Source organism: Poecile atricapillus, chromosome Z (genome assembly GCF_030490865.1).
Source record: "Poecile atricapillus isolate bPoeAtr1 chromosome Z, bPoeAtr1.hap1, whole genome shotgun sequence".
Taxonomy (NCBI): Eukaryota; Metazoa; Chordata; class Aves; order Passeriformes; family Paridae; genus Poecile; species Poecile atricapillus.
In genome coordinates this window covers 10,697,671-10,769,759 of record NC_081289.1, presented here as the reverse complement: position 1 = coordinate 10,769,759, position 72,089 = coordinate 10,697,671, and the positions used below count along the sequence as shown (strand labels likewise).

General features: G+C 37.9%; 1 protein-coding gene across 3 annotated transcripts; it reads left to right on the top strand.

The window, feature by feature from the left end:
* Positions 1-27,614: 27,614 nt before the first annotated feature.
* On the top strand, positions 27,615-59,986 carry LOC131572980 (guanine nucleotide-binding protein G(i) subunit alpha-1). 3 transcript variants are annotated; one of them, XM_058826455.1, is made up of 9 exons: positions 27,615-28,138; positions 47,078-47,120; positions 47,198-47,339; positions 51,725-51,882; positions 53,363-53,491; positions 55,533-55,662; positions 56,869-57,022; positions 57,872-58,076; positions 58,189-59,986. In XM_058826455.1, the coding sequence occupies exons 1-8, from the start codon at positions 28,021-28,023 to the stop codon at positions 58,060-58,062; spliced, it is 1,065 nt and encodes a 354-aa protein (XP_058682438.1). In that variant the 5' UTR covers positions 27,615-28,020; the 3' UTR covers positions 58,063-58,076; positions 58,189-59,986. The 3 variants fall into 3 exon arrangements, with proteins under 3 accessions (XP_058682438.1, XP_058682437.1, XP_058682436.1); XM_058826453.1 differs by having other exon boundaries at positions 27,616-28,138; positions 57,872-58,087; XM_058826454.1 differs by having other exon boundaries at positions 57,872-59,986.
* Positions 59,987-72,089: the final 12,103 nt, after the last annotated feature.

Below are 72,089 nucleotides of genomic sequence, written 5' to 3'. Positions count from 1 at the left end.
AGCTAGTGGAGAGCCTGTGGGTCAGGAACAGAGAAGAGGCTGGGAAGGCAGGCACTGTGATGGGTTGTTGTTACAGACCCCGTGGTTATGGTGACGAAATGGACAGAGATTTCTTTAAACTTAAGGGTATTTCTGGTGACACCACCTGGTTTTTGTGGGGACCTCTACCAAGATCTGCTGGATGGGTGGCTGTGGAACACAACCTGTCAGTGGTTTCTGAGAATTCTCAGATATAACTTCTCAATAGTGGATGGGGCTGACCAGGTCTCCCAGGCATCTGTTCTTGCTCAAAATGTTCATGGAAGGCCTTCAAGCAGCAGCAGAGCTTTCACTGAGAGATTGAATCAATGTCCATTCTGGAAGGGTTCCAAGACCTGACTGGACAAAGCCCTGAGCAACCTGGTCTGACCCTACAGCAAACCCTGCTTGGAGTAGGAGATTAAACTGGAGACTTCCTGAGGTCTACCTGAATTGTCCTATGATCCTATAATTTGCTGAGAAACAACTTGCACAGATGGGTCATTAAAGCCAGTTCACAAAAGTCCCAGTTCACTCAGCCAAACCAAATACCATCTGTTTACCAAAGAGGTGAAGCTGACAGAAATAAGGGTCAGAGTTTCAGGTTTCTACACCATGACAACCTGGGTCAAATGCACAGTGAAACAGTGAGTTATATCAGTCAATTGGCACATGATGACATAAGTACAAGGAAGAAACTATTGTTTAACAGTTTACAGATGTCACAGAATAATTCATTTGAGGAAACATAGTAAACACCCTTACTGGGGATGACTAAAAATTTGAATTAGTCTTACCAAGGTTAAAAAAATGAAATAAGTATTCATGTATGAGGTCTACTAGTAATAAAGGTGTGACTTTGACTTTATTTATAAATGTAATTCTTTAATTTTTGGGAGAGAGGAGATATAATAACTTGAACAACAAATCCTTTGAAGATTCATATCTGTCAGCATGAGTTAAAAGTATTTTCTGAGGATCTTTTTTGATATTTTACTTTGAAATGTATTGAAGAACTTGAAAAAAATTAGTTCTGCTTGTGGCAATTCACATGAGTTCTGAACTTTGTCTTCTTGCCCTCTGAATTTTGTCTTAACCCTTTGAATAAAGCCTTTACACTTTAGATGGATTTTTATGGGACTTCATAAGCAGTCATTCGCTGTCTGTAAAGAAATATTCACAAGGATTACACAATGTGAATGAGCAAGGAGGTGACCAGACATGAGGACTGAATCAACAGGCTGAGACTGACACAGTGCTACAACCTATCCACAATTCTGATTTCCCATCAGCTCATACAGCAGTGCCAGTGACTGAGAAAATCTTGAAACAGGCCATTTTCTTGGGAAGAACTGTACAATGTTTCCTTAGCATTTTAAATCTTGGATGGTTTTCCTTTCTATATGGTACTTTGTTTTAGCCAACACCATTCTATTCTCATGAAAGTATAATTTCAGCAGCAATAATGAGCTAGCCCTCTCCAGTAAGACAAGAGCTTTTATAGTAAAAGAAAAGGTCAGTGCAATACTGGCATATATTCAGAGGTTTAAATGAAAAAAATGTTTGACAAAACACTCAGAAAGTGAGTTCCATGCAACCTCCCATGAAAGAAAACATCAAAATCAAACCATGTTAACTAAAATAATTCATGATAATATACCTTCATTTAATTTCTCGTGTTTGTTCTCTGGCTTATGGACAAACACAGCTGTTTCTGGAATGCTAAACAAAAGACAGCTTTGTTATAACTAAATACATCCCAGATGGGAGTGTCTCCTTGCAGTAAATCACACACTTAGTGCATGGTTTTGAAGAGACTTCTTTCAGAGATCCTTCTCTTTCAGAAGGGTTTCTCTCTGGGCTGTACAACGACAACCTGCCTCTCTCAAAGTACCAGTGCACCTACAGCCTTGTTCTGCAGCTCACGTGTAAAACACGGTGTTCTGTAGGGAATGCTGCTCAGCTGTATTCCAGAGTGAAATCCTCTATCTACTCTGAAAATCATAGCAGATGGAAACTTTGGAAAACTCCATTTAATTAAAACCTTAAACAGAGCTAAAAGAGTAATTATTTTAATCTTTAACAAAGTAATGCAAATCTGGAGCATAAAGAAACTTTCCAAACCAGGTAATACTTAAAGAAGTTGGGTCATTCATCCCAAAAAAAAAAAAAAACCAACAAAAACAAACCTGTTTCTACTAAACATAAAGTAGATATCTACTTTTTTTCGAAAATTACAATGTGCCTTCTTGGAAGAACTGCCTGCCTGAATATACAGCTCAGCTGGAGAAGCAAAAACATAAAGAGAGAAACCACCACTAGGTGGCAAAATGTTCTTTTCAATGTACTAACATCGGGATCCAGGTTCATTGATGCGGTATTTAGAACCTTGTTTGCCCAAACGGGGTGGTTAGATATAAATATTGTAATGTCTCAGTATGTTTCAGTTTGCTGGGAAACAACCATGGGTTTGTAGCCTAACCTCACACTGCTGCTGGCAGGATTTCTCCTACTGGGCAGCCAGTCTTTGGCAGAAGTCAGTAGCCAGTACCTGCTCATATGCAAGCCTGACTTCTAGATTTATTTCCATCTGACATACAAAGTTTGATGAGACAGACAATCACTTTCAGCATAGCATTGCAGACTGAAGAATTTTCTTACATTTCATCTTATCTGGCACACAACAAGATAGGAGCCATTCTGACTTTATTAGAATCATGCGAGTATGAAACAGGTGAGATGGAGAGATGAGTCAGTTCCCATTTAAAGGTAAAGCCTAGGTAATATTTTAAAGATGCTAATATTTAAATAAGAATAAGAATTAGCATTATTTAAGAATAAATATTTTAAAGATGTTAAACAAAATATAAAAACTTTTGTACTACCAGTTAGATAAAACAGATTTTCTCTGCCAGCTGGGGATGGGATGTGGTGCTGTGAGCTGCTGACCTGACCTCCATGGGCTCTGAGCATCCATCAGTCGATGGAAACAAACCTGTAATGTGCAAACAGTGCAAACACTTCACTGCAGGAAAGGGATGAAACCACTGCAGTTAATAACTAATCCAAAACATAAATGAAAATAGGCATTGTGGGACTTCCTTGAATACTCATCCTTGTGTAAGGCCACAGGACTCATCACTGCCACTTACTTTTTTCTCTTGGCTTTTAGTTGCTGTGGTGATGGAATAACTTTTTCTCAGCAGCCTGTCCAGCCAACACTAATCTGTTCCCACCTCATCCTTTACAGAGTGCCCTGTCCACTTCACACTTTTCTGCTCTCTTCTTCTCAGTCTGTATTGGTCTTGAACCACTCCTTTGTCTGTTCCACAAACTAAATTTGCCCTTATAAACCTGCCTCGGCTGCAGAACACCTGCCTCCCCAAAGAAATACAGAATTTACCAGACCTACAGACTGAAGAGTAACTGCAAAGGGGAAAGTGTACTACAACTGCTGCAAATCAAACAGAGGCTAAGCACAGCTTGCTTTGCCTCTGAACCTTTTTTCATTCCCCAAGAAGTTAATATTTGAAGTAAGCAGCATGATTTGAGTGTGCTCCAGTATGGGACATTCCCTGGCTGTCAGCGAGCCAGCGATGTGCCGCAGCTGGGACCAGCATGGCCCAGTGTCAAAGGCAACTTCAGTCTCAGACAGTAAAAACTCAACATCTTGTCTAAATTATTTCCATCCCGCTGTACCCTGTCAAATCAACAGTGTGCTCAAGTGAGGAAAAAAAATGAAGTGTGTGGTCCCAAGGGGCTCACAATAGCACCCTCAGCTCTGCATTGCAGCCTTCACAGGGACTGCTGGTCAGCCCTGTGGACACTCACCTGGGGTCACATCCAACATGTAGTTCATTAAGTCATGTAATTAGGTTATTAATGGATAAACAAATGTAAATGCTAAAAAACAGGAATACGAAATCAACATGAACTGGCAGGAAAAAGGAACAAAATCAAACCTCTAAATACTTCCCTGTACCTACTGATTTAAATTTGCTGTTGGAAGATCATAATTTTTCAAATTCTCACAAAGGTACCATAATTATATGTTAGCTGCCTTTTGTGCCTTTGGTTTATACTATAAGACTTTTGCAATTAACTTTTTAATTAATATTTTATGCTAAAATTATAGGCTTCAGAGGAAAATTCTCTTTGTATTTACAATAGAAAATAGACACTGTTTGGGAGGGGAAATGTCTGCTGTGCTGAGGGTATGTCGCAGTGAGGGTGCCACGACAAACCTTTTGGTGCCCTGTCTTCAGGGTAGAGGGTGGCAAAAATAAATAGGAGTGGGAGTGATGGTTGGCACCAGGAAAATAACACTTTAATAAGGAATAAATGAAAATAGGGATGATGCCCAAAATCTGAACGACAATAACCAGGGAGAGCTCCGGGGGGATGACCAACCAAAGACAACAACAAAGGAGGTTGCAATAATATGTAACCTTAAGGAAAGAATGTTTGGGAAGCATAACCATGTAGGGAACACAACTAACCAACAGGGGAACAGAACTTGGGATAATTAATATATCAACTTCAACGGCTCTTGGGAGGAGGACTCGGGTTTGTCCTGAGTGGACAAATGTTTCCCAGGGCTTGGAGCTAATGCCTGGTTCTTTCAAGGTGAAATCTGGCTGACTCTGAGTCCTAGCCCAGGTCCACACTCACAGCTATATTTTTCTTACTGACTGGCAGGCATTATACACTGTGGCTGTCTTTATCTGAAGCAAAGCCTAACTCAGAGGCTATTTCATAGAATCAGAGTGGTTTCAGTTAAAATGGACCTTAAAGACCATCTAATTCCCCTGCCATGGGCAGGGACACCTTCCACCAGAACGGGCTGCTCAGTGCTCCATCCAACCAATGAACAAAAAAGCAATGGATCTAAAAGTAACACTCAACATGTTTTTTTCTGTTGAGTTTTCTTCCTTTTCTTATAATGCTTATATTTTGTAACTCCAAAGTTTAAATATACATTTGTACAGAAGAGAAACAAAACTCATGTTTGGTCTTTTGAAAAAAAAGTCAGAGGACAGACACATAACATTCAACTTCTGGCTTGATAAATGCACATTATTTCTGTAGAAATACAGTCAATATTATAGGGTTCACAGTTCAATATACACCCAAAAGCCTTTCCAAGAAGATGAAGAGATTCCATGATTGTGTCAGGTGGGTAAATTATTTTCATCAGATCTGCCTCACTTACCAGTATGTTTAGGCCAGTATGTTTCTGAGAAAACAACCCAAACATTGATAATCACAACAAGCCCCAGGCAGGTCTGTTCCCTCCCAGGAACAAAGGGACTGGTCTTATTTGCAGAGTACTCACATTACAGAAAATCAGGGAATGAGTCTGCAGCAAAGACTGCACTGGCAGATGCAGAGCTGAATCAGTCGATATTATTCTACATAATTCAGCTAAAACGTCCCATTTGTAATCTACTAGAAAACCTTCTTAATCAGGACATGCTAATGGCAAGTCTGTTCTCTCTTGAGTGGGCATACTGAATAAAAACCTGTTTTCTAAAAATGCCTGGAACATGAAAATTTGAATGAAATAAAATACTGACCTTCCTAAAAATAATAACCACCTTACAATTAAGCCTAATTTTTTTTTTTTTAATTCCTGTAATCCCAATCATACCATATCTTTACAAAGGCTGAAAATGCAGGTTTCATTTATCTGACCTGACATCACCTGACCTCATGGTTCCAGAAGAACATACATGCATTATACTGAAATTATGTTAATAACAAAAAACAGTGGCTGTGGCGCATTCTGGGAACTTCAGTGTCCTAGTGATGATTATAACTAGGTGACTTTAGAAGTTGTCTGAGTTTTAGCCCTCTATTAGAGCAGGTTTACAGGACTGGGGTCTGACTTAGTTGCCAGTGGTCACCAGAGCCTCAGAGGTGAAAAGGTTCCAACCTTGCAGCCACAACTGGAGCTGTCAGGGTGAGAGCAGCCACAGGCAGGTTTTGTGAAAAAACAGAGCTGGTCAAAGAGTAAGCAAGAATCCTGGAATCATAAATCCAGTACGTGATGGAGCTGAAGCCAGAAATAACTAGCTAACTGCCGCTTAAAACTTCCCCTTTAGGCTGTGCTGCATTTTCTACGTGCCACAATGCATCCTGCTTCCACAGAGTAATGGACAACTTGGTTGTCCTTCAAACACCCATCAGTACAGAATTGCCATGTGTCTGAAAGTGACTCATAGTCTGAATTATCACAACAAATCATTTTAATAGATATACTCATGTTAATAACTAAATGCATATAGCTAATGTAACATTGTATGTTACTTCAAATATTGCTTCTTAGTGTTTTATTAAACAGTTGAATGCTTTCAAAAAATTGAATGTCAGACTTTGTCATATTACACCATTTCATAGTTATTTTTCATTGAACACTCTGACAGAAGTGAGTATTTACTCATTTAAAATAAGTCAAATTTATACTTAGACACATCACAGGTGCAGCATTTCTTAAAAAAACTGATGGGAAATACAAGCTCTGGCAGTTGTTGCTCTGTCCAGAACACCAAGGTCACGAGCAGAACCTGTTGTTGATCCTGTCAGTTTACTGTAAACCCAACACACCTTTCGGGCCACACTTGTCCACATGGCTTCTGTGAAGGTGATTGATCTGCAGCCTTTTACAGTGCAATGTTTGGATTCCTTTTCCCTTTGACTGAAGGGGAATGTTGCTTAGAAAATTAATGTTAACTTTGATACTTGGGATGAAAAACTATCAGAAGAATTTGGTCTATTCACATGCTTCTGTATTAATTAGAATTACTTTGAGCAGACGTTTTTTAATAGTGCTTGACAAACGTGATTTGTTTGACCAAACTATTTAACATTTCACAGAATCACAGAATTAACTATGTTGGAAAAGACCTTTGAGATCATCAAGTCCAACCTATGACCTAACACCTTTAAAATATCCACAGCCTGATACGATCAGGCTTCTTGAACGTATTTTATTTCCACAGTTTGGTTTTGGAGTTGACACTCCTGAACCCGCAGACCTGTGTGCTCACAAGCATTCATGCCACAGCCCCAGAGCCTGATCCCTGGTCACCCTGCAGCTGCAGTCTGGACCTTGCCACCACCCTGGCACAGACCTGGAGAGCTCACACAGCCTCACCTGGGGAGTCTGGAGACTGGGTCATGCCTGCTGCGTTCTAAGAGATGAAAACACAGGACTGAGTCAGCCTCTCCAGCTGTATGAACAGTTTTCATGCTATTTCAGATGAGCAGTGAGGTTCAACCAGCGCTCCACTAATTTCTCTGAGATCTCCTTGTCGTTCCTGTAGGACCACAAGCTTGAACAATGAAATAAACACTCTGTTCCTAATTTAAAAGATGTTTCTATATGGGCACCTAGTTCACAGAAAAAAAAACCAAAACACATCTTTTTAGGCTGTAAAGCTGAACATTTCTTTGGGCATGCTGTCAAGATCATCTATTTGAAGTAGTGTCAGCCACTATTCAAAGCTACACAATATGCTGTTTGTTTACTGTGTGCTATAAATAAGAATGCACAGAAGAAGAAAAGATCCAATTGTGTTTCATCTTGGACAGTTAAATGGAGCAATTATTTCTGTTTTCAGATTTCTCTTTATACCTTTTAAATAATGGAATTATTTTTTTCAAAGCTTTCCATCAAAATACATAGTTTCAAATTCACAGTTGGTATAAATCAGTTTTGCTGTGCTTAGTGGAATTCTATTTATTTGTAAAGCTGATAATTTGCTCACAGAGCTGTTGTGCCTAGACATATCCATAGCTCAACTCCATTAAAATATTGTCAAACATTACCAGTGCAAATAAAAAAATACAAAATACACATTACTAATTAAAATATTAATAATTAACAATCATTAAAATTATTGATAAACAATAATTAACCATAAAGCTAATTAACTTTGATGATCTTTATTTTTAGTGGAAACATAAAAGTTTTAACATACCACGTGATGTCTCCACTTTCGGGGTATGCAGTAGGGCATTTTGTAACAAAGCTTCATTACACTACAAACTCATTTCCAATACTTTGCTACAATGATATCTGGAGCTATTATTTTAGTACTTCTATTATTTTTCTTGTTGCCTTCTATGCTGCCCTATATTTCAGCTTCCTCTACCGAAATATTTTTTCTACCATTTTCCTTGTCATGCAGGTTAGGTGGAATTCCTGTGTTCAAGCTTTAGCATCTGAAAAGTGTTGCAATCTAGGTTAGTCATACTGGTTTCCTTTGTAATCGCTGTAAAGGGTCTGATAAATCTGAGGAGTGACTCATCTAATTCCCAAATGATTGAACACAATAGGAGACAAAATGTGTTTCAGAAGTGTCTCTTCCACATTGCTTATATCCAGGTAACACTGACTAGATAAATTGCTTGGATTAGATAGCTCATTTCTAGACAGCTAAAATGAGAAGAAAAAAAAAAGTCTTGATCCATTAGTAACAGGAGGGGAGTTTGGAGGCATCTTTAACCACTATGGCAGCACAGACACCAGCATGCACTGTGAACCCACCTGAGCCAAAAGGAAGGTGAACCTGTGGCCAGCTCCAGGGTGCTCTCTCTGTGCTCCTACAGGCACCGAGCACAGGTCAAGGGACAGGCCATGTGCTGCTGCAATGTCTGTAGTGCCAGCCAAGTGTAGAGATGAGAGAGATGGAAAGTGTAGGCTGAGATACAGGTCTGAGAACAGTGGGAGTACTACTGCACATCACTGTTCACTGAACTGAGAACATCTAGCTTTTATTGTCCTGGAAGAATTTGAGAATTCCTTGCATTTCTCCGTATAGAAAATTCTACAATGCATGTTCACATCCACTACATACCAACACATTTTGAGTAATATAGCTCCTCTTGATACCTTTTGCATTAAAATGAAGATGTGTTAGCAGTATTTCCTATTTCCTCCCTCCTATTTCCTCCTTTGACCTCAAACACCCACTTTCTCACTTCCACCAATTACAACAGCAAATAAAATGAAGGGCTCACGAGTTTCCCTGGTTAGTAGCACTTACTGGATCTAGACATCTCAGCCTATTACTGCCCTCAGCAGTCACTACATTTTCTTTGCAGCAGGTTATTGCATCTGCAATAGGAGGAGCAAAAGTCAAGGTATATCAGCTTCTCAACTGCTACAGATCACTGCCAGCCACGTTTGATTAGAAGGATACTGGGTGATGACAGGGAGAAAAATGAGCTGAACACAATCTTCTAACCATAGTTCTGTCAGATATACTTGCAAATTATTAGAAGATTTGTATTATTTTACATAGGAGTAATGATAAACTCAAATGAACTCTGAGAACTCAGTCTCTGTGTTAATAAAAAGCAAAAAAACTATTTCTTACAAATAACAACATTTTTATAACAAAGTTGTCATGATGATTTGTTACAGTTTGGGTGAATAACTGGGACAGAAGAGATGTGGAGAATTGGAGGCTCTAGGAAAAAAACCTCAACAACCTTTCAATCTTTCCACCCTTCTCTTCCTGCCTACCAAAATGACTCTTCTCCTTTCCTGAGACGTGAGATGTGGAAGAGTGAAAGAACCAGAGCCAGAACTAGGTTGTGAATCTGAGGAAAGGCAACACAAAACTGCACAAGATAGCGATTAAGAAACATCTGATTGATAGAGGGGAAAGTGACTGAAAGAAAAATATTTATGATGTGGCTGTGCAATGAAAGATGTGAAGCTAGACCAGGTACCCAGAAAGTCAACTGGAAGGTAATGACTGCAGAGTTTTCCTTTCCCACCATTAAAATATTTCTGTCAATCAACAGTAAATAACACTGTGGGCAGGAGCTCTATACAGGGCAGAAATACAGAAACAAAAAACAGATTAAGCTTTTGTTATATTTAATTCTAATTGACAGAAGAACAATGACAGGCATTTCTCCAGTATTTCATAATTAATTGAGAAGCAGAACTAATGAGGTTTTCTGGAATCAATACTGGCAGTCAACAGCACCAGCCCCTTTTGGGCATGTTTTTCACACTAACCATGGTAACAGTGTTAAGTGTTTCCATTAACATGACTCTATGTCACCTGCCATACTATGCATTATTTAATGACCTTTCTCAGACATATAATTGCTTTTTAAGATTAGCAGGTGATTTGTAATGTTATTTGATTGTATCCCCTGGAGTCAGCTGTCATACCAGCCCAGCTTTATGCTGGTTTTAAGAGCACAGAAGAAATGAACTGGCTAAATAGAGAGAGCAAGTGTTCACACAATGCCCAGACTGAAAACCCGGAGGGATTTCATAGTAATCTGATGTACAGAGAATGTAATAATATAAATGACCCATTCAAATCCATAGAAACAGCTGCAGAGTTTAGCAAAAGGTCCTATGATTCTCTGTTAGCTTCTTGTTTTGAACACTAGATCAATCCCTGATATTTTCCTCAGGTTGATTTAATGGCTTTATCAGCTTTTAGTGACAACATTTGATTTCTAAATCCTTTTCAAATTTTCAATACAAAATCAGAAGCTTTTTGTCAGACTTGGTTGTCATCCCTCGTTCCTTCTTTTCAGCTGTGACTGTTTATTTATTGAATTTATTCCACCTACCCTCCAGCTATTAGCTATATATTGTCTCCATAGCAATCCCTCTCTTCTGCTCTGCACAAAAGCAAAAGAAGAGGCCTGGTAATTGTGACTTGAGATGCAAGGTGTTATTTTAATGCTTTCAGCAGTGCAAACAGCAGGGAATACAGCACTTCTGACACTTTTGGACATCATTGCTGTGTGTATTATTTTTTCAATATTCATGTTTCATCAGCCATTTGCAAATTCTCATTTATCTTGACTGACTTTAACACTGGCTCTGTTCACATTTTATAATCAATATAAATTTAATGATACTGTGTTCTCATCAGGCTGCTTTCCTCATACAATTTTGCATTTACACTATATGTCTTAAAAGGTCTTTACAGATTTTCCTTCCCATGGTGTGGGGGGAAATCACTTGGTTAAATTCTCTAGGCAACAGGTGAATAAGGACTCTTCCTCCCACAAGCCTTTGCTATATATTTTCCATTTTTTGTGCGTTTTTTAACAACAAACCAGTATTGTTAATACCAAGAAAGTTCACTTTCTCTTCACAGCTGACAACAGTATACATCTATTTCCTTGAATCCTTCACAACTCATCCTATACTTGTGAGAAAAAAAATACATTTTTGTATGGGTATGTTAAGAACATCATCCAAGGGATTGGATGTTCTATCTCTGCTTCATCCAAGGTTCTGCTTCCACATTGAAACAGTCTTTGTGTATTAACAGAAACGGCAACCTATATTTAGAGCTTACTACAAAGAACAAAGCTGAGTAATGTACACACCATTGATTGCAATGTTGCTAGATTGCTATAATGTAGCAGCTGGAATGGAAAAATGACACTTCTGTCACCACAAGGTGATTTGTATTTTGTATTACTACTTATAGACTGAATTAAGACTGGATGGCTCTTTGGAACACGGTGGGCATTAGGCTCTGCCTTGGTTAGTTTCCTCTCTAGCATGAGCCTTGACTAAACTTTATACAACAACATTACATTAGGGGTGGACAGTTTTACATATAATAATAGAGTGCAGCAGCAAAATCAAAAAGGGCTGGCAGAAAATGGATAGAAAAGTTACATTTGATATGGAAAAATCAAGCTGAGTCCCCAAAGAGGTTAGCGAAGTATAACATTTTCAACTGTGAAGAACCACAGGGAAAATTTAAATGGAGGCTAATGACCCAAAGTGAGTTCAGGTAGCATTGTAATACCTGCTTTCAAAAAATACAGCAAAGGGTACCGTGTTATTAAACACTATATTACACAGATTAATTCACCTAAACAAAATGAAAAGGATTAAATATTTGTAAATCTGTACTTTTGCTTTGACTTGAAGTAGATGAAGGCCACTATTAAATATTAATAATAAATGCAACAAGAGCACTATCAGAAGTTCACTTCAATTCTCTTAATTATTAGTTCATTGGGATCAAGATAAAAGTCTTTATATTAAGATTTTCATATCCTTTCTGTTGTAAAGCACTACAGTCTTCTTAATCTTGTTCCCACGCCCTTTGTAAAAATGACTTTTAGGCTTTTTTGTAGCCCCTTTATCTACTGAAAGACTGCAACAAAGCCTCCCCAGAGTCCTCTTCTCCAGTCTGAATGGCCCCAACTCTCTCAGCCTGCCTCCACAGGAAATCTGCAGCCCCCTGAACACCTTTGTTGCCTGCTCCAGTCTTGCTCCAGCAGGTCCCTGTCCTTTCTACACTGGAGACCCCAGACCAGAACACAGAACTCCAGGTGGGGTCTTACAAGAACAGAGCAGAGGGGCAGGATCCTCCCACCCTCTCCCTGCTGCCCACACTGCTTTGGACGCTGCCCAGGACACAGCTGGCTTTCTGGGCTCCAAAAGCACATTGCTGGGTCGTGTCAGGCATGTCATGACCTCATCAACATCCTCAAGTCCTCAGGACTGCTCTCAATCCATTTTTCACTCAGCCTGAATTTGTGCTTGTTACTGCCCTGACTCCACAGTTCTACACTGAAATGCAGAGATGATGCACTGCTCCAGTTAAGGACCAGGACCAGGGTTCTGGAAAAAGATGTAGCTCTTGTTATGCTGTTTTCTTCACTGCCTTAGGAGCCCACAAGGAGGAAATAAATTTCAGAGAGCAGAAATAGGGTTTGGAAACAAGCCACTTTTAGCAAGAAGATAAGTAGCTGCTGTTACTTGAGTAAGGAAGGCTCCATGAAGGAATGAAAGTTTAAATCTCTGCATATATACTGTGTTGACAGATGCAAGTATCTTGGGGTTATTCCCTACCAAACTAGGCTTTAGAAAGAAAAGCTCTGACAAAAACAGCCTCAAAACACTAATTAGCATCAAATTCAGGACAATCATATTGGTAAGAAGCACTGTTTGACAACCCAAGTTACAAAAAACATTTTGTATTAAACAAAACTTCTTCAATGTTCAGTGTTGTTTTGGATCAAATTTAATTTTAACTTTCCTTACATTCAGTCTTTTGTATACTTGTTCCAGATTGACAGCACACATCTTGCCAAAAAGCAGTAGCAATCCAAACTAGCTAGCCTTGAAGCAGAAGACTGCATGACAAGAAGTAGAGGCTTTTTTAAGGATTTAACATAAAAAACCCACTTTCTGATAAAATTCATCACTCTAATTCAGTTTATACATACTAAAACCAGAAACCTAAAGGCAGATATGGAAATCTTGTTTTCACTGCAACTTTCACTTCTTTACTACTATAAAGTAAGAAGTATAAGAAGGTTTAAGGAAGGGGAAAGTAGACCAGAGTGAATAATAAAATACTGTCTTTAGTCACACAAAATCAAGATACTAATACTTGCAGCACCAGTTTATATAAACAAACCATTTAGTAGTCTCAGCCACAAGGTTGCCATGTTGATGTGTTCTTACCAGGTTGTCCATTACAGTATTTTGGAATACTTACTGGGGAATATTAAGAGCCAGCTATTCTCAAGGAAGGAATGCCACAAAAGTACAATTAATTTGAGATAATATTACAATTGCTGCATGTTAGTAACAAAAATTCTTCGTCTTATCCTGGAAGAAAAAGAGAGAATGCAAAGGAAGACCATAAATGATCCTTCAGCATCAATAGATTTCTCTTCAGGCTACAGTGAAAAAATAATAGCAGAAATATCAACGAAGCTTATGCTATAATTCCCCTGCAGAAAATGTATATATATGTATATATATATATATATATATACACACATCTATAAGGCTCTTTACTGAAGTTTATTTTTATTTCTATATTAATATCAATATACCTATATATTTATATATCTATATATATATATATATATGTGTGTGTAAAGCCTTTGGGTTACACAGTACAAATTGTGTACACTGAAACACCACAATTCTATGTAGTTTATGAACTTATCACCAGTGGGAGAAAACTCACACTGATGCCATGTGGTGTTTACAGAAGCAAGTGCAGTTTTTCAGATATTTTGTTGATATTTTTCTGTGAAATTACTGTTTTGGCATAAGAAAGAGCAAATAAGCATTAAGACAAATCTTAAGCATCATTTTTTGCAGTGGAAAAAGCAGGAAGAAAAGCAGGAGTGGCAGGATGATTTAACAGTGAGCTGAATTATTTAGATTTGTGAATTCTGGAATTCAGTTCTGTAACAAAAAATATGGCTATTTTAGATTCAGAGTAAAATACCTCTAAGTCCAGGTATATGTATTTTATAGAGATCAATAACAGATATAATCACTCATCTCTAGCTTCACAAACATTTACAATATATTGCAGATGTTTTGGCAAACAGGTGTGTCAAAGGCTGAAGACCTCCCAGATTTTTTATCTGAGCCTTTTCCAGTCTTTCCACAAGTATTTAGATTTCAAATATCAAACAAAGTTTTAAAAGTTGGGCTCAATAATCTTGGTGGTCTTTTCAGTCTTCGTGACTCTATGATTGTAAAAAATTCTGAATTTGGATATTATTAATTAGAAAATTGATTAGCACACTGAAAATGAAAGGGTTTTTTGTCCTTTTTTTGTTTCAACTTTGTCAAATGTGATTCTCATTTTGCACAATGCTGAACATTTCTGAGTTGGCTGATCATGACCCATCTCATTGTGTAACTGTCAAAAGCCTGTCTTGGCCTTGGATAATGTTGAAAGCAAGTATTGTACACAGGGGCACTTGCCATTTTTATGTAATTTTCCAGAGAATGTCCTAGTTCACATTTAAATGACTCTACGACACAAAATTTCTCCCAGCATTCAATCAGCCTTTTGTCTTGCTCTGAATAGATCCTATTAAAAAGCAGAAATGTATGAATAGAGATACCCCACCGCCTGCTTCAACCCACTGGAAGCTGTGATATGCTTGTGAATAAACAATATATACACATACATAAAGAGGAAGTTAAAATTAAGAAGTTTGGTGTGAAAAATAACATTTATGTTTGGATGGGCTAGACTGCTGTGGCCAAGGCAGTACTGAAGAACACATATTCCTAAGAAAAAGGCCGTGGTTCTGTGATACCTTTATAGTTCCTCATCCCTCAAATCTCGCTTGTTTGCTGTCTTATTATGGCCTTAAATAGGGCACAGCAAGCCACAAGCATTCATTACTGTTTGTACTGTGGACACTAGCAGAGGGTGTCCAGGTCACACAGACACTTTCAAACAGTGCTGAGGGGCCAGAGGGGCCAGGGAGCCAGTTCTGCAGTGCAGGCCAGGTATGGCAGCACTGCCTGGCCTTAGGAGCCCTCCTTGGAGAACAATAATGCAGTGTTCGCCTTGCACAGCCCCGTTAGCTCAGAACTGGCCCTGCTCCTGCAGGGCACAGTGTGGGACCCCTGTGCAAAGGCAGCTCCCTGCCAGTGCTGGTGACACTGGCGTCTGTGCCTGTAACCACACAGCCACACCGCATGTTCACCCGTGATGGCACTACCTCTTCTCTCCCCACTGTCACTTTTATTCAGCTACATACATTATCCTGTTTAGATATCACATGAGAGACTGAGGAGCTGGACTACTCTGCACAATAATATCACTACCAAAGTGGGCTTCTACTGTCAACACCAACTTTTTCCTGCCACTCACCAATATATGAAACTACGAAGTAAGAATCAAAACTCAGCAGCCAGATCCAGTAAAAGGCTCAGTAAAGCTGGTGGATAGCCCTATACTGCATTATTATGTCCCCATACTTCTCTTTTCCAGAGGCTTTTTAATCATTTTTTTCATGATAATTTTTAATCAGTAACATAAATCAGGCTTTGAACTATATCTGCAAGGCCCAGCAGCCATTTGGCTAGCAATGAGATAAAAGGGAGTTCAAAGGAACATCAAAGTTGCCAGGTATCTACACCACATTTTGGAATGAACTAAAAGGTTCCTTTTATTCAAATTACAGAATTCTGTATCACAGCTCTCTGTGGCAAGTCACACAGCTTTATTTCAACTAGGAGACAATCATGCCGCTCTGAGAATCTGCTTCACTCGGCAGATCTTTCTTTGCAAGATCACAATGAAGCAATCTCTAATCTCTAATCAGAGATTTGTTACAGTTTATTCCTATATTATTTTACTTATTATTTATATGCATACTGACATTAAGGAAGTATAAAAAACATATTATCTAGTTTAATATTCCATCTCTTGCTGACCCTTAAATTGTGTACTTGCCACATGAGAAAGTTTCAGTGGTCTCCTCAGTGCCCTGCCTGGCATGAGGCAGCCACTTCACATCCATCCCTGCCTGTTCCCTGGTACCACTTGGATGGGTGACACCTTCTGAGAGCCTGTCCAAGCTGCTGCCAAATTCAGGAGAGCCAGTTCCTTCTGCTGCAGCCCATGTTCTTCATCCTTTTTATTACAGAATTCTCTCTGGGCATTTAAATGATGATTTGACTGTAGGCTTTCAATTTCCTATTTTTTGGTGTATCACCATTAGTTCTCTAAGTAGTATTTCAATATTGGTCTCATTAAAACCTCAAGGAGAGATAAAGCTGCCTCTTCATACACTTGTTTAGCTATATAAACAACTTTTGCCCCCCTTCCCAGGGCCCTGCAGAATAAGAATTTTAGGATACTGCAAATAACTGCTTTAGCCTCATTATTACTTAATGTTTTGTTGGCCTGTGTGTCATATGCACATTTTATCAGATATGATATGATAACTAATTTGAAGTTATGATGTACTATGATGAACAGAACAGAAATGAATCCTGCTTTCTACAGAACCCTTCTACAGATTTCATCCATCCATGAAAATCTGGACAAACTATTTACATATATGTCACAAACAAGAAAAATACATACCTATATAAAGACATAACATTTCATATACATTTCAAAAATCTGCCAGCTCACTTCTCTGCAATCCCTCTAAGGTCTGAATCATGGAAAATTCATTTTGCTGCATTTTAAGTCTGAATGTCATGGAATACTTAGTCAAAAAACTTACCCATTTTCACCACAAAAGTAAAAAGATTCATTTTTGGAAAACAAAATTCAGTAAAATGTTGCTTGGAACTGATTTTATTCCTCCTTTTTACTTCATAAAGAAGTTAATTGTGCATCTTTTTTCTGTTATTTTTGGTCAGACTGACCAGCCTACTGGAGCAGGGGGTATCTTAGCAGCCCTACTGCAATGTTATTACCATAATTTTTCAAAAAATAACTTTTCTATATGTATAATCTCATTGCTGCTTTTATGACAGATAATACAATAGCACCAAATCTGGTTTTGTAGGGACAGACACTTGTAGAGACCTATTGTTTATACATTAATTGAAAGTACTTCAGAAACAGAAAACCACAATATAGCCCAAACTCATGCCAACTTTGCCTAGCAAAACTAAGAGTTGGGCTGAGACTTACTCTCATCTTGCTCCAATATACAAAGGATGCAAAGGTCAGTGAGCAAGAAGATTTTTTTAATACGAAGGAAACCTGCCAAAGAAGCCAGTTTAGAACTTCTTAAAATGTTATGAGGGTTGGGGGAAGACGTGGGGTTGGAGGTTGGTTGCGGTTTGATTTTTTTCTTTGGTTGTTTTGGATTTTTTTTGTAAAAATGCAGTTTTTGGATTCTGAATTCTTTTGCTCACATCCTTCACTACTAAGATTGTTCTGGGGGAAAACTGCCAATGGCTTTCAGGTCTGCTAGGAAACCAGAGCTCTGCCCCAGCCCTTCACCCCAAGAAGAACTGCTGCGATCTTCAGGAACTGAAACCTGAGAACTGCAGCTATTTATTGACAGAACCATCCTTATCCATCGGAGGAGCGTCTGAGACCTGCACAGCTGTCTCAGCTGGCCAGTTTCAGAGCCACAAGGGATGAGTGGGCTTGTGAGCCCCTGGCCCAACATGTGCCTGTCCATAGCCCACCTGCGACAGCCCTGGGCAGTGTAGCTCTGCACTCAGAGCACAGAGCACCTGCCAGGATGGCATTGAGCCCTCCTCCTCCTGCTTGGCAAGGCTCCCTGTCCACAGATGAGAAACCATTCCGAGTGCCAGCACCGTACCTGCTTCTATCTCCATCTGCAACCAGCTCTGGAATACTCTCTCCATAGTCTAACACTCAGCTCCAGATGGAGCTCACTGCTTGTCGGGTTCCCTCACTTTGCCTCTGACTTCTCTGACCTCAGCTACAATATTGTGCTTTTTTAACATGACCAAGATCTTTTTTTTCTGGTCATAATTCTTGTTTGCAACTTCGTCCTAGTAATTAAGGGGATAGTTGGATGCCTGACTCCCTTGAGTCCAATTCCATTTTAAGTTTTTTTAACCAGTGAAGCATCCTGTGGGCAAATTTGCACTGCTGATCTGGAGTGCCTATCCTTTGGACAGAGTGTCTGTCAAAGCTCTCATAGTCAGGGCAATGGCCATTCTGCACACAGCATTAGCATTCTGCAGTAACAAACAGTACTCAGCCTTTCCTGTTTAAATTCCTGATAGTTCTTTCTCATCAAAAAACATTTCCTGTTTTTGTTCCCTTAGACAGTTTTATCAATGCATAGTTTTCTTAATCTGGGTTCTCCAAATTCTTGCAGCAGAGGCTCACAACTCAGTTTTACAGTTCTGCTCAGCCAGGGATATATCAGGATCTTCCAAATATCCCTCATGAGAGAAGCTTGAAAACAGCATCTATTTTCTTGGGAACAAATCCTAGATGTACTAGCCAGAACTCAAAATGATGGAGTAAACTGTGTAGAGTAGTTTTCCAGATTATTCAATCAGGTGATCTTGTGACAGACAAGGAAGAATTAATTTTGCCCACTGGAAAGAAGAAACTATTTGTTTTTTTTTTCCTAGCTTCTTTTACCACTGTCTCCAATGTTGTGCAATGCAAAGCTACAACCAAGTCTTACGGATATTGATGACAGTGATCATCTTTCCTTACAGTGGACCTGCGATTTGGCATTAATTATGTTGACAGTGTTTAGCTAATGTATTTTATTTCTATTGTATACATATTATTGATAATAATATTTTTAAGACAAAACATTTCTGAACATATTTTCATTTTTTTTACAATTAGATGTCATGACTTTTTTCACCTTAGTGTTTTTATATAAACACATTACTTGTGTTGCTTAATTTTATTTTGTTCACACAATCGGCTTTACAAACTTTACTCTAGAAAAGAAAACCTTCTTTCAGGATCCTCCTCTGGCACATGTAGGTTTTTTGGGGGGGTGGAGGGGTGAGATTTAAACAGATAAACAGAGTACTCCAAGGCAAAACTGCTTTGCTTTCAAAGTAAATATTATGTTCAAAATGCAATTTATAATACCAGGCACCATTAGACATAATGTATTATTCAGCTGAACACCATAATTGTATCCAATTCACAATAAAAATTAAAAATTAATAACTTTGCTACTATTGATTTTCTGTATTCTGCATAGATATGAGAAAAATTAACTAGTCTACTAGAGAAAAAAATGTAACAGCCCATTATTTCTACAAGCTTTAAGGACATTGGACATGTAAACAAACAATAGTATGAAAAACATTACCCAGGAAACTTCTACTAATTTATATAAAAGCAAAACAAATGCCAAAACAAACAAAGGGGCACTGGAATAAAACCAAATATGTGCTGGGTTTATGTGTTCCTGTTTGCAAGACAAAGGAAGTAACATTCAAAACCGCTATTTCCTGCAATAAGGCTCATACCTGCTTTGCTCTGAGGAATTATTACTTTCAGATAAACAAACAATATATAACCAGTCTTGTCACTGAATTAGAGAATACCCTGCATATCTATCCAGGTCTGTGATGACACGAAGTGTTATGCTTTTTTTAGGCCATTTAAGGAAAATTAAATGAGAAAATCACTCAGTCAACAAAACCATGACATTTTGAATGGAAATAAACTTAGATGTTCCTATTTCAAGTTCTAAACTTTAATTGTATCTTTCCTACCAAATAACTCAGGATCTAATTCTAGACAAAAAGTATAGTAAGTATAGTATATTTTTCATTCACCTAGTAAAAGCAATGTTTTTGCAACACAGTGTCAGCATAATTTGTTTAACCACAAAACAGTTTTGAAAGATGCTGAGGAGTCTGGCTGTAGATCGGGAATGCACTTAAACACATGTGTAACTTGAAGCACTTGAGAAGCTCCAAAAGAGAAATTCTGGCTGTATTTACATACAGTAATGGTAAAGTAACAGCAATAGTCACATTTCCATTGACTCTAGTGTACCCAGAACCACAAACTTCATTCCTTCCAATAAAGCGCCCAAAGCTAAGGCTTGTTTTATTTATATTAACTATAGCTCAGGAAAAAAGACAAGATGTGGCATACACAAGCCCTTCTTCAGAAGATGCAGAATTCAGAGATAATTACAAGCTGAGAGTAAAAGAAAGCATGGGTGTAAGTATAACTCCGGATTGAATCTGGGACCTGAGAATGAAAGGAACATTTTGAAGATTCAGCAAACATGTAAACATAAAATCACAGCAAAGGCCTTCCTTCAGACCTGCTTTGTGCCAATGCTCCACAACAATCATGGAGGAAGTCAGGCAGTTTTAGCACTTTGTTTCTTGTCCATCTTTTGTATTCAGGAGAATTCTTAAGAGTTATAGAACAAAAATCCCAAGGTCTAGTATTAGAGTCTCTGTCATTGTACTTAGGGAGATAAACTTTGATAAATATTTCAAAGTTATTTTACTTGGTATTTATAGATCAGCATTCACAGTTGTTCAGCATTCTAAAATGGAAAGATCACTGCCATAGCCCACACATAAACAGTTGCAAAAATAAAAAGGACTTATTAAAAAAGCACTTTTCATTTCTATGTAAATATTGTTCAACTTTTATTTGAACAAAACAAATAATATTTATTGGATAACATGGTCAAAATCCACTCCTTTCCATCAGTACATTTAGCCTACAATTTATTTTAAAATTACAATTATTGAAAAACTCTGAATTTCCATAAGTAATCAGTGCTGTTCTTTGGTTTGTTGATATGCTTTGTCAGCAAAATCATTACTGGATTTATACTATATTTATTACTGGAATTAAATGTTTGTATTGATAAATTCTAGAATTAATTTATCATAATAAGTAATGTTCACATATTTTCAAATGCAGTAAAAGAAGACTGACTATTCATGGCATCTTCTGATATGAGGTGCCTTTCAGACCATGTGTGAAGACACTTGGATATGGCAGTCAAAAAGTTTTGTATTGTCTTATAGTTATGTTGTGCTTATCTGAGATAAAAATTGACCATTCCTGCAGCAATTTTCCTGAATATCTCATTTAGTGTAACATCTTATGCAGTTATTTAATTTACTGTACTTTTATGAATCTTTAATAAATATACATTATTGTAAAATAATTTAAAAAGACACCAATTTGTGAAGACCTAGCATTGTAACAGGAAATATTATACTGGTTGATAGTTTTGCTTATAAATGCTGATGTTTACTTCCTACAATTCAAAATGGATACAGTCACTATAAAAAAAGAGTACACAGGAATTAAATTATTTCCACTTTATAATTTTAATTTTTGCTGGTGTGACAATAGCGCACGAATGTAATTATTTATATATCTAATTTTTATTAACATGCAATAACATTTACAAATAAAACAGTGTTTCAGTGATGCTTCACACTAACTGTAAAATAATTTCAGTTTACTAATATGTACAAAGGAAAACATAACATAACTGCCTGGATCACATCCCAAAAAGCCATGTATTTCATGATATTATAGGTTTAGTTCATTTTTTGTGGTTTAATTTATGTATAATCCATTTCTGTTATGGATATATTAAAGACATTATGTCCTGAAATTTTACAGGATTTTGTGCTGGCCTCTTAGCACTGTGGAAACAAAAGTCTATCTGTGTGTGTCTCTCTCATATAAATTAATACAATCCTTATTAATAAAGTGCTCAATTTTTCAATTAGTTTTTCCTTTATTTATACTATGAAGTCTATACCATGATTAGTTCATTTGCATATAATTTCTTCTGCTATAACTACTCAGAATTAAATCTAATTAAATCTAATATGGAAATATTTCAAAAACATGCCAACTTCACAAAAAGACATCTGCTTTGCTGAACATTTATTCCTGGTTCTATCATATTCTAGCAGAGGACTTACCTACAGTGTTTTGAACATTGAAATCAACTTAGATATTTGCAAAACTCGTTGGAAACCCGGTCTCTTGGAAAGGTAGACATAAAATGAATGAAGTGTCAAATTCCCCTCTTCCCCATTGCTCAGCCTTCTCCTAGCAAAATACATGCAGTCCACCTCCAAGGATCTCTGGGTTACATGGTGTGCATACACAAAGCTGATTTTCTTCCCACATCACTGTAATTACACTGCCTTCATTAAAATTAACAGAATTCTCACTGTTTATTTCAAGACAACAGTGAGTAGTAGGCTGTGCACAGAGCTCACTGGCATACACAGCACCCCCCTCACACAACATACACCTTGAAATCTCCCAGGGCGCTGACAACAATTATTTGCATCCATATTTACAAGCACTATAGGTGTTAGCATGCCACCAAGCTACAGCTTAATCAATTCAGTATTGCTCAGCTACAGTGCTGGGAAATTTTAAAGCCAAACTTGTTTTGTGGTTCCAAGAAAAATTTCATTTTGAATTAAGGGTATAAAATCTCTTAGTCAGAAAGGCCCTTCACAGAGGTGTTGCATGAGCTCTGCCCTGTCATTAGTGACATTGCTGAACAGAGACATTATCCTAGCTAATTAATATACCAAGTATCCACTATCCATTAATTAATCACAGTAATGTGAGAGAAGAATCAGCGTTGTGTATTCATACAGTGTAATCCAGAGGTTCTTCAAGATGGACTGCAAGCACTTTGCCAGAAGACTAAACAATGGGGCAGAGGGGTCTTTGACATTTAATTCACATGGAGGGTTTTTATTTGCTCTGTTTAATTACTTTTTCATCTGTTTAAGTTTCAAATGGTGTAATACAGCTGTTGTTTTAGATTCAGAAAGCCAACTGTGTCCCGGGCTGCATCTGGAGCAGTGTGGGCAGCAGGTCAGGAGGGGATTCTGCCCCACCTTGAGCACTACATCCAGGTCTGGGGTCCCCAGCACAGGAAGACCAATGGACCTGTTGGAGCGAGTTCAGAGGAGGGATACCAGGTTGATCAGATGGATGGAGCACTGCTTCCCTGAGGAAAGGCTGAGAGAACTGGGTTTGTTGAGCCTGGAAAAGAGGCAGCTTTGGGGTGACCTCATTGTGGCCTTTCAGGACTTGAAGGAATCCTACAAGGAAGAGGGACAGGGACTTTTCTCAAGAGTGGATAGTGACAGGACAACGGTGAAGGGGTTCCAACTGACAGAGAATAGGTTTAGACTGGATGTTAGGAAGAAATTCTTTACTGTGAGGGCAGTGAAGCACTGGAACAACATGCCCAGGGAAGCTGTGGATGCCCCATCCCTGGAAGTGTTCAAGGTCAGGCTGGATGGGGCTTTGAGCAACTTGGTCTAGTGGAGGGTGTCTCCGCCCATGGCAGAAGGGTTGGAATGAGCAGTATGGAAGAAACCTTGCACCATACTTTGTGAACATTTTATTTTCTTTGGACAAAAGGAAATTAAATAAGAAAAAATATTATAGTTCGAGCATTGAGATACACATTTAGTTACATGCTTTAGTCAGAAAGTATTTTACCTTGCTTTACTTACTTTTTCAAAGGCAGAAATTCAAATACTTGCCCACTTTCCTCTATTTCTTTTGTAACAACTATATTCAATTTCTCATACATGTTTTTCTGTGTCTGGTTAAAGACAAGAGCAAATAAGATGACTAAATCAGATAAATTAAAATCTGAAAAGCAGCAAAATAGAAGGCTGAAGACTGATCATTATCCCCATAAAACACTGTATTCCATACTAAACACAAGGAATTTATCTATTAAGCCTATGCAGCAGCAGCTAAAGATAATCTTACAGAAAAATGAGCCCAAGAGCTGGTGATGCAGACTCAAAAGGAGGTCATATCAAACAACAGCTATTTGTTGTTAGACCAAGCAAAACAACAAAATCTCTTGAAATAATCGCCTCTCAGGAATGAGGCCATGAAACACACAGCTCCTGAGCAATCTCACAGCTTCTCAGATGAAGGTAAAAGCTGTACAGTTCTAACTCCAGGGATGAAATAACTGTCTCACATAACCATACTGCTGTGAAGTAATGCTAATCTGTAACTTAGAGCTTACACATCCCCTATCTTTTGGAAAAAAGGGATCATTGCTGTCCTGTCCAAATACAGACTAGATTTATCTATTTAACTATAGTTTCTTTCACTATCTAGTAGACTGTTTTATCTTAGAAGAAAATATTTTCAGACATCAAGTACAGGTCTGTGGTAGCTCCAGATAGTGATTCAGGCCTAATCTGCTCTACTGCACCATGTAAGACATTATTTGGTATAAAGCACTGCACTGACAACCTTGTTCTGAATATTGGGAGTTTCCTGGCCACAACAAAGCTACCACAATCATTCCTCAGCCTTCTTGGGCACCATAAAAAGTTTCTGCTATTCCATGACCATGAGAGCTGCTATGTGTGTGATGCAATCAGAATACAATAATTTATCCCCTGGGCCATTATTGCATAAATAGAACTAAACAACTGACATTGCTGAAAACTGTTGAAAAGATCTATTACCATTTCAAAGAAGACATAAGGAAATAATATTAGTGAATCTGTACCATGTAGTACTTCCACTTCTGAAAACTTAAAAATCAATAGAAATTGGCTTCAAATTTCAAATGAATGCACGTTAGATACTCAGGAGTTGCCCTGTTTTTTGTAATATTGTCCATATACAACAAGGTACAATTTATCCACAGGTTTGCAATAGGAAAAGGTAGTAGAAAAGTCCTAATTATGAAATAAAGTGGGCTTGGGTTTAATAGAACTGAAAGGACAATTCAGTCTTTATTTTTAAGACTAAGCTATGTGTGCAAAAGAGGAGATACTATACAGTTCTGTTTTTCAGATACAGGGTGATAAAAAGAAAAGGAACTTGGGTTTATTTCATGCTTTTTACCAATGAATGCAGAGACAATGTTAAATGGGAAAAAGGACAGAGAGAACACTCTAGCAAATACTCCTGGTCAAAAGTAAAGAAGTGTGTTGCATCCTGCCATGTTGAAGCAGAAATGTGTGCTCTATGCACATGATTAAATAAAACAAAATCCATGCAAAGTTGAGGCATCCTACTTGTAGTATCTCCATCTTTGTAACATCTGCCGCTCTCATTATCACCTTATTTCCACCTACTATAATCTCTGTTTACTACTTTCTTATCCCTTAATCTGTACTTTCACTTGCAAATATCCTAACCATGTGTTGTTTATCTCAGAAATCATTCTTTATCCAGGATTTCCATATCAGAAAAGTATCCCTAAGCTTATTAATTTTCATCTCTGCTAACTCTGTTCTGTCCTGAGCAGCAGTTGACTTTGCTCCCTCTACCACAGGAGAGGCCAGGAATCCTGAAAAAAGACTAGGTTTCCATATGTGAGATGGACTGGTTTGTAACAGTCAGTACCAGGGTGGAAGTCTGCCCAAGAGTACACAAAATGGACAACTCAGGAGAGCAGAGAAGAAAGAGACACCTCTCAGGTGCCCTGGCATTTTCCTAGAATTAAAGGCTGTCCTAGAAGCAGGACAATTAAGATGGCGAAATAAAATATCTCAGAGATCTTACAAAATCTTGAGAATTGATGGGTTTTGGGATTTCTTTAGGAAAGAGTTCTATACCATCCTTTGCTAGGGCTGAGAGCATGCCTACCAACCAGAAGACGTGAAAAATATTTAAGTTATAGTTTGGGTGTTATCTACTTCATTTTTTACACCATTACTTATGGTTTATTCATTGTCAGCATCCAAAGACCCTTGCAAAGAAGAAAAGCCAACACATTCAATAAAAATAGAACATTTGATACACTTTTCTATTGAGCATTACAGGAAAAAAAGCCTTTTGATTTGCTTAGTATAGTAATAGCTGCATCTGACTTAAAGTCTTTGCACTCTAATGCTAAAACACCTTCTGTGCTGTAAAATGCTGCTCTTTTTGAGCTCATTCTGGGGGCAGAAGTTCTTGAGATTCTATAGAAACAAAAAATCCTAAGGACTCACTGGAATGATGAATCTTAATTTAACAGATTTGCCTTGTAGGCTTTTGTGCCTTATGTTTTGACTGAAGTTTTTTCCGAGATTCACAAAGTTTTATCGGCTGTGCACAGTTTTATCTATGAATTTCAGTGAAATCACTGCTTCACCCCATCGGTGCTCACAGCCGGGGTGGTGGGTCCCAGTCATACCGCAGCTCAGCTGACCTTGGGCTGGATTATCCCGAGGTCCCTTCAACCTCATTTGCTCATTTGTGATCCTATTATCGGGTAACGGGATCTTTCTTTTGCAATCCAAACAGCGCAACATGTGCATGGTGAGGAACCACTTGTAAACATTGCAGTTTTCTTAGCGTTTTTACATTAAAGAGCAAAACAAATCATAAAACAAGCTCTAACAGGTCACAGATGTACAGACCGCCCCAAGCCTGAGCTCTGAGATACGGCAGAGAATCAGTGTCAGGTTGGAGGGGACCACAAGAGGGGCATCTGTTCCAACCTCCCTGCTCAAGCAGGGTCATCCCAGAGCACATGGCCCAGGATTGCATCCAAATGGTGCTGAAGTACCTCCATGAGGAAGGCTCCACAGCCTCTCTGGGCAATCTTCCAGTGCTCGGTCACTGCACAGTGAAGCTCTTTCTCATGTTCAGGTAGAACGATGTGTGCACCAATTTCCTCCTGTTACCTCTCGTCCTACTGCTTGGTACCACCGGGAACAGCCCGGCTCCATGCTCCTGGCACCCCCTTCCCCATTTAAATACTCGTATACATGGATGAAATAAGGTCCATAGGAAAAGAGAGCGACGTGAGCAGCCTTGAGCCGTGAGGTGGGACAGTTCGTTTGGCTTCGGGCTCGTGGGGTAAAGTACTGCTGTAAGAGCCAGCCCTGCTCCTGCCCCTGTCGAAAGCAGAGGCAGCACCCAGCGCCGGCGGGGCTGGGTCCCGAGGTGCTTCCCTGGGTCCCAGCAGCGGGAACAGCGGGACAGCGGGACAGGGCGGGAGGGGACGAGGAGCCCGGCTCCTGCAACCCCCCTGGGGTACCCATTGGTAGAGCCCTGCCCGGAGCTCCCCCGCCCCACCGAGCAATGGAACCTCCCGCGCGCGAGCAGTTTAAATTGGAGCCCCACCCTGGCAGGTGCCCGGCGCCCGTGCCGCTCCCAGCCCCGTTCGCGTTCCGCTCCCGCTGTGCCCCCGTTTCCAGCCCCATTCGCGTTCGCATCCCGCCGTGCCCCGGTTTCCAGCCTCGTTTACGTTCCGCTCCCGCTGCGCTCCCCCCATCCCGCCCCCCGCCCCAAAACGCCTCGCCACCGCTGTGCGCAGGCGCGGCCGCGCCCGCCGCGCTTCCCGCCGTGCACGCGCTCCCCGCGCCCGCGCCCCTCCTCTCTCCCCTCCCGGCGTGGGCGGTGCGCGCGCGGTCGCGCGCCTCCGGCGGGGCGGGGGCGGTGCCGCGCGCAGCAGCCTCAGGGCCGGCGGCGGGAGCGGCGGCCCCGGTGTGAGGCCTCGGTCCGCCCGTCCGCAGCCCCGCTGCCCCCGCTCCGCGCTCCCCCGGCCGAGCCTACCCGCGCCCCTTCCCGCTCGCTGCCTGCAGTCTTGGCCCCGAGGCGAACCCGGCGTGCGGTGCCCGCGACGCCGCTGCGCCCCAGGTGAGGGAGCGGGGGACGGAGAGAGCGAGCGGGGAGCGCTCGCTCCCCCTCCCTCCTCAGCGCCTCCCCGCCGCTCCCGGCGCCGAACCCCGCCGCTCCGTGCTTCACTTCTCCCGGCGGAGCCAAACAGCCCCTTCCCAAGATGGGCTGCACGCTGAGCGCCGAGGACAAGGCGGCGGTGGAGAGGAGCAAGATGATCGACAGAAACCTGCGGGAGGACGGCGAGAAGGCGGCCAGGGAGGTCAAGCTGCTCCTCTTAGGTAAGGGATGCCGTGAGAGGAGGCTTCTCTTGAGGCAGCCGCCCCGCGATGTTCTCTCGCCTGCCGAGGGGTATACTTTTATAGGAACCCGCCGGCTGGGAGAGGGGCGGTGCTGCCCTCGGACCCCGGGGTACGTGCTCGGGGCCCCTCAGAAGTTTTGGGGTTGCGGAAGGCGCAGCAGCTTCCTGGAGCAGGTGGGCGCCTCGGCTGCTTGAGGGATTGGAGGCAGCGGCCCGGGGAAGCGGCACGGCGTGGGCTGTCCGGGCCCTGACTTCATAGGAAGGGGATAACGCCTGAAACTTTTAACCTGGATTCTCTGTTCCTCTGTTGAAAGGAAGGAAATATGTTACGTTGGGGGATATTTATTCTTAATTTTTTCTTGTAGACCCGGATAACTCCTTAACTGTTGCTGTGAGAGTAAAGTATAGAAAAGTGTCAAAAGAACAAAAGGCAAAGCAACATTCAACTTTTTGGTGTATTTTTTTTTTTTCGGTTTTTTTTTTTAAATTTTTGTGTAACTTGCATATGTTTCTGAGATCTTACAACCAAGAAATACCACCCTGATGGAGCTACTAGGTGTGTAATATAACGACTTATAGTGTACCATCATGTGTTCTTCAGTTTTGCTCAAAGTACTTGAAGCTTGACTTTTTGTATATTTTAAGATATCCTTGTGTGTGAAGATAAGGTTATTTTAAAAATTACAAGAAAAAAGAAAGTTAGAATATTTTAGTTAGAATTTAGTTAGAATACATTTGTATAGGACTAAAACTACTGTAGACTGAGGACAGCTGAATGCTGCAAGACTGCATTGAATTAATGTAGGAAGTTTTGCAGTATATTCTGTATAACTAAACCAGACTGGATCCTTCTAATAGCAAGTTAAAATAGCTGTTGAGTTGCAGCTTCCCTCTCAGAGGTGACATTTTGGGCAAATTTTTTAAATGATGCACAGTTTCTCACTCCCCTCGACATTGATTTTGCTCTCCTGCAGTGCTCTATTCACTACAAACGTAATAGACCTCTTAAATAACTTTCTGTTGCTAAATTCTAAGATGGCTCCAGAAAGGGACAAAAGACTGAGAAACTTTTGTTGTAGATGAAGAAATGAAGCAAACCTAGCATGGGAAAAAACAAAGATCCTAATGGTTTTCTAGATTTAAAATTTAACTTGTGAGATAAGCCAGAAACAAAAGCTTTAATTGTTTTCCAGGAAGTGGAAGTGGAAGCCTATTAGTGGAAACCTAAATCTGTTAGGTTTTGGGCTGGTACTGTGCCTAGTCCTGACCACCTTTGGAATCCTCAGTTTGTTGTACAGAAAGGTTTTCCTGTGTTAATAGCAATACTGCTGATATTACTACAGTTTTAAAAAGTGGCAAGGTAACAATTTGTGTCGTGTGGCAAAGCATTTGAAATTAATTTTCAGTGTTTTGCCCTTCTATATGGAACTTGTAGTGCCTGTAATTTTTCATCATGATTCTTGGATATAGGTGACGTCTGTTTAAAGATGCTTTGAACTTAAGAATGGATTTTGTCACTATTTTAATGCTCTTACATACTAAGTCCTATGTTATGAGCTTAAATTTCATAAATTTCTCTGTTTCTAACGCTGGAAAGCCTTTCTGCTGGGCTGTCATGAGATCTAAGAATATGGAGCAAATGGTCCAATACATGTGGGCTCTCACGGTGTTCTGAGCAGCAGCTCACTTGGGTTAGCATTTCCCTCTCCCCTACTAAAAGGAGGTGTGAAGGCTGGCAGCCTGTCTTCTCCTGGGACCAGTGCTGGGATGATGGTTTAAATAATGATTACCTAAATGTTTAGTGAACTCTGGATGAGGTTTTGTGCATATACCCACAGATGCATGTATGTATTTCACATGTTTTGGAATGAAAGTTTTTCTTTTCCTCTTCCTTGCAAGTCTGTCAGATGTCTTGAATGTGATGTGCATTCTTTATCTGATGGCAAAACTATTTAAAGTTATTTCCACTAGAGTCACTTTCTTCTCACCACTCACTTTCCCAATTGCTTGTTCCGCCCACATGTCATAGTTTATCATCTACTCGGTTGTACTCCTACATCTATTTATGGGTTTGTTCTGCTAAAAAGATACTGGAATAAAAGGAAAAGTACAAATTGTGGTCTGCTGCCAGGAAAATGCAATGTGTGAGTGGCATCTGAAACCCCTTGTTTATGTAGGAAAAGGTCATGTATCAGTACACATATCATTATTGACCCAATAAATTGGATTTATTCCAGCATATATAAAAATTTTATCTTTGCATGGTGATTACAGAATCCTACTGAAGTTTGAGCTAGAATGCTCAATTGAGAGAAGATGTGTTCATAAAATCAGTCTATTTCTAGACCGGAAATTTAATTTCTTCTATTATATACTTTTCTAGTTTTGTTTTTTTTTAAAAAAAACAGAAAATTGCAAGGATTTAATTGAGAGGGATGTGACATTGCTGTACCTGCACCATCACTGTGAACAATATCACTGATCCATGCTAGTTTTATTTTTTGTTGTCCTTTCTCTAGGAATAAGCAGATATATTTAATCTGTAGAACGTACTATTGAATTGGATTATCTAAGTTCTTTTGTCATATCTGTAAATTGATTCATCACTTCATAAAATTTGGAATGCAGGTATTAGGAATAAAAAAATATTGGATTCTAAACATTATCTATGTATATCTGTTTTAACCTTGTAATTCTATGCACTTCAATGTGCTATCCCAACAGCATGAGAGCCTTTCCTGGAAAACTTCTGAGAACTGTCATTCTTAGAAGTAAGCTGAATTTGTGCTTGTAGTTGGTAGGCCAGATGGAAAATGCTTGTTTATACATCGGATTTGATGATTTTATCTTTTAAAACCATTACGTAAACAAGTTTATTTATTTTGGTACTATTTTCAATCAATGTATAAGAAAGAAATACTTAAGTTTCATGAGAACTCACCAAATGTTCAACATTGCCATCACCAAATGTTCAACATACAAAAGTGCATACTTTTGTTCAGAAGTTTATTTGTTTATTTAGGAACTTGACAGTTCCTAAACTTGTGTTCTAATTGAAGTAATATTTTCTTTTCTTGTATTTTCTATTTTTTTTTTTAACAGATAAACTCAGTGTAAGATTTTGGAACAGCAGTTTATATTTTGGCTGGCTTGCAGGCAGAGAAAATAGTAGATTCAAGTTGGCTTTTTCTTCCGTGGTTCCTCATCCTAACTTTTAATATTCAACAAATAAAAATTCTAGTGATGCTTGCAGGATGAATGTAATTCTACTCATGCTGGGAGGTGGTGATTCTGAGTGGTGGGTCTGTGGGCTGAATTTAATAGACACGTGATCCTGGTCAGGTGTGCATCTGCAAGCACATTTCTGTTGAATTAGCTAGAGCACATAGGACTGAATTTATGCCAACAGCAGGAGAACAGGCAGTACCCAGTTTGGTAGAATGCCTCCTTGTATGAGGTTAAACTCATTAGATTTTATGAATACATTCAAATTTTCACCATAAGTTTACAGGATTAGCACTTTGTCTTTTGAATTATTGCATCCTTCACCTAACATTTTGCAAATAGCAAATTTGGTGTTAATGTTCTTTGTATCTTGGATGAGAAAGGCAATAGATAGGTCTTAAACATTCTTTAGGACTGGGTCCTGGGATCCAAGAAGTCGCAGGCCATGTGTTTGACAGCTGTCATTGTTTGTGCCCTTTCTGGATAATCACAGTTGTAGATTTAAGCTCACTGGATACCTTCGTCTTCATGACTAGCAGAGCCACTATTCTGTTCTTGAATAGAACCTTGTGATTCATACTGGAATGTGTGCATGTCATGTTCTTAAAGATAAGTGACATTTAACTTCAGGCAGTGCTGCATTTAATCTTTTCCATTTCAGCTTCCTGTTGCTTAAGATGGTAACTAGAACTATTCCATTTAATTGGTTTTTTAATTCTTCACATCTCAGGCATCTTTTTCCATTTGCTTTCCTTTTGTTTCAGACCTGCATCTTTCTGTCTGTTCAGCCAAACTGACTCCTGCTGCATACTCATCTTCTCAGTAGCATGATCTTCACAGTGCTTGGCAGAAGTACCTAGCTTCTCCCAGACCCTGTTGCACGTTGGACAGAAAAAAATAGATTTGTGCTGTTTGTACCATTACTTCTCTTGCCTTTCCTCCAGAATATTCTTTTTCTCCACTCTTGCAGGCAAGACTTTAGAAGTGGGAGCTTAAGGGATCTCTCAAAAAAGCCTTTTTCTCACAAACAAGTATTGCACGTTTTGGAGATGTTGACCTTATCCTCATGAACTATACCAGCCTAGTGTAAAACATTTCTAACAAACTATTTCCTGTCATGCCTTCAGAGACAGCTATCTGCAGATGCTTACAAAGTTCACCTCTTATTTAAAAACTGATTTGTGATACCTAAAAGAAGTGTTGAATGTTAGTGTTTGGTTTTTCACTTGTTGATCTTGTTCATGTTATTGGGAACACCCCCACCTCCCCATTCCTTCCTGTCTCCTTAGATTTAGAAGGAGTTCTGAACGAGGAGCTCTCTTGCATTTTAGTATGGTACAGCTGGACTCTGCCATTCAGGATGTTATTTATGTTGAGTGACTAGATTCTCATAGAGCAATAATCCCCCTTGCATTTGTGAAGGGAGACTCAGGGATGTGCAGAAAGCACACCCATTTAGTTATGGTTGTGTTTGTACAATTGCAGTGTGAGTTTTTATGCTTGTCTCCATCTATTTGAATATTGGTGTAAAAGTTTGCAACATCATAATATTGGTCTTTAATGTTTGTATAGACTTTAATACAAATTATCTTAGAGATTTCAGGTCTTCTATTGCCTTATATTTCTTCTTTTTGGAAGTCACTTTATAAAATCACTATTATGATTATATCATGATTTTAGTTCTTCAGCATTCTTAAGACAAAATTTGCTTAAGTACATACTGTTTTAGAAAGGGTTAAAGAGAAGCTGCATTGTGCCATCTTGTGATACTAGTATCAGTGACTTTGCTTTTATAAAATCTTGATTAAAAAGTCTAATTATAGATACATAAAAATTAATTGTGTTGTACCAGGTATTAAGGATTTTTTTTTTAAAGTTTTAAGAGTCAGAAAACATTTTAAGCTTGAGAAATGATTTTTCTTCAAATTTTCATTCAAAAACAATATAAAGCTGCTGCTTTTTTTTCCCTCCTTTTTTTTTCTATTTTTTTTTTCCCCTTCTGAACTGGGGGCTCTTACAAGGTACTTTTTTGGTAAACTGTTCACTCCCAGTAGCAGTGGTACCTCAAGATCACTCATAAATTTTGTAATACACTGTATTGTAATTGGTACCTTCCTACTTTTTTTGGCAACACAGTTTGTTGTATCATCATTGTCATATATGACAGTTTATTCTGTCCTGTGGATTATATTACTGAAGTGGTTGTGTGTTTCAGCTAGCCTCCTTTTGTGAAGTTACTTTTAGCTTGCATCAGAACTAGACTTTACAGTACAGCTCCCTGCATAGTTGTGTTGGCACAACTTGAACTTGGGGCTTTGTGCTGCAGTTAGGCTGTAGTGATTTATATACTCATATTGCCAAAGTGGGTTGTTCTTTTGATGCTACGTTTTACCCTTTAGTTGTTTTGGTTCTCTGAGGAGGAATAATTGAGTAGCCAGCACATCCTAAAGTCTGGCTAAATAATTTGAAACCAAGCCATGAGTCTGGCTCAGAGGGCATAAAATTCTGAAGTCAGTTTTGCTGTCCAGCTGATGGATGTCTGCTGTATTTCCTGTAACATGCTATCTGGCAAATGTTGTGGTACAGCAAAACTGGATGCAGAAAAGAGGTATTTAAGGTGTTCTGTTAGGTGTGAGGATGAGGTTTTTTTTTGCCATGGAAACACTGAAGTAAAGATCTTAACTGACTAGATAATTAGCTATTAAAAGTTTGAGGTTTTTTCTCCAGACATGTATAGGAGAACCTGTATTAATAAAAACTTCGTATTCTGAATCTTAGTCATTGTGCAGCTTTTACCTAGGTTTGCTGTTCTATTTATTCCCCTTGTTTGCTCAGTGCTCTGCTGTTACCTCATGCTTTGTGTAAATTGCACAATTATTTTATAAATGGAACTTGGTTGGTTTTTCCTGAGAGATTTTCTATCCACAAAGTATTGAAATTGGTAAGGTATATAGAGTAGTTGGAAGTATCAGAACTTTGGATTTTTCACACTCAAAACTTTTCACTCTCAGAAGTCCAATTTTTTACGTGGCTTAACTAAGTGACATTTCTGAGTGGAAGGATAACTAAGATTTTGAAATTAGGCTATTAGGACAAAAATAAACTGGTTTTGCTGAGCCACTTTTGTGTACCGGGACTGTATGCTTCTGCAATAAGTGATTTGAACTCTTCTTAATGCTGAACATTTGTTCTCCTTGACAATTAAGTAGGCGTAGACAAGACAAAATAACATTTCTTAGTAAAGATGGGAAGTAAAAGAGTGATTTTTGTAGACTAATTACTCTTGTTTGTGACTGCTCATAGTCTTTTACAGTACAGGTGTAAGGAATATTTAGAGTTGAAGATTTGGAAGATGCTTCCCATCATCACAGCTTCCCCTTAGAGTTTGCAAAGCTATGGAGCCAACTTCAAGGTCTCTGGGGTTATCTATAGCTTAGAATTTATAGGCCTAAGTATCACTTTGAGTCACAGATACCCATATTCACCAATCCTCGATTTCAAAGTGTCTTACCTGTTGAAGTTAGATTTTGACTTTGTTTCATTTTGGTTCAATTGCTGACTACCCCTTCCTTTGAAACATATTTCTGTGTTATTTTTTAAAAGTTACTTTTGGCATAATTCTTTCAGTATCTCTGATGGGGCTAATTGACAAAAAGGAGTTGTGAACCAATTCTTTAAGTAAGGGCTTTGTTAAACATGTGATAAGCAAGTAAATTAGTTTTCTGGCTTTGGTAATTGAACAGTTATTAAAGCTTTAAACAAGAGCACCTCTGGTATGATTTGGTATCAACTTGTAATCAAGTTGCTGTGTTGACTTATAGATGTATGTTTATATGGGTAGTTTGTATTTATACCAATATATGTAAATTTCAATATTGTATGTACCTGTAAAATTGATACTGAAATTAGAGAATTCTTTTTGTGAAGCAACTTATTTAAAGGAATCAGCACCATTCAAATGTGCTGTGCTTCAACTTATGAAATAGACCAGACTTCATTACTTTTTCAAATATTCTAATAGATATGTAGTGCTGCTTTTGTAGTGAGTAATATACTTAGCAAAAGTACCTGATTAAATCATTAATGAAATATAACAGTATCTAGGCAACCAGAATGGATGGGAGGTCTTTACAATCATTGCTCTAAGCAGATTGTTTTTATAGAAGTAATCAATGTACTGTAATGAAAATTCCTGTTGAAAATGTGAAACGGGTTTATAATTAATATTCTAGAATTTTATATGACCTGTTTCTTGAATTGAAAGTACTGTTGCAATCAAATGGCTACCTGTAATCCCATCTTCCTTTTGCAAAGTTGATAAAATAATTTTTTGCATACGACTTTGGGTTTTTTACATGGATGAAGCTGTTGTAGGTATTTGAATCATATTGGAAGTTTTTGTCAATCACAGTTGTAAGGATATTCTGAATCTCTGGGTGTTTTTAATGGTTTCCAGTAAAACTCAAGAGAGTCTTGCCTACTTTCTAAATCTGTATTGGAATGCTGGAAATAAGCAGTGGATGTTATCTTACAAGCAGCAGAGCTATTCTAGAAGCTCTGCCTTGCTAAAAAGGAAAACGCACTTGCAGCATCTGGCTTGAATAGCTTTGCCCTCTCCCTGTCACTTTTAAATGCGTTGTTCAGTTCTTTGCTGGTTGAATAGTCAAACTGGCTGTCCTGATTGGACTTCGTTTGCTGCTAGAGTGATCAGTTCAACTGATATTTCATAATGGTCTGATGAGGACCTGACTCAAAGCATGATGAGGAGCAGAGATATGTGCTGGATGCAGATGGAGTACTGGAAATGCCGAGTAGCAGGAGGGGAAAATGGATGCAGAATAGGATGCAGAATAGGATACTTTCAATTTCTGTATTTCTGTGTACAGTTCACTGTAGAAATGAATTAGGAATAATGTGAAATTGTGTTCACCTGCAAGGTCCACTTGGTAGACACATTAAACTATTCAAAACTCACTTTCTTAAGACTTATTTGCTACAATAGGAGGTAGAGACAGCCTACCTTAAGGAATGTACTGATTGCAAGTTAGAGGTAGGAGTTTCTTTTCATTCCAAGTCCAGGGAGTATCAGATCTGTGCTTCTTCATGCTCTTCTGTTTAGGAGGTTGTAGGCTTGGCTAGGAAAAATCCTCTCCTACCTGGCAGTTCTTGGTGAAGAATGCAAGTGGGCAGGAAGTACTGCCAGCCCCGTGTCCAAACAGGGAATAGAGAAGAGAATGAAGGCAACAGTAAAGTTGTAGTAATATTAAAATAGAATACAGTGTGAATGAAGTGTTGGAATGCGATTTTAAAACTTTCTATTACTGGAGATGCGGGTCTTGCAATAAACAAATTGAGAGTAAACCAGACAATTGTTTTGATTATTTATAGATTTTAGTTAAAGAAATGTTATTTTGAATCTTTTTGACTTCATATCTACCAATAATGTTTTATACAGTGGTGGACTGAAAATAAGTTGCGAAGTCTCACTGAAGTGCTGTCTGTATTCTTGATGCATTAAATATTTCTTGAAGCATTTTGAAAGTGGATTTCTCAGCTGTATGCAGATCCTTAATAAATCTGGTAAACTCTTGGCAAAACCTTTACATACTTTCTAAAGCATATAAATACTTAAGCATAAAGCTCTCAAATTGTTGACATGGATCCCTTCTAATATGCTTTAGGGCTGCAGTGTTAGCTAGCAAACACTGTCATCTAATTCCTTGATGAGGGTCTATTTATGTTATTTTCTCTGTCTGCTGCTCTGGGACATAGAAGTGTTTGGGGTTATGTTACATCAGCCTTTGATTCCATACTTGTTTGAAGCCTAACAGGCTGCTATTTAGGTAGGTGTCTGTCTTACTCCTTGCTTCTGGGATTATTGGGTGCAACTGTCTTGGAGGGGACTGACATTTTTATATACTTCAAAGCTGTCTGTTTAATATGAGACTGGTTAAATACAAATTCTATTTAAACAACAATAAAATCCCAAAAAAGACATATATATATATATATTAAGTACTGCTCACCCTACTTGAGGGTAGTTTTGTGTGCAAAATGTATGTGCATATAACAAAAAAAAAGGTTGACTATGCTCATTAATTTTCTTTCTTGCTTCAAATACAAATAGGACTTATGAAAGTACTTGTATTTGAAAGAAATCATTCACTGATGTCTAGGATCCTTAACATTTTAATCTCTGTCACTTTAAGTCCATTCAGGTTCTCTTGGAGTTGGAGACATTGAAGTGAATTTAGGTCAGCTTTCAATATGCTTATTCTCCTTATTTTTGTAGATCTTAGTCATTGAGCTACAGGATGAAAAACACTTTTAAGTTAGGTGGGGATGAATACTGAAAATTTACATGAACTGAAGTTTATTGCTTTGTTTCTACAATAATGGGACAGCTTTTAGTGTAATTGCATTTTCCCTGGTATAAACTTCGACAGTACCCATTTATCACATTTGCAACTAATGCCTTGGTGTTACGTAACAAGTAGAGCTTTGAATAAAATCAGTAGAGATACGTGTGCGATCTTTTTCCTGCTTTGATAGAAATGCACACACAGTTTTTATAGCACACCGTATTTATAGCATGTTGCACTGTAAAAGGCCATGAAGGCCAACCACACTGTGAGGAGCAATGTCAAGGCACTCTAGATTTTTGGAAGGTGTATTAGATATATATTTGAAGGTCTGGATGAGGCATGCTGTACTCTTGGCAAAAACTGATGGTAACTCTCTTGATAGACATTGAAAGAGTAAAGGACTTGGTTCTTTCTATTGCAGCAGTCAGCATTTATCTTCTAGATTGGGCTCACATACAATAACCACTGAAACTAATATTCAAGAAGGACTTTAATCATATTCTGTCATACCATAATTTTAAATTATGCAGTAATTGCTTCTCAGCACACTACTTTGTATGGAAGAAGAAAGCCACTTGAATTTTAAGTAGCAAATTAAAATCTTTCTTCAGTTTTCTAGAGGAGACAGTTATGTGCTATATTGAAGTTCCGTTCAAAATACTAGCAAGTTTTTGGGCTTTGAATTTTGAAGAGGTTCCCAAGTATATTGGATGATAGTAGTGTGGGTGCTGGCTTTTGATACATTTAAGTAGCCGACTGCTAATCTGATCAAACTGGTGTCAGTATTGACGTTTTAGATAAACCTGAAGCCACAAATGTTTAGCTGCTGGTGGTGTGCCATGTAGTTGTCAGGTAGCAAGCATGATTACCAAGTGGTTTTCATCTCCAAAGTTGCATTCACACCTGTATTTAATTTCTGGCATAAGTGAGAGGTTTATTTTCAAACCTTTGTCTCTTAGCCTGTCATGTCAAACCCAGGTCCTGCTGGGTTTGACACTTCACAGGAAGGAGGCTGCGCCTCTGTCTGAATTGAAGGGGAAAATTGCAATGGCACTGTCCTTGTCTAAGGCAGTGATACTGGTGTTTAAGAGTTCTGTTGTACATTCTGGACGTCTTTTAAAAGTAGCTTCAATTCCAAGGCACCACATTTTCTTTTAAATGTCTTACAAAGTTTCTGAAATATGACACTTGGCATTGTACTGGTGCTCTCCTTTAGAATGAGGCAACTCCCCAGTACAGTTATGCTATAAGTGATGCACATAATGATAGAAGGGTTCCTACTATGTAGCAGGAGCTAGTTATTTAAAACAGCTGAGGAATACAGAAATGTTTTTGAAAAGCTAGGTAGAATTTGTATGCAAAAGCTGCTTGTGTTTAATTTTGTGTGGTTCATAAAATTGCACATAATTTCTGCTGAGGTATCTGCTTATCACATGATTGAATTCTAAGGAAAAATAACATTTCATAACACCTTTATCATAAAAAGATATGAAGCACTAATTGAACATTAGTAGCTGAAAGTAACTGAAAACTCAATTCATACTTCTAAGGATAAAGATGTGAAAAAAAGTTACCTTAAGGTTTGCAAAATGGAGTCTGTGCCCTCTTTGTTTCACTGTAAATTTATTTTTAGAATTCATTGGGTTCCAGAGGTTATACTGAATATAAACTCATATTTTCTACTTATTGTTTCAGTACTAAACTAATTATCATTTGTTTATGTGCTTAATCACTGCTCTAGTTACAGCCTAGTTATTTAAGAAACTCAGAGCAGTCTATTAGACATCTAGACCTGAATAAACATACAGGATGCTACCATGAGTTTATACTTGATTGATTCTCAAGGTGACATTTTATCTTAACAGTTTTGTTAAATGTGGTTTTATGTGTAACAGATCAACTATTTTATTGTACACAGTTGATTTCAAACATCTACCAATAGCAATACCAACGACCTGGGAAATAAATAATTAGTTGTAATTAATTTTTGATTTGTTAGGGAATTTACAATAGTAGCAGTGGTGTATGGGTGTAAATGATACTGCTTCTGTAGGACTAAGCATGCAGCTACTGAAAACTGGAGAATTATTTCAGGTCTTTTATCTAAATCAGTGCCATAATTTTAGTCTGTCACTTCTCTGGTTCAAATCAGTGATGTAACCTGGGATTCACACTATTACTACATGGCTAATTTTCTGCAAGATACTAATCATACAGATACTTAATTTGTTGAAAGATTCCTGGCACATTCAAATTCCAGTAGCTGTGGAAATTCCAAGATTATTGCCACTTTAGATGTAATGAGTGCTATCTACCTTTGGTTGACTGTATGAGAACACTTGGGAAGGGGAAAAGGGACATAAACTGCCAGGGCCAGCAGCTACCCCAGAATAGGAATAATACCAGATGGTGTAGGTAACTGCTACTTTTGGATGACTTCAAAAAGGGGAGTGGACGAAATTAGAAAATTCAGGCAGATAGAGCAGTGTGGGTTTCAGAGAATGTTTCATTTTGTTTTCAACCTGTCTGGAGTGTGTTGTAGCAAAGTTTCCACTGTGGGTTTCTTGTACCAGCATTGATGTATTTTGAGTATAGTAACACTGATTAGCAGCTTGCATTCTAATTTAATCTCTTGTCTGATAATGTGTCATAAGCTGATAAATTTAAGAGATTATGCTTCCACATACAAAGCCATGTGTTTTTGTAAGAGATTACTGACCCTATAGCAGAAAGAGTAGAAATCACTGAGTGTTTAGCTTCTGCTGTGACCAGCACCTCTCTTGGCAGCTGAGAAGCAGGCACCATCCAGCTTGTGTTTTCTACTGTGAAGTTCAAGTGTCTGACAGAATTGGATAGGAAAGTTGTGGGGAGAGAACTTGACAGTACCTCAACCCAAAACTGTACAAGTCCATGTATTTTATTTTAAATTTCACATTTGTCTTTATGCTTAAATTAATCTGGTCTAAGTGTCCTATTCTACAGGCTGGAAAGCTGGCAAATATCTGTTGAAAGTTTTAAATTAATTACTCTTGCCCATACATGAACTCTCTTCTGGCAACATACAAGGCTGTTCTACTTTTTTGTGGATTGTGTTCCTTAGTCTGACTTATTTGGTGCTATTTCAAAGCCAACCCAATTTTTTCTCTTCAGATTTTATCTAATGCTTAAGTTATTTTAATTTAGTCTGCATTTTTTTTCCATGTTCATATTACAAGGAGTATATTTATTCTATTAGAGAATAGTTATACTTGACAGTTAATTTTGTCCAAAGAGGGATACTGTGAACTAGAAATTTGCCTTGCTTTTTATTTTGGTATTTAATTGGTTTCTTCAGTAAACAATTAGCAAAAATGTTGGAAGTTAGAAATGTTACTGTTAAGATCTCAGCCTTTCCAAGCAGTGTTTTTGGTACTTGGATGCATAAAACATTTGTTCCAGAAATTAGTAGTTCTGGAATCCTTGCTATGTAGGCAGTGTGTGGGATACTAAATCATGAGACATTCTAGTATTTTAAAGTAGCATTTTTGCTTACCTGTTAATTTTAATCAAATTATTAAATGTTTCAATGAATTTTAAACAGGGATTTGCTTAATTGGAAAAGAATATTCAATCTAAGATGGTGTTTGCTACAATTCACTAGTAGTGAGTCATAGGGTGATAAAATCATTTAGATTGGAAAAGAACCTAAATGATTTTATCACCCTGTGATAAAATAAAGATTGAGTCCAAGCCAGTCTTTTTTTTTTTTTTTTTTTTTTTTTTTTTTTTTTTTTTTCTCCTGTAATTGACCAAACACAGCTTGGAGAATCAAATACTGCTTTAGCTGTTTCTTAAATTTATTTGAACTCTGCTTGGCTTATTACTTGGTTTCTTCAAAGGGAAGATGCATTAAGACTGATGTGCTAAGTGTTTTTTTGATTGGGGGATTTTTTTGAACAAGATACTTTGATTTTTTTCTATTTCCAAAGCAGAGAGTTGTCTTTGAAAGAAAAATCATAATGTGCACTTAGTCCTTCTTATTTAGCTGAGCATTAGCTTCACCGTGGTGCAGTAGGGTTAAGTCACAGGCCTGGGTTTATGTGCTGGCTCTGGAGTCATGGGGTGCAGTCAGAGTTCATGCTGGATCCAGGTAAATGACTGCTATGCATAGTACAATACTAGCTGGGAAATAATGACATCTGAAGGTAGAGCCTGAGTATTAAACTTTGATGCAGAAGACCCTTCAGATTATAGTGGAATCTCTGGGGAAAATGTGAAATTTTGCTATTTAAGTTGGATGTGCTTTGCTCCCATACTTTGGCAGTCTGCATAATGAAGCATAAACATCTACCTGCTTTCTGGCAAGCAGGTGTAGGAAGAGTATTAGATTTAATTCAAGTTATGTTCTTAGTCAACTATGTGAACAAAAGTTTTAAAATTCTTTAGTTTAGATTTTTGTAGATTGTGTTGCCCTTTTTTGAGGAGAATATGAAGGATATAAAGTGTGGAAGGGGAAGAAAGGACTAATCAGGTATTAAAACTTCCATTAATGTAATGACTTAACAGTAAATTTAGACTTACATTTAAAAGTGAACAAACAGAAAATGCCCACTGCTCTCTTAAATTCAGAAATTACATGCTGCTGTCTAGCAGTCTAAGCGGACCTGTCATGTCTTTTTAATAATATTTTTGTTATAAATAAATTGTAACTGAGCCAATAAGAATGTTCAAATTATTGACAGTAGTGATCTGAAATCAAGTGTCACATTTAAATAGCAAGCAATAAATAGCATAATTTACTAGATGATTGAGGAATATAAAATCAAGTCTGTCTAAGTTTATGTAGTGCTTGGTTGTGACAGTATAGCTAGCTCTGACATTTTATATGCAACTGTCATGTGGAATATTTAATGCTGCTTGCTTCTATCTGAAACTTTCTAAACCAAAGTTAGTTCTCATTTTGCTGTACAGGCAATTTATGCTGAGATAAAGGAGGAAATTTTATGAAGTGTATCTGTCAGAAAAGCTGGCAGAGTTCTGCATTCAGCAGTTCAAAAATAATGAATTTCCTTTCATTATGGGACAATGAGTAAGGTTAAATTTTCCCATGTCCTTTGCAAAGATTATTAGGAATGCTGCAGTTATTTCAGCATGCAGTTAAAGGAGAAACCCAAACCAAGCACAACCATTTCTATTTTCCTTTAAATAATATAGGGGAATGCACCTTCCAGGAACTCACTGCTGATGTTAGGTACTCTGTAATAAATGACTTAATTATTCTTTATGAGTATTATGGGTGTTTGTGGTTATGTTACTGAGAATGCTTTTATGATAATTGTAGGTGTTTGGTACATGTGAATTCTAACACCATAGAGGAGCATGTACTCAAAAAATGGAGTACAAAGTGTATGACAAAAATAATTACATTTTTATACTGTAACTAGTCCTGACACTGACATTCTTGGTTATTCAAATGTGATAAATTTTTAACAGAAGATTTTATGAGGTTGTGTAAATTAAATGCTATAGTATATGTCTTAATATCTCTAAAGTTGCTGTTGAATTCAGGGAATATACCATCTTCAAATTATTTGAATAAAAACATTAATCCAAAGCAAATTATAGTAATTTAATTAATAAAGCTAATCTTTAAACTTTTGTCACCTATTTGTGCTTAAGTGCATAATTAGCTATTTTGAGATTTTTAATTTGGTTTATAAATGCTTCAGGTGTCTAAATAACAAATGACTTTTGTACTGGTGTCTCTGATTTCTGTTTATATTAATTTCTGTTTATATTAATGTACTTCCATGGCCACTCAGACTCTGGAGAACTTTTGCTGCTCTGTAAAGAAAGTTGCAGATTTATAAAAAACTAAGTCTTTTGCTTTGACATGAGCTACAGATGGCATTAAGCAATCTAGATTGATGCTGACAGGCCTACTTTATTCCTTAGCTCTGTTCCTCTGAGCTCAATGTCTGTCTTGGTTCCAGCGCTCGTAACCACATCGTAGCAGTGCTGGGGAGGAGGTGGGACAACTTTTAACAGCCAGTCTTAAATTGGCCTGAGCCTGTCCTGAAGTTACATACTTGTTTTAAAAACAGGAATATCCTAAAAGCAGCACTTTATAGTATTTAAGTATAGAAATACTCTGTTCTACAGAAATGAAATACTTAAGTTGGAAGAAACCTCTTAGAGGTCTAGAGGCTCTTAGAGGTCATCTAGTATCCCTTGGCTCAAAGCCAGACTAACATCAAAACAGGTAAGCTTGCTCAGAGCCTTGTCCAGTTGAATTTGAAGATCTCTGAGGCTGAGTTTCTGCTTCCTCCGTGTGCAGTACAACCTCTTCCATGGAAAAGGTTCCTTGTACCTCCTTCCTTATATCTCACTGAAACTGACTGTGCTAGAGGTTAACTGCCTCACATCTCTTTGTTGTGTGCAAGTTTACTTCTGCTTTAAGCTGTCTTAAGTGGGTGTTATGGGAAGGACAGAAACTTAAAGACATCTGACCTTCTCCTCACACCAATCTTTCTAGGATTAAAGTGTCCAGTTCCTTGTAGCTTTTCCTTGAATGTCATTGCCCTCTAAACAACTAGGTGACCTTCAACTGTTTTTTGTCTGTCTCATTTACTGGGCTCTGCGGGGGAGAATTGTATACAGTACTCGGATACAGTGTAATGAATACTGACTGCTGGGGAGAAACAGCGCCCTTTGACTTGTCTGTGCTTTTGCCACTGCAGCAGTGGAGTCTGTTGGTCAGGATCAGCCCAAACACCCACACATCTGTGTGATCACTCTCCTCTCCCTTGGGATAAGGAAAAAAATAGAAGGAAGGCAAGTACAGTCATGGATCAAGGTAATGATGTTTTAATAGCGAAAGCCATAGCTGGCACACACTAGCAAAGTAGAAAGAAGAGTTAATTCCTTCCTTCTCACTGGGATGCAGGTGTTTGGCCACTTCCTGGAAAGCAGGGCCTTGGCATGCTTAAGGTTTGTCTGGAAAGAATCATAGAATTGTTTGGTTTGGAAAAAGCTTATAATGTCATTGTGTCCAACCATTAACCCGGCATTGTCAAGCCCACCACTGAACCATGTCCCCAGGTGCCAGATCTAAAGTTTTTAAATACCTCCAGGTATGGTGGCACCACCACTTTCCTGGGCAGCCTGTTTCAATGGTTGACAGTGCTTTTGATGAAGACATTTTTCCAGTCTCAACCTCTCCTGGTACAGCCTGATGCCATTTCCTATTGCCCTATCGCTTATTACCTCAGAGAAGAGACTGACTTCACCTGGCTAAAACATCCTTAAGGTAGTTGTAGAGAGTGTTGAGGTCTCCCCTGAGCCTCCTGTTATCCAGACTAAAGAACCCCAGTTCCCTCATTCCTTATATGAATTGTGTCTCAGATCCATCACTGTAACCGCAGTTCCAAAGGTTGTAACAAAAGAAGGTTCATACAAACACTGAGAACAAATTACTGCCTCTCTTCTTCCCTCCCTTCCCTGAGGTTTTGCTGCTGAGCATGGAATATCCCTTTGGTTGTCTTTTGTCAGCTGTCCCAGCTGTGTCCCTTCTCAAGGTCTTGTCTACACCCAGCCTACTCGTTAAGGGTGGGGATGTGGTGGAAAAGAGAAAATGCCTTGATGCTGCGCTTGCATTTTTCAGCTATAAGACAACCATCGATTTCTCTTGCTAATGAGTGTTACCAGCACTGGTTTAGCTACAAACCTGCAATCCAGCAGGGCTGCTGTGAAGAGAGTTAACTTTGTCCCAGACAGTCCCAGTGCAGTGGCCTGGAATGTGATTGACCTTCATCACCATAAGGCCCACTGCCTACTGTTCCTGAGCCCCACAGTTTTCCTAACCCATTAGTCGCAAATGAGTTGGATGTGTTATTCTGTGCAACTTGAAGGACTTCACAATTGTCTGTGTTCACTGTCATGAGATTCGTCAGCTCAGTCTTCTAGCATATTGAGGACCTTCTAAATAGCACCTCTGTTCTGTAACACTGGCAACCGCTTCCTGGACTCCTGGGCTCATGTCAGCTGCAAACTTGATGTCAGTGCATTCTACCTTTGCTTTCAGGTCATTGGTGAAGATTCTAAACTCTATTAGCTCAGTGTTGTCTCCTGGAGATTGCCTAAATGCCTTCGGTTAGTGTTTTGAACCAATGACACAAGCCTTTGACTGTGGCTGTCTGGGCAGATTTTCAGGCACCCTAAAGTTGGTACTTATTCACTTGGTAAAAGGGCTGCCATGGAAGGTGGCATTGGAAGCCTTATTAGAGTCAAAGTAATTTACAGCTGTTAGTGTCCTTCAACCCAAACCCATCTCTTTCCTCATGAGAACTTACTAAATGAAGTTTGTACTTTGTAAACCTGTGTCGGCACTTCTCAATAACCTTTATTTTGTCCAAAATGGGGTTGACTATCGTGTCAAGTTCTTGCCCTTTTTTTGGAGATGAGTAAGTGCAGACTTTATCAGTGTCTTTCTGTGGTCAGTTTTCTTTGGTAATTGGAATTGGACAATGGGTGATCTCTGCATTAGAAATACCTGTAGACTGTATGAAGATGAGAGTCACTTCTGCAAAGCTATATTGAGAAAGGGGAACTGTGAGAGGTAGAAGTCAGCACAAGTCACAGACAAACCGAGAGGGTGCTATCTAAAGGGATTAGACCACAGCTGTAAGAGTTTCATATATTTTTCAGAGTAGGAAGCATAATAAAGATAGATTGAGATGGCAAAAACTGCATCTTTCTCCCTGTCTGTTGACAGAATACTGTTTTTCTAAGCTTTGTATTTTAACATAGATTTTGTTTTGTTTTGTTGTGCAGCACTTAAAATGATATCAGGTTGACTGGTAAACCTCATGCCATCTGTTCTAACAAGAAGTAGGCTGACTGTTGGTTTATTCATGCAATGGTCAAAAGAGGGTACAAGGACTAATGCCTTGAAGAATTTTAAGGTGTTCATTTGCAACACGGAAGACCATTAATACAGTGTGAAGAATGGATTTTGGTTAGGTTTTGATTAAAAGGCAGTTAGAGGAATTAAGCTTTAGATCCCTTTGAAGTTGAGCAACTTATCATCTGTTGATATTAGAAACACCAGCAAACTGTGTAAAGATTATGCTCACTTCAGTAAAAAGACTTTTGAGAACTGAGATTTGTTCTTGGAATGGCTTGGTTTTGAAGTTTCCAGCTGATGATTTTATATTAAAATCAGTTTGTAACATGTTCTTTTATCTGTTGAAGGTTTTTATATTTGTTAGATATGTGAAGTATAGAATCAAAATATATTTTCCAAGATCAGTAAAGGCCTAATGTTGAATTTTCACACATTTATTTTTCAGGAGCTGGTGAATCGGGGAAAAGCACAATTGTCAAGCAAATGAAGTAAGTGTGGTGAAATACTGTGATAGAGAAATATTTTTGAATTTGAATAGAGAATTTATTTTTTTTTTCTTCCATAGGATTATCCATGAAGCTGGTTATTCAGAAGATGAATGTAAACAGTACAAAGCTGTTGTCTACAGTAACACCATTCAGTCCATTATTGCTATCATTAGAGCAATGGGGAGGTTGAAGATAGACTTTGGTGATCCAATCAGGGCTGTGAGTATTGAAGTACACACACAGATATACAGCTGAAATACCCATACTATTTCCTTCAGAAATCTTTGTGAGATACGTGTTTGTTTGATAGCTAAATGCCTTTGGCCTTTACATGGCAAGGTGACCTGTGGAGCAGTCAGCACTGGGTTGATTCACAACTATTTGGTTTAGATACTATTTTCTGGATTCTGTCTAAATCTGGAGAACTAAACATCTGAATCTTAAGGAGTCCACAGTTATGTCTCTAATTTGTATGGACTTGTGAGCTTTTAGGTAGGTCATTTAAGTTAGACATCTTAAAAAATACAGCTTAAATAGGGAGGCATCTAGCCACTTCTGCTCTGTGTTGCCTGCACTCCTCTATTAGGTCATAGAGCAGTGCCTGAAACATTGCCAGCCTCTGAGCTGTTTCATACTGATTTCCAGTGTTGAGAACTTTATTTTGCACAAGGAGACATGGGCATGCACCTGCTGCTGGGATCTTATTTTTTCATGATACTAATCCTGGAACTTTTCCCAGGAAATGAGACCTTTTCTTAAGCTTCTCTGTACCTTTTCCATCTTATCTTGTCTAATGTCCTGCGTGTAAAGCTCTGATGAGTTTATTTGCCATCCTGCCTATTGGGACCTCCAGTCCTAATCCTATGCTCTTATCTCTGGTGACCCTGATTACATCCACATTTAGTCAGGCAGGGAGAAGTTTGGAATTTCTCTGTAGAAGGCTAAGTTTGTGTTTTTGCTTGTGGTCTCATTACAAGACTCTGTACAGTCTATGTTGCAGTGCTGAAACTGATCCCCAGAGCTGTTACTCTGAACAGCAGTTAAAGTTGGTTCAGGATGTGTGCTGTTATCTCCTCCCCACAGAAATCAGAGTGCAGAATGCTCACCAGTAACAGTTTTGAAGCCAGAACTTGCCACATTGTGGCTATCTCATAGGAAAGATGGAGGAAGAATTTTGTTGTTTATGAGCATGTTCATGTTCATAAGTATATGTGAGGTAGTCAGAGCAATATTTTGTTATAAGTTCTTTCCATCACTTTAAGGTGGAATTACAATTTGGAAGGAGATGAGGGTTTTTAAAAATAAGGAACAGTATGTAGATTCTTCATTCCTGACAGTCTTGAAGATTTTATTGGTTGCTTGAAGAGCAGTTTATAAGCATTAGACGGTATTCATTCAGTAACCTTATGAAAGCAGTATGTATGGTTGTCATAAGGAAGACATTTGTAAAATTATGTATAGTGAGTCATGAAGTTGTATCTGAAGTCTAAATCTGATTGACAGCCAATTATAGCCATCATTTTATGTACATGTGTTACTTCTACCTGATGTCTCTTCAGTTTTAAGCCTAACTAGTAAAAGCTTCAATTTTATTGGTTACTCCTCTCTACATTTGTTCTCATGTTTTCTGTAGTCTGCCCTGAAGACTAAAGTTTTCCAGAGCACTGACGATATTTCACTGCTTGTTAGTTCAGTGTTTGTGCAGTCCTCTCTGGAGTCTGGCAGTTAATGTTAGAAAGAGGCAGATGGTAGACTTATGTTACTAAATGCATAGTAAGAGAAAACGGAGGAGGAGTAAATTTAGGTGTTGGCAGATAAAATGACTAACAAGAAGATTTTGAGGGCTATGTTATATATGATGTCAGTTTTAAGTCATCTGAGTTTCTTGACTTCAGAGAACTGTATAAATGATGAGGCAAACTTGTGTCAGGAGCAATCTTAAAATAGTTGTACATCCCTTTATACTTAGTCAGGTCTTGGTGGTCCAAATTCTTTTTTTCAGAGGAACATTGCTATGAAATATTAGCATTAGATGTCAGTAGTAGTATGTTTATACCTCAATTATTTTAAATTTTGTTGTCTTTTGCAGAAAAAATAGCTCAAAATTGTAACTTCTGGTGTAAACTGTTACATTTGGATTATTTTTCGTAAATTTCTGATGTGAATTTCTGAGGGTTTTACTCTAAATGGGGTAAGGTTTCTTTGAAAATCACATACTCTTATTTCTGTCGTAAGACTAATGGTAGAGCAGTGAGTTGAACATTCTTTTTCTTCAAGTTATTGAATCAAGGGAGCACAGATAACACCAGCAGGTCAGTTGTAAATCTGGTGTATCTTCCTCTGTGCTACAGGACAGTTTAAGTAGGAGCTGTTTTAAGAAACATTTGTGAATGTGGTTCAAAGGACTGTAGGCCACTTTCTGAATGTGAGATTTGCACTAGTTGGAGAAATGGTGAAGTTAATTTTTTTACATTACCTTATGTATGGAATCTGGTTTCAAAAGTGACACCTGTAGAGGAAGCTGTCCTATTTCAGTATAACTAAAGGAAAGTATCTAGCATTGATTAATAATGGAAATAGGACTTGATTATTGCTTACTGCCTCGCTTGTGGTGTCTGTATAGTTGCCATTTTAGCAAAAAGGAAGATGGGGTAACAGAGACCATCTTTCAGTTTAATGTTTGGCCTTTTAAAAAGCTGAAATCAATTCTCTTGTTCTATCTTCCCTTTCCCTACTCCCCTGTTTGAGAGCATGTAGAGACACATGAAAATCAGACCTTCTTAGGTATAAAATCCTACCATCTTTTGTGACAAAACTGTCAGTTTCTAAGCAGTTTCCATCATGTGTTTTAATATTGTCCCTTCTTAAAGGTTTGCTGCTTTTGTGAGTTGTAGGTCCTTGCATTTGCATTCACAAACAGTATTCAAGTCCAGAGCTGTCATTCAGATTTCTTTGATGTGGGCATAGTGTTCAAATTAAAGCCCCTGAAATCTGACTATCCAACCCTTTGATCTTTACAGCTCTGAGTTTTTTATGTAATTATTATTGCAATGTATTAAATTTGTATTATTTGTCCACAATTTATCCTGTGTATGTGTAGTATACAGTATTTTTGTTTGATGAATGTTCTTTTAGATTTCTACCTACTCTAGCTTTCAAAAGACACCTTCAACTATACATCAACAACCTGTTCTTCATATGTGTACCTACAGATATATATATATATATGTTTAAGTCTCTTCAAGTTTGGATTGAGTTCACTGAACTGCAAGCCTTTTGTTTTCAGCCTCTGAAATTTAGTATTACCCAATCCATCTGTAAACATTTTCCCTGTTAGCTCACATGATCTTTGATTATTTAAGTCTACAGTGGACAGTATCTTTAGAACAAGCACTGCTTTTTGTGCTTATCCTGAAAATGTGTATTTTTTCCCCACAGCTTAGTGTTGGAATAGCAAAGTGACAGATTTTTTTTACAGATTTGCATGTGTCTTCACTTACTGTTTTGTTAGAATAACCTTATATGTTGCCTTTTTAAATCCTCCTCTTTCTTGAAATACTTTAGTTCCCAGCTGACAGGTCTGAGTCTCCCTGTTTCTCCTTGCTCCTTTCCAGATTCATTGTTCTGTTTCTTTTAATTACTGGAAAAATAGTACATGCTGTGGGTAGTAGCTACAAGCTGATTTTTCTAGCTGATGTACCTTGGCATTGGATTTTGTTCTGCTAATAATCAAGGTAGAGCAGCTACTCACAGGAGAGTACTAATGGGGACTTTATACCCATCTGCTGTCTTTCCTTCAGTGCCTTACAGGTATAAATACAATAGAAATACTTCAGGAAATAAAATACTAAGTTCCATTGCTCAGTCAAACTTGGATGTCACTGGTCAAATGCTGATAAAAGGGGAATGGTGGGTTTACATCCTGCACTCCATTAGCCTCACTCTCAAAGCCAGTTATTATATATAGTTTTAAAATCCAGCATTTGCTCTTAAAAATCTTGATGTTTGCATTACCAAGAGAACTTGGTCTCTGTAGAATAATTAGTCAACGGATATTTGTGGCTGATTTATCTGGAAAAGTTTTTAGAAGTGTTTTTCTAATTTTTGATGCATAATTTGGGAAGAGGTGATTATTTGACACTTTCAAAGTTGTATAATTAATTAAAATTAAGCAAATAATGTGTTTTCTTCAGTTGTTCAATATACAGCTACCCTTATGAAGGGTATAATCTATATTGTAATCATTTTATCCAGTATGTAGTATTTTATGAGCAAATGTGGCTAACTTTAGGTTTGAGCACAAAATGTTACTACTCCTGTTCATAAAAACCTCACTCAAATTATAAACAGACCAGAAGCTTTATCAGCTAATGATAAATTCAATTTTCTAGTCTTTTTCTGTTGTTGAAAAATATGGGAATTAATATCCAGTGCAGAACACTAAAATAACTTGTTTTCTTTCACATTTTTTTGTTTAGTTGCATTCACCAAACATTCACATTACCAGGTTAGGTAATGCATTTGTTGAATCTGATTCTTAGGTGATAATACTTCTGTTGTGTTTTTCAATACTTCTCTCTTCACCTTGTTTTTACATCCTAAAGGATGATGCTCGTCAGCTCTTCGTATTGGCTGGAGCAGCAGAAGAAGGATTTATGACTTCAGAGCTTGCAGGAGTTATCAAGAGATTGTGGAAAGACAGTGGGGTTCAAGCCTGTTTCAACAGATCTCGAGAATACCAGCTCAATGACTCTGCTGCCTAGTAAGTACAGTGTGACAGACAAGATTCTCTTTGCCTTCTAACTAGTAGCTAAAGCAGTATGAGGTGTCATCTTTTGACAAGTTCTGCTCCCATGCAGATGGAAGCCACCGGTATCTGGACAAAGATAGCAAGATAGTCTGCTTGGCTCAAAATGCTGCAGGAAAGCTTTGGGGTTGGAAAGGAAAAGGTGTAGTGTAATTATGAACTTGTCATGTTTTGACCAGGTCTTTCACTCCCTTAAAGAAGACAAAAATTGATGTCAGGTGCTGTAATAGGTTTTCTATTATGAAAGCATGACAAAAGTACATTTTTAGTATCTGAATGTGTCCAAAAAATGTGGTGACATGATCTGTGTCGGTGTTACCAAGAATATTACTTTTTTTTGTAATAGAGTTTTTCCCTACTTCAACATTGCTCTGTTTTCATTTTTAATTAATGGTCTCTATTGGAAATACGTTGAGCTGAGAAACAATTAGAATGTATCTTTTATGCCAGGGCACTTCAGTAAGAAAATAAAATATTAAGGAACTGGGAAGGCAATAATGAGATGGTGTGGCAGTAAGTAATGGTAAGTCAGTCAAGGAAAGGAGTGCGCTGAAGGAGATATAAGATGGTAAAGAGTGGCAGTAGCAGTGATCCTGCCTTGTAGTGCAATTTTTTATGATTCTGAAGTATTTTGTAACGCTTGAAGTTGTTTCTCAGTTGTATATGGAGCTCTTCATTTAGAGATTCACATACTCTCCTGTGGTAACCTCCTGTGTTTTAGACAACTGTGACTCAAGTTTCATAAGAAAACTGTTCTTCTGGTCATATAAATGTATCTGTAAAATTGTGAACTTCTTGTTACACCTAAAATAGAACACAATGCCTTCCCTATTTACTATGGAAAAAGTACAAATAAGAGATGTATAGTTTTTTGGAAACACTGGGCTTGGCCTACATTACAAGGATTTTGGCAATGAAAGCATACTAATTTTAAAAAATATGTGCAATTAGGAATTCTCAATAGAAAGTTAATTGTTATGTATTAGGCATTTCTTAAACACATTAATTCTGGCCAAAATACTGAGTTATTCTTTTCATATCTGTTATCAAATAGAGTGATTTTGGGCTTTGTTTATGGTTCAAAGTAACCTGCAGTTCAGTAAGTTGCAAAGATGAAGATGTTCTAATTAGTGCCAATAACACTGATGTTTATGGAACTGTGTTTGCATTTTGGAATTTCTAAAGAAGAATTCTTTCTACTGGAATAAATTTCGTAAGTTTTCTTTCATCTGGGATGAAAGATTGTGTCTCAAAAGCTTATTTTGAAAAAAACTTGGAAATTTGAGTAGAATGCTGTGTCTTGTGTCTCAGAGAAAACTATTTTATAAAATTCAAGCACAGTGTAATAAATGGACTTAGAACTTCTGTAATTCTTTGTAATTATTTTGTTGCTGTTTTATGAATAACTGAAAGCAGTGTTTATTTTTACCTTTAGTTACCTGAATGACTTGGACAGGATAGCACAAACCAGCTACATTCCAACTCAACAGGATGTTCTCAGGACTAGAGTGAAAACTACAGGAATAGTGGAAACTCACTTTACTTTCAAAGATCTTCATTTTAAGTATGTAAATCATGCTGCATGGTTATCTGTCTATCAAATTTCCTGTAAAATTATGGGATACGGAATTCAATGGTGTAATTTAACAAATTTGTCTACCCACAAGTTTGATTATTTCCCCCCTCTTTTTAGGAAAAACAAGTTCTTGTGCTTGACTCAGTTTTCTGAAGGAAAATGCATGACAAATACTGAAATACGGGTACTTCTGGACAGTCAATACTGTGGAAATCTGTTTTGTTTCCTTATTTTAGGGTTTAAGAATACAAAATTTGTATTAATCCACAAAAGAATAGCTTATAAATTGTAATGAACCTCTTGCAAACCTTAAGAAAGTAGTCCTTAGCCAAGCCTGAAGGGAGGACTTCAGTATTCTAAGGGGCTCTCCATCTTCTCATTTAATTTGCTGTTTCTTTTTACCTACTGTAGATTGGTCCAGTCTGTACAGATTATTTGGACTGTTACAAGGACCATATGGTTACACTTCTGTAAAATGTGTCTTTGAGCCAGGCCCCGCGGAAATTTTTATCTGTAATGTTGTACGTTCAAACTCCTGTACCTGTGCCTTAGGCAATAGGCTTAATGAGTTATTGGGAGGGCTTGAGGTACACTCTTACATAACCTTGAAAATAACTTTTAAGATCATCCAAACATATGAAAGGCTTGATTATACTAAGACAAGGATTCACAACTATGACTAGCTACACTGGTTCAATTTCTTTCATTATCTTTTCTTTTCTCTTCTGCTGTGTGTGTTTAGATTCCTTTGGGTTAAGCCTCAATTCAGCCTTCTCTATAAAACAATTAGCATAGCTTTGATTATTTATTCAATCCAAAATGCAAATGGCAAGTCACCTTCATCCTGTTTCTATAGACTTGTCCAAAAGTTGAATCTGATTATTTACTACTTTTGTGTTCAAAGAACACTTTTTTTTGTAGAAGTGTTAATTCTTATGGAAAATGAGGTCTCAGTATAAAGTTATAAAGCATAGCATTAAAACTGACAGAAGTAATTACTAAAATTTAGGGGATTAATTGTTAAGATATGCAAGTACAAAATATATTCTCTGGGTACAGCCATTGCTAATTATTTGAGAACTAAGTAGGAGTAGTAGGTGGCTGGCTCACATTTGTATAGGGTGATATGCTAAAACTTCCCTTCAATGATTTTTCTGAAGGTAAGGAGCACCTCTAAGGAATCCTTTTTTTCATCAGGAATAATCTTTCAAGTGTTTTTGCTATGGTATTATCTCAATTAAAATTGAGAACATTAAAAGGGCAGTGAGTATTGTCACTTCTCAGAAGTTTACCTGAGTAGAAGACCTTGTTAGAGGTTTCAGTGTTTCTGACCATTTTCCATGAGAAAGCAAAGGGTCTTTCTTTTTCTTCCAATTTGTTTCCTTCTCTACTTACTTTTACTGTGGTTTTTTTTTCAAATTAAAACCTAGCAACTTGGAACACTTGAAGATACCTAAAAATAACAACTGTAATTGAATCCCTTCAAGTGCAATTTACAGTGTTAGTGTAGTGCACTAACATTAAATCAGTAGGGTTTTTTACCTGCTCTGTACTTACAATCTTACTTTAAACGTGGTCAGTTGAAGAATAGATTTAAGTTCTAATTTGGCTTAGTGGAGAGAGGAGCTACACTCACCAGGACTGACAGTCTACAGTCCATATTGTTCATTAGTATCTTTTATTATGGTAGACTTTTTAGTAAAGCTAACTGTGTATTTTTATATTATACAGATTACAATTAACTTTGTTAATTAAATATAATATTGAAAATAGTTAATTTTGTTCTTTCATCATCATCCTTCTCATACTTCTCATGGTCTCTAAAATTTACAGGAAGATTTTTAAGGCTTTATTAAAAGTGAGGTGTATGCTGAAAAAAATAGTAATTGATGATACAGGGGGTTTTTTTTGCATTATTTTTAAGATATTTTTCTCAGACTTACACAGCTGATAAGTCCAGATTTTGGTTAATATTCAGAAAGCAAAAAATTTTAAAGTTCATTCACTGCTTTTTACTTCTGTTTTGCAGAATGTTTGATGTTGGAGGCCAAAGATCAGAGCGGAAGAAATGGATTCATTGTTTTGAGGGTGTAACAGCAATTATTTTTTGTGTGGCACTAAGTGATTATGATTTGGTCTTGGCTGAAGACGAGGAAATGGCAAGTACCATGATGTTGAAGGGAATAGTTGTTGGACAGAAGCTAAGCTTGAAGGGAAAGTTGTAAATGGGTCTTTTGAAGTATTGCTTTTTATAAGATGTATGGGGTTTGTGCAAAACATCTCAGTGAAATGGTGATAGAATTCATTCTTTTGGGTTCCAAAGTATTTCCTCATATTCTCAGAAGGAATAATAAGAGATAAGTATTCTTCTAGCTACACTTTTTTGTGTTTTAAAGGAAACATAAATTAACGAGGCTACATTGTCAGTAATACACATTTTAGTCTCTCTCTTTATGGATGCTAGAAGTACATAGTAAGAATTTTTTTTACTTACCTGTGTCTGCTTTACCACATTTTGTTTTCCTTTCCTTCCTCAGTCTTCAGTTTTTGTTTCTTTCTAACTGTGTTTCTCCAATCTCTTGTCTTAGTTGCAGAAATGTTTCTCTTCCTTTTCCTTTCCAACACCCTCGGCTCCTTTCTCCTCTTTCAAGAGTTTACTCCTTCCGTGTCACTGTGCACAGGGTACATTTTACTATCTTGAGTGGTCTGAAGTGATGCTTACCTCTGTATGTGAATCATTAACAGACTCTGTGCTCTTCCTTGTGTTCTGCAACTTTCTATAAAATATAATTTGGGGAGGAAAGAGAAATAAGAACCTTTCAAGTCAAATATAGTCAAAGAAGGTCATAGCTAGCATCCTGCTACTTAAATGACTGGAACTTGGCCAAAGTACTTACATGTTGGATAATTTTTCTACAGAGTTAAATATTATGGTAAGAGTTAAAATACCTGCTTACTTGATTGTCTAGCTTTGTAGAACTTTTTTCCTTATTTTGGAATATCAGCTAGGTGCAGAATTTATTTTCAATTTCCAGAAGATCTAATCAGTGTTAAGAAAATTTCAGGTAACTCAGCAATTCTTGTAGACTATCTGTATTGCAAAATGTCAAAACACACAAAAAATGTCTGAAATATTAAAAAATAAGACCTGGAAATGAGAAAAAGTAGTTGCTTAAACCCTGCTTGTGGAAGTGATCTCTGTGGTAGTCTTAGCCTTTCTGTATTTCCCTGCGGTAAAATGTGATTTTGTTTGCTAAAACTTAGTTTTATAACTGGTTCATTTCTAAGTAATCAAAAATATGTATCCTTATTTTACTACTGAAGTCTGATAAAATAGAAAGTGATGGCTTTTTCTTCAATTACAGAATCGGATGCATGAGAGCATGAAGTTGTTTGACAGTATCTGCAACAATAAATGGTTCACAGACACTTCTATTATTCTATTCCTGAACAAGAAAGATCTTTTTGAAGAAAAAATCAAAAGAAGTCCTCTCACTATTTGCTACCCTGAATATGCAGGTATTGGAAGGATGCAGATGTCAAGAGGGTTTTTTTGTTAAAATACCTAATTTTTGAGGCATAGGTCACAAGGATTTGTATAACTCTAGGCATCTAAAATATTTATGTGACCTAAAAATTAAGATAAGGATTGCTTTAATGGATCACAAATAAAACATTGCTTAAGTCTTTTTAACCAGGTGAAATAATGCTGGTCCACTGATAGCATGTTCTGCTGCAACTGGTCAGGTTCATTTAGTACATTCTTATTTCTGATGTTCTTCTACTTTTGTACTGTGATATAAGTAGGAATTCCTGAGATACATGAGAGGTTTATGAACAGGGAGTTTACATAGGTTTTGATATTGTGGTTTATTCAGAAAATATACAGCAAAAGAGCATGAATTCATTTAATAAGTCATAGCATTTTTATATATGATTTGCATTGTAATTACAGACAGAAGATAGCATATTAGAATTAGAAAGCTTGGGAGAAACATATAATCCAAGCGTCTTTAACTGACTGTGGGAAAACCCCAAACCTTTTAAAAACATAAAAATTGAAAGCAACTAACTTAAATGAAGGACACAAAATATCCTAAACGACTTGTTCCTCTGGTGCTGAAGTAAATGGAAAGACTATTCCTGCACCTGGAACTGAGTTGAGTGTTAAGTTTTTATTATTACAGATGCATCCAAAAGGTCTCCTTTCAAGGTTTTTTTAATGGTATCTTAAAGCAATGGCTCTGGAATTTGTCCTCTTCAGGTTTAAGTTAACTGTTTCCAAAGAATCCCTTCCTTCAAAGAGAGTGTGCATGTCTTGTTCTTCCTCTGTTGGAAGAGACTTACTGAGCAGTTTTCTTCTTCTAGGGTCAAACACTTATGAAGAGGCAGCTGCTTACATTCAGTGTCAGTTTGAAGATCTGAACAAGAGAAAAGACACGAAGGAAATCTACACTCACTTCACATGTGCCACAGACACAAAAAATGTGCAGTTTGTTTTTGATGCTGTAACTGATGTCATTATTAAAAACAACCTTAAAGACTGTGGCCTCTTCTGAAAACAAGACTAAAGGTTGTTAAATGGTAAATTACATGCCTGAAAACAGGACTTAAACATTTGGAATATGCCCACGCTGTGTAAAACCTGCATAGATATACTTAATTCTCTTTTATTTTATTTTTAGGTTTGGAGATCGACTTCGCACAATTCTAATCTGATTCTTTTCAAGGTGAAAGAAGTACAAAATGCAGTGTGCTCAATGATAGATCAGTACTGTACTTGCCTGTTTTAACAGCTTTATTTATGTTTGTCTTGTAAATTTAAGTAATTAGTTAACACTGAGATGTCAGTTGATTGTATGTAAACTTACAATTGTAGTAATGTATTTGTATAAACGTTGAACGGAATATTTTAGTAACTTGATGTCCTCTAAAACATTCCTCTAAATTTTCCATGTTTTATGAAGATACTCGTAGAGGAGACAGACACTCTTTGCCTTTGGATTATTTAAACATCTTGTGAAATTAAATTTTCTTTTCATCTTAAGGGTGCATGCTGCCTTATTCCTTACTTTTGTTGGTAATATTGTATATGGCATTAGCTTTTTTGATATTTAAACAGCCTCACACACCTTCTCAGACTTAAAGAAACACAATAAACTTATTTTATGCCTTAAGTTTTGAAAAAACATCTTTTTATAAATTTAGGATAAATACAAAATTATTTTAAAATTTAAATGAAATCCACAGTTTAAATCTAGGCTTGAAGTCTTTGCAGTGGAAATGTGGCAACACTGGGAAATAGATGTTTAAGTGTCAGCTATCACTGAAGCTGATGGAAATGCAAAAAGGAATTGTTAAAACTATTTATATCAGTAAAAAAAAAAATGATGCTGTGGGCTTTACTCAGTGGAGTGAATGGAAAAATTACCTTTGGGATGTTTTTAATAGACAACAAAGGCTGGACTTCAGAGTAATGTTTTTTTCTGCTTACTTAAAACATAAATTCATGTTCTCCTTAAACTTTTTGCTATTTTCTGGTAATAAAACTAGTTGGATAACTTAATAAGGGTAGAAATATTTGATTCTCCCACAAGACAAGGGAGCTTCACAGTTTAAAGCAAAATCCTGTTGCCTATAGCGAGAATCTTCAGTGTTTTGGGTAGGGCGTTTTAGTGACTTAGGAGTGCTGATTCTTTAATTTCCTCTTTAATTATAGCCTCACAGTTTCTTATAAGTTAAAAATTATTTTCTTCTGGTTATGCTTTCATTATGTGATTTGCTGTCTTAGGTACCTATCATCCATTGCCTTAGGGATAGTGCCAAAACCGAATTTTTAATACAGATTTTAAAAGGAGTAAGCTTCTAGCTGTAAATAAGTTGATGGTTGTCTTAAATGTATGTTGTCATCTAGAAAACACGGACGTACCAAACCTGGAGATACAATTTTCTATAATTGTTAAAATATTTCAGGCAGCTACAGTACACCATAAGTTCTTTGGGAAGTAAATAAGTCTTGGAGCCTGTGGCTATTTTTCTATATTATCTTAGCATTTATGTTCTTAGAAATGTTCAAAATAATGAAGTCATTGTTCTGTTGTTTAATTTTTGATTGTGTATGTGTTTAAGTTAGGCCTCTGCTTGAGTAAAACTTACCTGTCCTTCTCATTCTTTAATGTTTTCTTTGTTAGGTACAGAATTGCTAAATGCATTTTAAATGAAAGATTAGAAAGGAGATAAGTTATTGCTGGAGGTTGTTATATATGTTGATACATTATGAGCTCTTTTAGCAGTTATGGTAAGCAATCTGTATATCCTGGGCTGCTTTTAATTGTGCTTTACGGTTCTGGATATGATTTCAAATCTCACTGAACTACTTTGTGGAATTGTATTTACACCTACGTTCCAGCTGGTTTTTGTACTTAATGTAAAACAAAAATTGGGATTAATCAAATAAAATAAATCTAAATTTTGTGCCTTGCTTGAAAGAAATGCTTTTCATTAAATGTGCTGATGGAAATCTTTTTGCATGCATTCTGTGGAGGTAACTGGGCAGTAAAAATGAGAAGATAGAAAGTCAAGAGTAAATGTAAAACCTTTGTGCTAGAAACATTAATTTTTTTATTAATTAGTTCATACTTTTCTTAACACCTTCAGCTGGAGAATTTTTGGAATTTTATAGCTAACGGTTTATGAAGTATTTGTATATTAACACAGAACAAAGTTGTGAACTAATTTGCCTTACTGGTCCACAGATAATGGGGTTTGGTTTTTTTTCTGACCTGATGCATGGCCAGTGGGGATGTTTCCTTGTAGAAGTGCTTCACAATCTTCCTCCAGAGATAAAGTTGTCAGCCTAGGCCACTTCTCTAGGAAAAGCTACAAGAGGATTTGCATGCAGCTGTCGTGGGAACCACACATTTAGCTTTCACTGCAGCTGTAATAAATCTCTACATCTCAGTTCCATGAGGAGCCTGAATCTCTGTCAGAGCACTGCAGAGAATGGAGGAAATACTGCAGGTACACCACTAAGGGGGACAGTTTTGTCCCTCAGCAGCCTGAGCTCTGCTCTCTTCCAGTTCCCCATTCCTCTGATTTCTTCACACAGACTGTGCAGGCAAACTGCTTTGTCTAGCATGACACAAAGAAGCTCCCTCTATTACCTTAGAAATTCCTTCAGGCTATTGGAAAAGTAGCACATGAAAAAAAACCAGACCTTTGTGGAGACTTCTCCAGCCCCATGGTCTTGTGCACATCTGTGGTTGAACTCTTGGTAAAATGCGACTGTCATTAAACATGTAGTTATTTTTAAGAGGCTTAACACTGTGGAAGGGTAATTTAGAAAATTTGCTATTTGGCTTCATTATGCCACGTATGGAATCTGGAGGTAATTTGATGTTAAATGTAGTAACCTCTCATTAACTAAAACAAGGTCCAGGATTACAGCATGGGAACAATGTAGATTTGCTGGATTGCTGTTTCTGGTTCCGTGTAGGCAATTAGCAGAGTCATGATTTAAAATCTACATAAAACCTTAGGGAGCAAAACAGATCAATCTGCAGCATGCTGAACAGCATGGTGGCTGGTGTGAATTCAGAATTGTGGAAAATTAAAGGATAATTGTCTGTTCAAATCAAGCAAAAAGGGAACCCTACCAAGATGCTGGCTATCCTACTGTGTGAATGTATCTTAGTTGTTATGCTTAATATTAGTAACTAAGATCCTGTGGGTCAAAGAGTAATGCCAGGGTTGTTGGCTTCAAAGCCTTGACTTTATTTCATTTTAAAAAATTGTAGAAGGTGCAACAAGAGTCCTTAAGCACCTCACCTTGAATAATTCATAGCCTGTGGAAGTGCACTCATGGGCCATGGATGTGGAAGATGAGACTGGTAAAAGAAGAACTTAATCAATCATGGGCTGTAAGGAGTGCTTATAGTTTTTGCAAAAGTGTTTTTTTCAACTCTGTAATATTGAAATTTCAATTGCATAGGTGCAAGAAAGCCATTTTGTGGTTTTTGTCTCTGGGGTTCTTGCAAAGAAGCTGGCTTGACATAGAGGGAACTATGACCAGAGTTTTACTTAGTTATATTTCCAAGTCATGAAAATATGCTGAACTTAAAAATGCATTTACCAAGCTTTTTTTTCCTTGGTGTATTTAGAAGCAGTGCTTTTTGAAGATGGTCATGATGCCAGACCAAGGCACTTCTGGCTGGTTTGCTCTGCTTTTGTTTTCTTTTTTGTGGTAGTGCGACTTTGACTGTTACCTGATACAGCAGAGATCAGGATTATTGAGCAGTTTATTGTAGGAGTAATTTATTTGAACTAAGGCATAGTTAGGCTTATTTTTAAAACTGCAGTCAATAGGTTGAGATCTATATGGGGTGGTGTAATGCTATACCATTTTTGGTCATACTCTTGAGTATTGGGACGAAAAATTGACCTCACAGTGTAGAAATACACTTCTCTAGCAGAACTGTATTTCTCTAGTGCTGTGTCAATTCTGAAAGGAATTTCAGAGCATCTGTTCCAGAAGAAAGATTTATGTGTGCAAGGATGTACTGATAAAAATGTGCTATCTGAAATCTGACTCTTTTTAATTGCAGTGGAACAAAAGGCATTTAAAACCAAATACATTGTCACTGGAAGTCACTGCAGCTTCACAGAACTAGCTGTTCCCTGCTACCTTAGTCTTCCTCCTTTTCTGTCCTCCCACTAAGAGAAGCTTGGGGAGAGGTGGTGTCACTGTGCTTTCCCTCACGGGTTGTGCTATTTGTGTCGACATCTGAGGAACGGGTACCTTGAATCGTGCAGAATATGCTGATCTGTACATTCTTTTGCAGATAAAGAATATGCAGATGTCTGATGTAAGATTACTATTAATATGGTAATGTAAGAATATGCAGATTGATAAGAAAATAAGTGTACTTAAAACTGCATGTGTTTGTATTGAAAAGCATGAAGAAAAGTAGGAAACCAGGAACCTGAGCAGGTGAAGCTTTTTAATTCTGTGGTTTACAGTTTCACAGTGATCCACAGTCTGATCAGAAGTCCTTACAAGCAGCACATCTCAACTACCTCTTACAAGTATCCTCCTGCCTACAAAATCAGAATGTGCTTTGAGACAGTACAGTACAAGTGACTGAGAGGGAAACACATTGCAAATAGAATCATACTTCTAGGTTTTCTCCATTTGTCAAAGTAAAGAAACAGTTTTCTAGACTAAATGAAATGAATAAACCATTTATTTTGTACATAGCTTCATAATAATTTGTCTCAGGAACTTCAGTAACATCTTCCTCTGAAAAAAATATGAGGAAGTATGGTCACAAATTTTTTACTCTTCCTCTGTTCCAGTGTCATGATTCTCTTGAAATGTGATTAAAAAAACCCCAACCCACAAAATCTAGTCTAAAAATGCTGTAAAACTGTCATCCTAAGAATGTTAAATAGTTTTGATTTAAAAATACTAATACTTGTCCTGTAATTCAGGATTTTTTAAATAGATTAAATAGAAGATCATGCTATTCCTGTTTTGATTCCATAAATCACAAACTTATACCTTGTCTAACTTTCAAGTGCTTTTTAAAAATACAGTTCTTTTCCTTTTGTGAGACTACTGTTATCTTTGTGTGAATTGCCAAAAATTATATTTCTGTTCTTGTTACTGACAATTAAAGGTGAATTTATTTTAAAAACCCCAGACTGTAGTTATCAACTGCATAATTTAGAATGTAAAACTGAACACAACAACCAGGAAAAAAAACTACATTGTAATTTTGTTGTAAACATTAGAACATACTGAAGATGTGAATTTGGCCTGTTGGTCTGTAAGTCAACAAGGATACTTCATTACATCCAGTTTCTAATGATGCCTTTCTACTATTTTTGGCATTTAATGAAAATCTGATTGTAATCCTTCATAATTCTAGACAGATTATTGAAGAACAATTGAATTTGTTAGGGACTGCATATGGAGATGAGTACATTTGATCAAATTCTGAAGTTGTTGCATGTAGATTCTGCTAGTATCTTTCATAGCTGAGTTGCATTGGTTTGGCTTAAATGTTAGTTTGCCTTGTTTTTCTACCTATTAACTTAATTCTTTGTAAAGTTCTCAGTCTTTGGCCCTCTGACTCGATTTAAGGAATGGAAGAAAGTTATAAATTCTATCATCTACTGAGACAAACATTTTCAAAATGTTTGTAGGTAGTTGGGCATATATGAGATTAGTGTTCTGGGAAAGCATTAAATAAACTATTCAGCGATGATCTTCACAGCTCTGTCCAACATTTGAAGAAAGCAGCTTTGAGAGAGTGTTGTGGCATAAAGTTGTCTTTTTGGTGTGCTCTTGCCTGCTTTTGTTCTCTGGAGCTCTAACTGTGAGGCAATAACAGTGAGGGATGTGCAGTTGCTCAGCTACTTATCCTTTTCCTGGGTGAGGCTGTTGATGTGTTAAAGGCCCAAGCAGCCTGATCTTCCGTATAATGAGGGAAAGAGTTCTAAGATAGTCAGGAAAATGAAATGGCTGGGAGACACCCTGAACCTCCTGGAGAGGAGAGAGGGAGCACTCTTGAGCAGAGTGAAGAGAGGGGGAGGAGGAGGGACACAGCTGCACTTCTGGTGTCTATTAAGCTTGTATTTGAACGCTATCAGGGCTTAATACAATTTTCCAAGTAGAGATGATGTATTTGGGTGCTGCTAGGAGACAGTTGTTGGTATGTTGTACACTTAATCTTGGAGCATGTTGTTCTATGCAGATTCTCAGTCCTTCAAGATCTTTCTTCCTTTAAGTTAAAAGCAGTGCCAGAAAGAAATGCTAGTAGAGCTGCAGAGGAATAGTTTGCTAGTTTTGAAAGAGTTTTGTCTTCACCACCAGAAGTATTAGTGTTGCAGCATTTCAAAGATGATCTGAAAGATAAATGAGGTTAAATGAGTTTTGTAGTGTTTTAAATATTAAAGTGCAGAGACAGGAACAAGCTATTTTATATCACTTCATTTTCCCCCCAGTAAATCTGTGAAATGAAGATGAATAGAGATGAACTCCAAGAGATCCCAAGACCAGTCTGGAATTACGATGCTTCCTTAAGCTGTAAGAGAAGAGAATATGAAGAATTTGTGTCTCCTGTGGAATCTCAATAAAGAACTGATAGCACTTGCTGATAACACTGGTGTTTTGAATCCAGTACATGGACAGTTGACATCCTTGGCAAAGAGGAAAGAAATACTGGAATAGTATCAATGATGTAGGACCCTAAATTACAGTACAAGATCGTTTGAGGCCAACCTGTGATGGCTGCTGCAGATGGATTATTTACACAAACTCTCAGAGAAAGCTGTGGAAGGAGTTACCTGTTTCATCACCTTAAAAGGACTGCAGAAAGAAATGAGCAGTTCTGCTAGAAATGCATAATTTGCTTCACTTTATTGTTCATCATTTCAAGTGAATTAAAAAAGTTTTTCAAGTGACTGCCTGTCAGCTGGCATGGGGTAATATGTTTTCTGGGCCTTTGGCAAATGCAGGATAGTTCACATTATTTAAAGCAACAAAATTTGTACTTCTGAGAAGTAAGGAAGGCATGATCTCTAAGGAAATGATTTGCAAAATTAAAATTGCATATTAGGTAACTAAGACTTGCATTCTTCTATAACACTTATATCATCATACTATGCCAGCATTTCAGCTCTGTTTTTGAAATCTATGCCAGGTAGCATTTCTCATTGCCATGATTTCTACAGAAGTGAGGGGATAATGACACTAATAGTATTTTCTAAGGTCCAAGTTGCAAGGATGTTCAGCTGGAATTTGGGATGCCAAGTCTCAGACTCAGTCTGGTTTTTGAATTACATTTGGCCCGCTGAAATCTGAGAAAATCTTCCTAACATTCTGGGAAAATAAATATTCTGAAATTGTTATTTTTACTTTGTCACGTTGATCTGATTTCATTTATATGGTACTGGCCTCCTGCAAGGACTAGAATCTGTGTTACAGTTACTTATTATTTTTATTATTCATTCCTTCGCAACAAATGTCTGTATCTTCTACTAAGTAAAGTAGGTTCAATAGAAGGTCTCAGAGTGAGACCCTTACTCAGCTCCTTGCTCTGAACTGAAGCTGAACTCTGTTGCCATCCTGAGGGAGGACCTGAGCCGGTGGTGCTCTGTTTTATGAGAACATTGCCTTCCCTTCTCTTCACCTTTGGATGATAAAATCATCCTTTCACACTTTTTTTTTCCACCAGAGGTAACATCTTATTTATAATAGTTCACAATGTCTAATTCAATTTGAAATCAATCATTTTTTGAGCTGCCAGCTCACTTAAGACTGACTTGGTCATCCTTTAGCTGTTTCTCTTTTGAGCTGGATGGATTTGGCCTGAGGGGACTTTCTGTACAATGTGTTTTTAGTCCATTCATTCATGCAGTTTTTTGTTGCATCAGTTTCCATTTCTCCATGTGTATCTTGAATTATGAAGATATATAAATATCTTACATATTTATATGTAAGATATTTATATATGAATGAAAGGGGTTTAAAAGTGGAAAGCTTTTTTTTCTTTTTTAATTTCCCTTTTGGTAGGACTGATGGGGATGGAATACAAAATGAGTGTTTTACTAAAAAATACCAGTTTGAATCATCTCAACAAGCTTCAAAATTTTCCATTCCTAAAGATTAGACATTACTTGAGAGGCTTGTTGATTACTTAACAATTTAATACACTTTTTTACAAAAAAAAAAATCTGATTGAAAAGAAAACTGATAAAATTCTAAAACCCCTTTTTGCTTCTGTTCTATTTCTGGTCAGACAGATTAGCTAATTGATGGCTTCATTAACTCATGATGCCATTAGACCAGGGGGAGACAGACAAAAATCAGAATACTGTGTTCATTCTGAAAGAGTTCAGGTAGCACACTGAGGAAAGGCTGAATGATGAAACATGACTGCAGGAGTTTAACTGCATAATGGAACACTTTTAAATTTCCGAATAAAGGCATGCAGCTTCCTTGAAAGGTGTTTGTCTCTTGCCTGAATTGACTCTAACTAAAGGCTGCTGTGAAGGCATTTCTTTGCCTCATTGCCAACCACTGTTCTGGTTTAGAGCCATTAATCTTTGCTGTGTTCAAAAAGACTCAGAGGAAGTCAATTTTCCAATGGCTCAGGAGGTATAAGCTGGACTTCTAAGGCAGACCTTTCTTATGAGATTGGCTCTGGAAGGCAAAATTGTGGAGTTAATGTGTCTACACAGGTTTCTGTACTTTAAACAGAGCAAAGTGATGCTTTTAGCATTTCATTATACCAAAATAAAAGTACTTTGTTAGCCATTCTGTCAGCACACCTCTTCACTTGTATTCTTTGTTAGGTGCCCAGTGATGCTGAATTCTTTGAAAGAGAAATGCCATGAGAAGTATGGTGAAAAAGTACAATCATTTATTCTCCTATATTGATTAATCTTTAATATCTGATTTGTTTTTTTGCTGCTGTCAAACAGCCTGGAGGTCATGCCACAGAGAATGTTAATCATGAAACAGCATCATCAGAATGTATTTTGTCACAAGGATGAGTTTGCTTCTGATGTCAAAGACTGTAGATAATGGAGGAGCCAGAGCTAAGTGGCAGAACTCGGTAGTTCCGTGGGATATTTGAATAGCTTTGTCCAATGGGACTTTGCTTTAGATCTGAGCTGCCTGCTGCTCCCTGGGGGCTCTTCAGCTCGAGAGACAGGTAGGTAGTTTTGTGGCCTTGGTAGTTTGTAATGCTGTAAAAAAATTTCGTACTGTCTTTGTTGGGAAGTTTTCCCTCATCACTATCTGTCTTCTAGAGCTACGATCTTATGCAATATGTGGAAAATGCCTCAAATATCTATACTAAGCTTTCTCATTGTCTTGCTATGGGTTTAAATATTTAATGGGTCTAATTTAGAGGTCTTTTTTCCTTCTGTGGTTTCCTTTTTAAATTTTTTTTCTGTTGTTGCACTCTTTTCTATGATCTATAGTACTGCAGCTGTCCTAAAGATACTGTTAAAAAAAACTCCACAAGTATTTATAGTCTTGCTGATACATCGATTATTATGGACCACAGTAATTGTTTCCTCTGCAGTTTAGAAATGTCATGCATGTTTTCTTTTTCTGTTTTAATACTGTACTTGAAGCCTTGAGTGCTTTTTAAAATTATTTTTCAGTTCAGGCTGCCTGAAGTGTCTCTGTAGTTTAACTTGGGCCATTAGCTCACAAAACACACTTTGATAAAAGCTGAGTAGTGCCATGAAGCTGTGACCAGTATACCTTTCTATTTACAGGGCTTTTTTCCCCCCTCTCTTGTTATTTTTCTACAGCTACAGTAAATGCACTTGCCAAGTGATGAATTGATTTAGGGGGATTTTTATTAGAAGAGGGAGGTAACAGGAAATGCAGTGAGCAGATCTTGGGGAAGAGGAAGCAGCTGGGGATACTGGTGGCTGTGGGATGTGTTATAGCTGAAAAATAAGATTTTAACATCTGTCTTGTGAATGCTATATTTAGTGTTTTGGAGGGGAGGCAGAGGGAAAGAGGCTGTCAGATCTGCACGCTGTGGAAAGATAAAGAATAAGCTCTTTTAAAGCAGTGTAGAATCCTTATGTGCTTCCTCTTCTGTAACAGCTTCCTATGATGATTACATGGTCATATATGCAGCCTCTGGCTGTCCTGCAGGCTACTCCTGAGCTACATGTCTTATGTATGATCGAGGAAGGTTTTTTTTAGCACTTGCTGTATTTTGTTCTTAAATGCTTTATACCCCACTATAAACTGTAATCATGTGGCTTTATTTGGGTCAGCACTTTGAAAAGTGTTGTTTTCAGTCACTCTTACCCTGCTGATGGAACAAAAACTCCTGCCTGGCTGCTGTTTTAATGGTGGGAGACACAGCTGGTCAGCCTGACCCAAGGCAGTGGAGTGCCAAATGTGAAACCATGCTTAATCAGGGATGAAGCAGTGATGGTCCAAGACGAGTTAGAGGACTGCCAAAACCAGACTTTCTAGATCTTTCCCATTTAAAGTGAACAAACTCATTCTGAATTGGAAGTTGCCTCACTTCCTACACGAATACCTGCTCTGACCACAAATGCAGACCTCTTTTTCTTTGTTGCCATAAATGATCATTTGAGGTGAATTATCTGGAATAACAATTAATGAGAGTAAGACATGGGTAGTATTCAGTTCCCCACAGTTATCTGGGACATGTAAGAAGTCATTCCGCAAAGTGAATCACAGCCAAAGAAGTCTGCAGCATGTGCAGGGGACATCATGATTTACCAGTCAGACAGGGTTTCACTGCAGTAAAAAGCCTGAGATGTTAGTCTGGTCTGGAGAGGGATACAAATCCTCTTTAGGAAAAAAGCTCACAAGCATCAGAACACATCACATTTCATCACTCAAAACCAGCATCAGAGGTTGGGAATTTCTCTCGAGACACAAGAAAAAGGTACTGTAACTGTACTAGAATACAATGCTAAAACATGCCTGACACTGCTGCCCATTGCTTTGCTGCAACACAGACGGGAGTTTTGTGTTCAGCATTATCTGTCCCACACAGCTGAATTCTGCTTCCACTAAGGGTAGAGGATGACCAGCTAATCTAGTGCTGACTTACTCGTGATGACCACAAAACCCCATGCTGGCCAGTAGGTCAAGTGAGCAACCACCTTTTAACATGGCAGGACAAATAATGGATATTGTCTGATGTGTAATGGTTTAGTAGCAGAACTTTCTAGCATGGTATTTAGTATCCAGTGAGCATTTAGAGGTCTCTGTTTAGTCTCATGCAATAAAATCCAAATGCTGTGATAAACATAACATTATGTAATACTAGTAACAGGATGGTTCTATATATTTTAAAATCCCCCTTTTATTTTGAGTTCAGTTTTTTGTTTATTATGTATGATTATATAAACAATACCATGTGCAGTATAGGTGAGAAGGGTTCTTCTACCTGTAAAACAGTCTCCCTTTTCATGCTGTCATGTGCTATCATGTGTTATTTTCTGTAAGAACAAACTGGAACTTCTTTTCCACTGATAGAAACTGCATGAAGTATTAGTCTGTTAGTGAAAACAAGCCAAAACTGACTTCTGTAGAATCTCTGAAAGACCATTTCCTGGTATACCTTACTCATTATAATAAATTTCTTACTTGAGGTTGCACGTGAAATCTGTGGCAGAGCAAGTGAATATGAGATAGTCATATTCAGCCTTTCTCTTTAGATAGCTTTAAAACTGCACTATTATCCCTCAGCCATCTCTGAGATCTGGATCTCTGAGCTGCAGTGATGTAGTAAAAATCACTTATTTAGTATTTAATTATCCTCATATCCTGGAAAGGTACTGAGCCTTTCTTTAAAGGCATGTTAGAAAAGCAGTCTAAACTTTCCAAAGAGACAGAGTGAAATACTACTTTAGAAACTAGATCTGTAACCTTTTTCTCAGAAAATGTGTGCTTATGTCCTTTTAGAAAACATGTTTATCTGAACCTTATCTTAAATTAGTCAGTTTTTCTCCCTGATAAAAAATAGCTGACTTCAGAGTGGTATTAACTTCTCCATAGAAAATAGATTTCATAACTTCTCTTCAAATATAGTGTTCTCAAATCCAGATGCAAGGTAGTAAATGTTATGTACTAATGCTTTACAATATGATCTGTCAGCAATCCGGTTAAAGCAAAATTGAATATCTTTTCAAGGATTCATAAAAGCTGGCACTAAAACCATCTGGTAGCTGAAACTGAAATTGCCAGACCTGTTCCAGCGTGACATGCTTTTTATATCCATTAGAGGAAAACAGAGCACTTGTAACATGCCTCGCAAATAGAAAGAATCTATGGAGAGTTGTGTCTCTGCTAACTTCTGTAGGGAAGGCATCAGGGAGGGCATTTAAGTCCTCCTTCCAAGTATTGCAGACTGCCTTGTCTGTGTTGTTCCTTGTGCTCTGCAGTGGCTTGCCTGGGCTGTGCTGTGGTTCAGCTGCAGCACCAGCTCTGGCTCTTTCTGGAGTGTGTCTCTCATCCCCCTGTGCTCGTGGGTCACTTGTCTCACACTCACCTTGGCTATACCTGATAGCAAGCAGCACAAGAAGCAGATTTGTTCAAGTGAAATGCCTGTTGCTAAGGGTGCAATGCCCAAGTGTCTGTTTCACGGGATGTTACCTTGAACCAGCTGCTCTTTTGGACCGAGTGCCCCTCAGGAGCTCTAGGTGCAAAAAAACCTTAGTGTTTGTAAGAGGTGTAGGAGCAGAAAACGCTCCCATCAAAACACTCAAACAAACTTTTTCTTAAGGCTTTTTTTTAAAATAAGGATCCAGCCAGCCTGTGGGGGGAGGAGACTGGGATGAGGTTGTCAGCTGTCTTAAAGGCAGCCTACTTGACGTGCATGGATGCCTGCTACACCTGTAGAGCCAGAAAAGTGTCCTCCCATGCCGTCTTCTGAGGTAGGGGATCCAGATTAGAAAACACAACCAAAGAACTGCACTTTTCTCAGTGTCCATAACCTTCCTTCAAATGCAGCCCATCAGACAGTCTGTTTTTCTATTGTTCTCTCTTCTCTTTTATTTTTGCAACATTTTGACAATCAGCCTGCTGTTGATGACCCACACTGAATTGTATGTGCAAGCCTGGGGATAGGTGACAGTAAAGTCTCAGATATTTTTGTGGTGAGGAACTGATTTATTCTGAAGACATGCAGTGTTGCCAGTATCTATGCTTAGCTTTCTGGGATCTCAAAAGTTTTAGTAAGAATATTCAGTTTGATGACAATACAATTAAAAAAACCTTCTTGGAGAGGGTCTTTACTTTTATTTTACTTTTAAGGGGATTTACTGACTACTGCTAAATGTCCTTTAGTGTAGAGAGGGAGAGGATGGCAGTGCCCTGTGTGTAGTCTGAATCAAGTTGTTTTCATAACAGCCTAGAGACAAGAACCTGGAATTAATTTTTCTGTAGGAAAAGCAATTGGTTTGGGAGTGTTGGGCTGGGTCTGTTGTGGGAAGGGCTTGATACTACTGGTCCATTCCTGTTTTTTCCCTTGTTGTCTGCTCAGGAGGGATTGTATTAATGCCTTTGCACTGGTATAAGGATTTGCTGTCATTAATCACAGTAGCCACATCATCCTTTGAGGAAACATGCCCTTCTGCTGGGAGTTGCTCTTCTCAGCCACATCTGGAACTATGGCATCTGCTTCTCTTCCTGGTGGCAGCAAAATACCTGGAATGGGCACTGCAGGAAAATCTACTGATATTCCTTCTGGGAAGGTCATTATTTGGGATCCATAACATGGTGGGGCTGTCTTGGTAGAGGATAAGCAGCCTTAGAAACTTGGAAAGTCTTGTGGGAAGAAGGTGGAGTGTGGAGGCCAGAGAAGAGGCCAGTGGTGCAGTAATCAGGTGTTCCATACTGGGTGACTCATGTTTTGTGATGTCCCTTTCCCACAGCTGCTTGCTTTCATCCCATACCATGAGTGCAGCTGCTGTTGGCACATCCTCCTGCCCACACAAACACAACCCAAGCCATGCAGGGCTGCTCCTGGTTTTTTCCTTACCATAATGGGGCTGGAGTGTTTAAGTC

Coding starts and splice junctions, on each gene's coding strand:
- LOC131572980 (XM_058826455.1), top strand. CDS start 28,021: ATGGGCTGCACGCTGAGCGCCGAGGACAAGGCGGCGGTGGAGAGGAGC. Junction 47,121..47,197: donor ACAATTGTCAAGCAAATGAA/GTAAGTGTGGTG, acceptor TTTCTTCCATAG/GATTATCCATGAAGCTGGTT. Junction 47,340..51,724: donor TTGGTGATCCAATCAGGGCT/GTGAGTATTGAA, acceptor TACATCCTAAAG/GATGATGCTCGTCAGCTCTT.